Source organism: Ambystoma mexicanum, chromosome 5p (assembly GCF_040938575.1).
Source record: "Ambystoma mexicanum isolate Mex_15411 chromosome 5p, UKY_AmexF1_1, whole genome shotgun sequence".
NCBI classification, from domain to species: Eukaryota; Metazoa; Chordata; class Amphibia; order Caudata; family Ambystomatidae; genus Ambystoma; species Ambystoma mexicanum.
In genome coordinates this window covers 725,076,781-725,148,869 of record NC_090930.1, presented here as the reverse complement: position 1 = coordinate 725,148,869, position 72,089 = coordinate 725,076,781, and the positions used below count along the sequence as shown (strand labels likewise).

General features: G+C 45.7%; 1 protein-coding gene across 1 annotated transcript; it reads right to left on the bottom strand.

Annotated features, from left to right (window-relative positions):
- Positions 1-14,758: 14,758 nt before the first annotated feature.
- On the bottom strand, positions 14,759-57,799 carry RAB33A (RAB33A, member RAS oncogene family). The gene is made up of 2 exons (XM_069613098.1): positions 56,872-57,799; positions 14,759-15,340 (listed from the first exon to the last, which is right to left on the bottom strand). Exons 1-2 carry the CDS (start codon positions 57,109-57,111, stop codon positions 14,894-14,896), a joined length of 687 nt encoding a protein of 228 aa, XP_069469199.1. The 5' UTR covers positions 57,112-57,799; the 3' UTR covers positions 14,759-14,893.
- Between the last annotated feature and the right edge of the window lie 14,290 nt (positions 57,800-72,089).

Here is a 72,089-nt window from a genome sequence, read left to right as displayed (position 1 = left end):
TCACCGAGTGCTGTGTTGAAATACTGTGTATAGAGAAGTGGATAGGGTTGAACTGGATATTTTATGTGCTTGGGTAGTGTGCATTGCACAGATTACTGACTACTGTACTGTACTGCACTTTGAAGTATTGGTTCTTTGCACTTACTGGAGTGCTGGGAGGAAAATAAATATTGCTACCTCTACTTCGTGGTGATGGCGGCCGCTCTGGGTGAATCTGGATGCTGAAAGCGTGGATACTTTTGGAGAACTTTTAACTGGAGGTGCTTTCAAATCACACAAGACGTGTACTCTGAGTGTGTAACGGTGTCAGGCTTTAAATCTTCCTCCCTCTCCTCCTCACCTGAGTCTTCTGAGGTGAACTCCTTAGGAACAGCCTCTGTCTTTCCGCGGTCCTTCTTCTTCGTAGCAGTCTTGTCCTTGGGTGTTCGGACCTTCCGTTCGTGTAAATAGGGTCTGGCCCCTCCCGAGGCCACCTTGGCAGAGAGGGAACCCTGTCCGCGGGGACCCCCAGGGGGCCAGCCCTAATTCCAGGGAAAAATCACAAAGCGGAAAAAACCCTGGTTTCCAGATGGGTTCAAATGGGTGAAAGTCTGTTCTCAGCTCAAATAGGTGAAAGTCTGTTTCCAACTCTGTATTTCCAACGTAGAATATACTGGAATCCAAAGTATCAGAAGTATGGGAAAATCCCACACCAAGCTCTCCGTCGCAATAGGTATCACAAGGAAGTACTGGAAACTTGGAAGGGGATTGGAATAAGGACACTGGTAAACAGAGATGAAGAAGAACTCACAGGGAAATGTAATAAAAGAAATAATAGGCAGAGCCAAAAGATGTCAGTATAAGGAAAGAAACGGAGAAAGGAACAAGGAAACACAATACTGAGCACGATAAACAAAAACTATACTATAATAAAATGGCATAAAAAGAAATGCTTACAGAGCGAGGGGATACTCTGCGAGCGAGTGAAGCGGCAGGCGCTGAGTAGCAGAGTACCTTAAAGGCGCCGTAGTCTCAATAAGCCACTCGTAACAGACAGGATCAGAGAAAGATAGAAATCAGAAAAGGAACCAGTATAATACACAAGAGAAAAAGGCACGGAGCGGGTAAGCGGAAGAGAGGTTAAGAAAACAGTAGTATGGAAATTAGTCTGAGTAAGTAAGACACGGACAGGAGGCGGAAGCTGTAAGAATGGAGATAGGTAAACAAAGTCAGAGGCAACTTGTACACAGGAAAAGAAGTAATCAGGAGACTGCAGGGAAAAAAAGCCAAAGCAAGGTACACAAGGAAGGTAGGGAAAAACGGTACAAGGGAGACTAGAAGGAAGAATGAACGGACGTAGTAAACACACGATCCGGAACACTGAAATTACAGATACAATGCATCGGTTTGGGGGAGGAGCCAGCATTTAAAGACACATCCGCCATATTGGGTGACGACTGGAATGCGCGCAAGGCAATTTAATGCCTCCAGCGCCTCCAGATCTTCCATTCACCGTTCCTGACAAACGGTACATATGGAGTGCTGTACAGAAATGATAGTGTTCGATGCAGATGTCTTGGATGCGATTGCTGCATGCCTGTGTGACTATTTGATAGTACCTAATGAGGGAGTGCTGCAAAAACAATAGTGAAAAGGGAAGGAGGACTGTCCCTGCTTTACTGGGGCGTGGCCCTCGCTATAGCTGGGAAAGCACACGTGCCACATTCTGCCCTTCTCAGCATGGTGGGCATGGAAATGGAACTGTGGGGATTATCCAATCAGGTGTCGAGGGAGTGCTTCACAGGAAAGGGCAGAACTTTTTTTTCCCCCAATACTCTGTGTAGTGAGGTTGGCAGAGATTGAGAGACAGAGTGCTGATCGCGGGTGATACCTTTGTGCAAGATCTGCATAGGTATGCCGTGCAAAGAGGCATTGCTAATTTTGAGTTGGAAGGAGTGGAGGCTTTCTGGGGCACTCTCCATGAGTGCAGTTTTGACCTTTGCAGATGTGTGGCCTCTGTCGGTACTGTTGATGTTGTCATCATGCATTATGGAGCTGAACATTTGGGGGTTCATGTCGTGTGGACGTTTGCTCCGTCACCTAAAGAAGTTGATGAAAGCAGTGATGCAGATTTTTCCCACTGCCAAGGTGGTTTTCTCAAGCATACCACCAAGACGAGCATGGGACATGCTGTTGTAATTTGTCCCCAGCCAGAGGTCAGAAGGTGTCTTATAAACAGAAGCATGTGTCACTTTATGTGCACTGCTGGGATGTTTTCCACAGACTGACATCCTTAATTAGCGAAATTTGCACTTGTTCCATGCAAATGGCATTTCTTTGACTGTCATTGGAAATGCTGTGTTGTTTTACACTGCACAAGAAGCGTTGAAGAGAATCCTGGAAAAGAAAAACTGAGAAAAAGAGCAAAAAGAAACAAGGTAAAAAAAAATGACAGCCACCACTACAGGCGAAATCCCCTACCCCGGTTGAAATGTATTCCCGCACTCGTGGCGATGTGGATGAATCTGGATGCAGAAGTCTTGGATAGTTTCACTGAACTTTCTACTGGAGGTGCTTGCGAATCACCCGAGACTTGCACGCTGAATGTTTAACAGGCTGTGTAGAAATGATAGTGTTGGGTGCAGAGGTCTTGCCTGTGATTGGTGGATGCGTTTGTGACTATTTAACAGTACCCAATGAGGTAGTGCTGGACAAAAAAAATAGTGAAAAAGGGAAGGACAGCTCCTGCTTCACTGGGGCGCGGCCCTTGCAGTACTTGGGGAAGCGCACGTGCCACCGTCTACACTTCTCACCATGCTGACCAATGGAAATGGGACTGTGGGGATTATCCAATCAGGTACTGAGGGTGTGGCTCACAGGACGGGGTTGGTAATACTATATTACTCTGCGTAGTGAGGCAGGCTGACATGGAGAAACGCGCTGTGTTGATTTTGGGTGATACCTTTGTGGTAGATCTGCACAAGCATGCCCAAGAAAGACACTTTGATGCCGATTTCGGTTTGGAAGGAGTGGACGCATTGTGGTGCAGGTCTGCAGTTTTGGCATTATGCTTGAACTTTGCAGACAAGTCGCCAGTTTCGCTACAGTTGACGTTCGTCGTCGTGTATTATGGCGGCACGCATTTGGGTTACATGGCTTGTTCACGTTTGTGCCATCAGCTGAAGAGGCTTTTTCCCACTGCCCAGGTGGTTTTCTCAGCCATACCACCAAGAAGAGTATGGGACTATCCTAATCTATGTTCTTCCCAGCCAGAGGCTGGAAAGGGTCTTATCAACAGAAGCATGTGTGATTTTTTTGTTCGCTCGTGGGATGTTCTTCTGCAACAATGACATTATTAATTCTCGAAATGCAGAGTTTTCCCATGCAAATGGAATTTCTTTTTTGGTGATGCTCTTTTGTTTGCCCATCTACAGGAGGCTTTGAAAGGTTTACTGTAAGAATGTGAGAAGAAAACAGAAAACCCTATAAAAACTTAAAATAAAGGCATTTCTCTAGAAGCAAAAAATAAAAAAGGTTTTTTTCAGAGCCACCACTAACGACGAAATCCCCTACCCAGGTTGCAATTTATTCCCCCACGGCGACACACAGCACGAAAGCCACATCTGGGGCTTTTGAGGATGGCGGGCATGGAAATGGGACTGTGGGGGCTAAGGGATTGCACAATAACATTTCTGGGTGTGGTGTCTACGCAGAGGAATGTTGTACATAACTGATAGTGTTACATGGGGAGCTCTTTAATGTGATTGGTGGATGCATGTGCGACTATTTACCAGTACAGAATGAGGGGGTGCTGGAAAGAAGATAGTGGAAAGGGAAGGAGGGCTGTTCTTGCTTTACTGGGGGGCACGGCCCTCACGGTACTTGGGGGAAGCGCACCTGCCACATACTACAGTTTTCAGCATGCTGCCCATGGGAATGGGACAGTGGGGATTATCGGTACTGAGGGTGTGGTTCACAGGAAGGGGCGTTAATATTTTGCTCCATTACTGTGCATAGTGAGCCGGGCTGACATGGTTGCAAGTACTTACGAAGGTAATGCAGCATAGCAGATATTGTTCCAAAATCAATTACAGCTCAAAGCTATGTGGGCCGCTACTCTGTTCTGAAAAGCTACACAGAGAATGCGGTGCAGTCCTGGGGTATGAGCTTTTGTAGGGCTGCTGCGGAGACCTTGCAACCAGCAAAGGGGCCTACATGGTTGAACCAAACACATACATCTTCAATGGCACATTGTGGGGTATTTGTAAGCGTGTAATTTCCCCAATAACACTCTGTAGGTTGCAGAACATTGTACTTTTCCAGTGTCCTAGGGGCCGGATCATGTCTGCAACTTAAGGGCTTACCCGCAGCGTGGGTGCGATTGCATGGTGACGTCGCAAATGTTCTCGATTGGGACGGCTGTCCGCAGGACGCGCTTTGGGCGGAATACTTGTGCGCATGTGCATAGGTGTCCTATACACACCACTGGGATCTCTGGACTGATTAATAGTGCGACACACGTGTGCCAATCATTTTGGGACACGCTGGGTGTTTGTAGGGTATAGCAGGTGGGATGTTTATGTGCACAGCTACCTGTAGGACATGGGTGGGCACCTCAAACTACTTAAAGTTCATCACAAGTTTCTTTGCATATGCTGGACAGGGGCGGTGTTACCAGGAGACAGAGGAAGAGATACGCATGCGCGTACTTGTGCAACAAACATCCGCTCCCACAACTAGTTATAGATGGTTCACAAGATGCAGACATGCAGTTTGTACTGGCGTAATACAGATGCCTCCATTGTGATTGTGGCTAGGCCGGGCAGGTGTGGTGTCCATAGGACGCCTCCCTTTTGCTTAATTGCCGTCATTCCCACCAGGACTGTGCGCCACTGAGTCATAGGGGGATTTTAAAAACAAAGGAAAAGCCACATATACACTCAGGAATAATTTACATATCAACCTTCATTTCCACACATTCATAAATACTATTAGGAAAGGGAAGGGGTAGCAGAAGTGGATCAATATTGTGGGGAATTGGGGATTTGTATACGTTGGTCATGAGGGGAAGAAGGGATTGAGGTATCATCTTAACGTCTTTGATCACACAGATTTTGAGGGGATGGCGGGCTATGAAATGGGGAAGGGGTACACGTGCAGTACGGCAGTGGTATTTTATTTTGTCCATAATATGTCCTTGTACGTAATATTTTAAGGTGGCAAAATTGTTTAGCAATTCTTCCATTTTGGCTTCCAGGCTGTCCAGTTTGCTATTGTCATGATGCCTACCTCTAAGGAACCAGGCCGGGCATAGCAACCCCAGAGACAGTCATCATTTCCCCCAGGAAGGTCTCAGCGGGCCCAAGTCGGGGCCCTTTGGACTGAATCCTGGCGCCAGGCTCATATTGGACCCCAGTCCTGGCGCCTTAGGCGCCAGGCTCATAATCGAGGACATGTGTTTAAGTGCTTGGGTGTACACTTACCTGATGCAGACCTTGCTGCAACATCCAGGCCCCCTTGTGGCCTGATGGGACTATTTTGTCTCTAGAACTACTTAACCACACGGGTGTGGCCTGAGGAAGAATACATACCTGAGTGGAAGGATACATACCAGGGACTTCTTGAAAGGCTATTTAAACCACGCCCGATCAGTAACTCACGCTTCGCGTTGTTCTGCATCTAGCAGCTGGACGCTCACCGTGCCTGCTCCTGGACTTCTGCCATGCCCGCCTGCATCCTGAAACACCTGCATGTGGAGAAGGAGATCGATTAGGACAAAAAAAGAGCCCTTACCTGTTTCAGCCTCGTCCAAGAGTCGTCCCGTCGGCGATCCTGAAAAGGAAAGACTTTCATTTTGAAAAGGTCAACTCACCCGTCGCTGCCGCGCCGCATTTCACTCACCTTGCTGCCAGCCTCCATTGCCAGCGGCGCTCGTCCGGATTCGCTGCATCAACCCGGCACCTGGGGAAAAAAGACAGAAAATAAAGGTGAGAGTGAGAAGAGCATAAGGAAAGCCCGAGCTTCCATTAGACTTATCTGTTTGGGTCATACTTCATTTCGGGTCTCTGCCACATACAGGCACCTGCAGACCACGGCCCCTAAGGGGAAAAGAAAGACAGCAGAATTAATGAGAGAATGAAAAGACATAATAAAGACTCTCATTAAAGACTTCCCGGAATTTACCTCTCGTTTCGGGTCTATGCTCGTTCAGCATTCTGACCCCAGCCTCTATGGGGAAAAAAAGACATCTGCATTAGCGTTTAATATTGCACTCAGAGGAAAAACATTCTTTGAACACTAACCTGAGCATTCTTCATCGCTCATCTCGGGATCCACGTTCTGCACCTGAAAGAAAGACAATAGAGACTTTTTATTCTCGGACATTAGCAGAACCAACATGGATGTATGAGAGTGAATCCAGTGAATTAACTGGGTTTCAACGCGCCCCTGCACCAGAAGCAGGAAGGAGAGCTCGCCATCACAAAACCAAAGGTGAGATTCTAGGGGAATTACAGAAAGGGGGTTCGCTCAGGAGGTGAAGGGAGTGGGAAGCTGCACATTGCCCCGCAGATCATTAACGTCCCTCCCTTTTCACATACAGAACCGGCCCTGCCATACTCTGAGTCCGGCGCCTCACCGGAAGAAGCAACTTCATTCCAGTCCTGGTCAGCGCCTCTGTGGGAGTCAGGTGAGCGTTACAGCTATTTACAAAGTTTCTTTCCTTTCCTGTGTCCGTATGTTGTTGTGGAAGGGGTGATGCTTGTGCTGCATTGCTTTCCTTTCCAATATGTTCTCTTAAAGAAATAAAAATCTGTTAGGTGTACATGAAGCAATAGATATTAAATATTTCACATTTCAGGCTACAGTGCGTACAAATGGGGTTACTATCGTAAGTGATTTCGTCATGAGGGAAATTCTTTTCCAGCCACTCTAAGGTGCTTGCTATTGCTGCGTACAAAAATAAATGTTATGCTTATCTACCATTGTATACTGCACCACCTGTGCAACATCAGACAAGGTTTAGTGTGCTTACTACGTTGTATTGGCGTTCTGGTCTCTGTACTTTCCAGTCCTTACTGTGGCCGTTCGTTCTTATGTAAAGCAGCAGTGCGGTAACATTGTCGAAGGCAGATGTCACTTCTCTTATTCATTACATATAGTGCACTGCCAATGTCTTTGTTTCTTTCATACGTAAACAGTTTCCAGACCTACTCTATTTTCCCTTGCAATTCACATACATGGTGCTGTTTGTATATGTTCCTTGTGTTTGCTGAATGGTGCCACTATGTTCCTTGGGTTTGCTAAATGGTACCACTATGCACAAGAACTTGTGCCTTTCTAAGCAGGTTGGATGCCACCCGACATCAGCGACCAGACGCATACTGCGTGACTGCCGTGCACATTACCATCGTGCCAGCAGGTTCAGTATGCTGTACGGTACATGTTTACAAACTAAGGGTATCCTGGTAAAAACATATGAGATTCCGTGAAAAAACATTGTTTAAGGGACGTTATGGTTCCATTGCCCTAAGAAAAATATAGCAAATTCCATGCAAAATGTTTTTTAAAAGGGACATTGCAGTTACTCTGTAGTAATACCAACCTATCGATATTATGGTTGCACGTAAAACCGAAAACCCCCAGAAATTCAATAGTTATGGTAAACTAAGCAACCATAACTCGTGCCACCACTGTGCACTGCTAAGACGAACACCCATGACATGAAAGATGACATCAACTGAACCATAACGTCCCTTTAACAACGTTTCAGTGTGATATATATATATATAGGAAACTGCTTGACGAAATCCTTGTATGGACACAACGCGTCATGATATGTGATTTTGTCACATGGGCATTTTTCTGCCCTTAGCATGGATATATCGATTTTCAGCTTTAAGATTGCTGGATTGGATTCAATAAAAATATAGTGCATTACAGCACTTCACTGAACGAGTGCCTGGTCTTTTTTACTTGTAAGGGTGAACGGTATTTGAGTTATTTTTTTTTTCTTCAAATCACAGCCATTACTAAGCTGTGGAGGCAAAAAAACATTGGTGATTGATGATTTATGTCACAAAATAAAAATAACAGTTCTATTTTACTCGGAAGATATAACCATTTTGTTCTTGAAAAATGTAAGCCTTACAGAGGAACTTGCTTTGATCCTTGTGCCTTGAAGCGTGTGAGGGCCCGAACGTTCCATTTACATTAGTATATCAGGTGCATACATCATGCTTTTCTTTCTACGATTTCCTCACCACTGGAACCATTTTATGCAACAACATCAAATACAGGTTTTTGCCATACTCCAACTAGAGTTGGCCTCACTCATCATATGATGAAGCACTTTAGTGGTGTAGGCTAGATTGACTTGAAGAGCTTCCAATGGGTGCATCATTAGCAGTACAATTGATGGGACCTGCACAGGACAACAGTGGACAGTATTAACAGACAAGATGTTCAGGTCTCTCACTCCAATGTTGGTGCCCATAGATTTGTGACATTTATCCATTTTCACAAATAATTTTGGAATATAGGAATTAACTAGCATTATACCAATTCGCTTTATGGTTCTGGAAACAACATATCTCCCCTTTGCGAGTCCCATCTGTTGTACATGACATGGACGGCCACCTCTCCAAGGCACTTGCTATAATTTGGGGTCCTAAATTTGAGCCGGGGATCATTATTGCAGTTAATAACATTTTGGGGCATTTCATTTCTCATCCTGTAAGAGTGCAGACTAAGGACAACAGGTCCAAATAAATTTAATTTTAATAAAATCCACCGTCCGCACGGAGCTCCACCTAATAACAAGAACACCCAATCCAGCATCATTAATTCATCGTTGGATGAGGTACACCATATTTTAAGTTGAAAATGGATGAGGAACCTTTTTTGGGGGTACCTGCTGGACCTCAGCGCCCTTGTTGGTACTTAAGGATAGCTTCTTTCCAGGGTCGCATGAGAGGGTAACAGAGTCTCTGGCTCCTCTACTCGTTTAAGTAAAAGATGCAGTAACACTGATAGGTTACCCATGCGCCCATGTTTTACCGAAAAAGAAGACAGATGACCTATTTTCTCAGTGTTTCAATGTGTTTTTTTTAATACATGTTAACAATGCCCTCTGTGATGTCTCCCCCTCTCGGTCCTAGTGTCACTTTCTTGAGGCCGACAAATCTCAGCTGTCTCTTGTCGCTCCACTGGTGGTTTGTCTGCCAGTTTTGGGCTAGTGGTAAATTGATGTCTTGGCTGCCTATGGCTGATAGATGCTCTCGTATTCTTGTTCTCAGCTCTCGAATAGTGCTTCCTATGTAAGAAAGTCCATCTATGATCTACAAACGTGCAAGAACGATCAAGAATATTTTGAGTCCTTCTTTACTTCCAGAAATTAAAACTGTCAACCCCACAACATGTTTACCAGCGTTACCAAAAGGCTTTCGAAAATGTGGCACATGTTCGATGTGCAAACATGCATCAGACAATACATCGACCTTTAAGGACAAATATGGAATCAAACACACGATTGAGGACTACGTCAATTGCAAGACAAAATACATCATTTATCTGTCACTGAAGAGATTTACATAGGAAGCACTATTCGAGAGCTGAGAACAAGAATACTAGGGCATCTATCAGCCGTAGGCAGCCAAGACATCAATTTACCACTAGCCCAACACTGGCAGAAGAACCACCAGTGGAGCGACAAGAGACAGCTGAGATTTGTTGGTCTCAAGAAAGTGACACTAGGACCGAGAGGGGGAGACCATCACAGAGGGCATTGTTAACATGTATTAAAAAAACACATTGAAACACTGAGAAAGAGGTCATCTGTCTTCTTTTTCGGTAAAACGTGGGCGCATGGGTAACCTATTAGTGTAACTGCATACACAACACCATATTTTAAATATTTAACAGAGTATTGCACAAACACAGAAATGCATGCAAGGTACAGTAGTTTTATACTTCGTGGCCATCCCCTGAAATGTCTTAGAGACAGTGTACTTGAGAAAGTAAATACTCCTATTTTGGGTGCAGGAAAAACTTCACGTAGAGGACCACATTCTATCAAACTGTTGGCTCCTCACCTCCCGATACTGTGAGAGGAGAGGGACTACTGCCTGGCTCACTGAAGGAAGTAATGATCATGTTGCTACTAAAACCAGTCAAAGACCCAAAGGCCTATGAAACCTACATGCCCTCTACTCCAATTAACATTGCCATAACATTTTTTTGCCAAGGTTTTGTACATCAACAAAACATGTCCCTTTCCTTGTTAATCCTGAGAAATCACCCCTGCCAGATCTACAGCTCAAAATGGCTACTTATTCTGTGTCCTGTCCCAAGTGAACCAATTACACAAGCTTCATCTGCATTCCTGCGGCAGGGAAAGCAGATGACGTGTCTTTGGCGTACCCATTTCCTGTAATGGTAAAGATGGCACTCAGGGGCTATCTTCTGAACTGTGTGTATGCCGTCTTTACACCAATCATAGGGCCAGGATGCATGCTGCCAGGCATCCCCTTGCAAGCGTCTTCCCGGGGAGGGTCACCAGGCAAGGGTCTCCGCTTTCCCCACTTCCCTTTGCCATGCACCAGCTCAGATTTCAGAAGCTCTCTCATAGGAGTCTGGCATTGGTAAATCGGTAAGCGATTATATCCTTGAACTTATACCAAGGGTTAGTAAATTAGAATATTTTGGAGTCTCTTTCAATGAAAGATGCCGAGGGTCTGGCCATATCGAAAAACAGTGCTTGAGAATGAGGTTGGCCAAAATTTCTGTTCAGGGCACCCTATAAGGCTAATTTTAGAAGTCTGTAGAGCCCAAACCAAAGCCGCAACTAATTATGGGGCTGCACTGTGGGGTATGGAGAAGATCACTCAAAGAATCTATAGAGTACACCTTTTTGAAACAATTGCTTCGCCTCCCACAGTCAGCTCCAAACTATGCCACACACTTGGAACTTGGATGCTCCCACATTGGGGACGAGTGGCAGATGGCTCCTTTTTCTCACTGGTTGGTGGTATGGTCAAACCCTAGAGCCACACTAACGCATACGATTGTACGAGCTTTGGCAGCAAGTTCAACTAAACATAAAATCCCTTGGCTATCATACACTTGTAAATGCAGAGAGTCTGGTATGTCCCTCATGTCATCCAAGCACAAGCAACTGTATAATGCAATTCTTGTGACCAATAGAGAAACATCGTCTGTGTTGAGGGTAGCCACGAACAGAAGGCATATCATAACAACTGCAGAGGGTATTCAGCCATACTTACTGCACAGTGATAGGCCCTCTGATCGGTGGGCACTGACAAGGGTGCGTTTTGACTCCCCCTGTCTAGTGGCAGGAACCAAAAACTGGTCACTGTGATTGGCCCGAGGAGGACTTATTACATTTCGTAATGTTCTGTCGAGCCTACTGGGACTTAAGAAGCAAAACATTACTACCACTGCTTAGAAATGCTGGTTTCTCTCAGGTCAGACTGGCACTGTTTGACTTATTAGCGGCAGCCACCACTCCTGTGGCTTGGGGATGTGTAGCCTACCTAAGCAGCGCTGGGTATCGGCGGAACAAATTTGTTGCATCTTGATTGTACGTTAGGAAGGTCAAGAAAAGCTATGAATAATCTGATATTGGCGGAACATTTTTTTTTGTAATTTGAATGAATTTGTGTATTTTATTTAGTTCTGGGCCTTTTGTTGATGATCTTTAAATAATGTTTTTAATATAAATCTTGGCATCTATTAGCTTTTTAACCACTATTGTGTATTGTATAAATATTGAATTTTTTTTGTAAATGTGGTTTATGGATATTTGTTTCCAAATTAACTGAATTGACTTGATATGATAGTTTATTTATATAGCGCCTATACACAATGTGTTTCAAAGCGCTTCAAGGCAAGGGAGTGAACAAGGGAAAATACAATGACATTCTTACAGGCCATTAACAGTAAGGATGTGAAATTAACTATCGTACTCGGCCTGACGACATTTCAGGTAGTGCAAGAGCGAAGACATAGATAAGGAAGGGAGGGGGAGAGTGGGAAGGAAATGGAAACAGACAGGTGACTACCGTACTAGGCCTGACGACATTTCTGGTAGAGCCGGAGAAAAACAAAAGTGAGGGGGAGGGGTGCAGGAAGGTTGGGGAGGAACAAAACAAGCGATTATCATACTAGGCCTGACGACATTTCAGATAGTGCTGGAGGGGCCATGGGGAGGAAAAAACCAGTAAGGGGAGGAGACAGACGTGGTTGCTATCATACTACGTCCAGGGACAATTCTGATAGAGTAAGTGCATAGAAGAAAGTAAGGGGAGGAGATAGGAAAAGGGAGAAGGGAAAGGAGGAGAGAACAGAGAGTTAGCAGTCAAAAGAGTGGAGAAGCAAGAGGGGAGAGTGAATATAATTGCAGAAGTCAGTAGTAAGACATAATGTTGCAAGCCAGGATACAAGATGAAGATGGGAACAGCGTGATTCAGGGCCACCATGAGTACAAGATGCAAAGGTAGTCCAGCATGAGAGTTGAGAAAGGGTGACACGCCATGAATCAATGAAGACAATAAAAGTCAAATCCTGCATTGGCCACAAGATGGTGAAACCAGAATGTATCAGGACAGAATCCTGCAGAAGTAGGCTTGAGGGGGGCCAGGGGGGAGCAGGGTAGAAGAATCAAGCAAAACAGGCAACATCTGTGCGAGAATGGGGGGCACAAAGGAACATCACTAGGGGACCAGAGTGGGTGGGGATGCCCTGTGGGGACTTGACTTGATATCCTTGTTTGCAGAATATATATCTTACTCTGGGTTACAATCTATCCTGATAACATGCTAATGAATTGTGGTGCATTCTCTGGCCTGAAAATTAATTTGTCCAACTCTATATTTCCCCTTTGATTGATTGCACTGCATTCCCCTTAGACACTACAGGCTAGCCCAAGACAGTCTACCTGGGGACCTGGGTCTGCAGACATTAAGTTACACAGCGCAAGTTCAAACAATGCTGATACCTTACAGCTCTGAAAACACTCCCCCCCCCCCCTCGCATTCTACAGTGAAATCACTCGCTACAATGTTAATTGTTCCAGCTCTTTTTTCAAAATGTTCTGGTCTGGCACAGGTGGAAGCTTTTCTACAAATGATGGTCTACTGACCTGCCGTGGCACAGTAAGGCTTATAGGATTAGCTGGGATAGCCTAACTAAACCCTTTCCTCAAGGTGGAACAGCAGTACCTAATATGGAAGATTTCTTAGCTGCTCAAGTGCACTATATTACTTATTGGACTTCCTGTTCTTTTTCTCTGGTGTCTCTATACAGCGCAAGTCTTTTCTCTGATACGCACATTCCTCTCCCATCAGCAGTAGTAGAAGAAGAGCATTGCAGATTTGGCCATGTTCAATGCACTCTTCTAGCCGGACTAAGCTTCACACACCACTTCAGTGCACTCCAGAAATTAATTTGTGGAGCATCACGTGTTACCTGCTAATTATGACCACACTGTTAAGAGGGTGTCCGGAACTATTGTATTGTACATTTGTAGGTGCTGGATACTGAGGAGTCCTTTATAACAGGGTTTTACTTTATGAGCTGGAGGCACTACAAACCTTAAATATTTTAGAATGAGGCAGGCTTTTAGAGTTTGGTGCAAATTCCTTCTGCTTGAGACAATACACTACACTCTTAAACTGCATCAGGAATGCTATGGGTTGAAGACGGATTACTTTTTCCATTTACTAACTGGGTCAAGACTCTCAAGGAGTTCGGCATGCAGTCAATTGGGTCTAAATGGGAAAGGGATTTAGGCTTCCAAACTTCATATGCCCAACAGAAGCAGGCATTTTCCTATTATGGTGTTTCCCCATAAATGAGGTCAAGTGAAACTACTTGAAACTGGCGTCTTTCAACATCGAGACTAGTTTCAACTGTGTTGGATATTATCTTGAGGGTGCTGGTTTTCTCATTTCAGGTGAATATGCCAGTGAGGAAACGCTGGCTACACTTAATGCTGGCAGCCTCCGGTGGGCCCATTACCTGCCGAAACTAAGGAAATCCCTGGCTGCGGAAGGCAGGATTCAGAAAATATAGTGGGGCAGCACAACAAAGCGAGTCAGGGTTGGAAAAGGCAGGTCGGCAGAATGGACACATGATTTGTACAAGGCAGTAGGGAAAAGGACAAGGAACCTGGAGGGGTAGTGCCCTTCCCCCCACCCCAACAAAAGGAAAACAAGCCAGGCAGACACAATCGCCAGCATCAGGCAGGAAAAGGGCCAGGATGGCACACTTCTGCTGGCCGGATGGCGCTGGCATAAGCATAAAAGTGCCTGTAGCGTTATTCCACTGGCAGGGTCACATAGGTTCTAACACCAAAGCCGGATCTATCAAATTTGAAGGATATTATGAAGTCATTCCGTAGTGCAATGTATATTGGTCTTCTGCTCATCTACAAATATTTATCACACCTGTAAATTCTTGCTCTTTGTCAAACAGAGTCGTCACTTGCTAGCCCTCCACCAAATATGTGCATCAAATTATTACAGTGAAGATGACGCTCCAAATGATTGCGGTCACAATAAACCGATATTGCTACAGTAAATATGGGGTTCTCAAGTACTATGCATTAACCCTGCAATACCCAGTAGCACACAGCAAGATGCATCATAGAATGTGAGAATTTGGCTCGCTGTAAACCATGCATTCCATATATTACATAGAAAATCAGCAATAGATATTTCTCTCTCACATCCTTTAAATGTGAATCCGAGGACATTTAAAATAACAGATCTTCCATAGAAAATTTATTTAGCTAATATTTATGAATTTTTGAAACAAGCAGAATTAAGGAAATGTGATGCAGGCACAGAAGACATTGACAATACTGATAAATTAGTTGCTTCCATTGAATTGATTCTCAACAAGGGCAAGAGTTTTTACTATTGGACTGCTGGGAGAGCGGAAGCCTCCCTTCCTGCCTTTCCATATCCCGATAGAACAAGGACTTCTGTGCCTTTAACTTACAGGCCAGGCACATGAAAATAGACTCGACATTTTGACTCTCCTTAGGGTCCTTGGCTGAGGTTTCAAACAAGAGCATGTTGTGAGCATCAGCAAATTTGAGTGCTAAATTGGATGGGACTTGAATATGTTCTCTTAAGTCACATTTGTTACCCACAAGCACCTTGGGCACAGATGGGGAAACAGAGTGTCCATTGCACTCCTGTATCCAAGTCTTCAGGTTCTGAAAGGATGCCATCTTGGTGACATCGTAAACAAAAACTACAGCATGCACATTTCTATAATAGTGCTGCACCATGCTTTTTCTGAATCGTTCTTGGCCAGCTGTGTCCCAGACCTGCACCTATAGAGAAAGAGACAGAAAAGAAGGGTGACTGTAATACTGGTTTCCAGGGATGAAGAAAAATGCATTCAGAAGAAAAGCATGGATAGATTTTCAAAGAATGCTGATTACAAAAAATTAAGTTTACCATTCATGAGCGAATTCTATAGATCCTATCGCCATCACAGTTAGCCATCAATTCCTTATCTCCACCGGGAGATCCCTTAGTCTAAAATCATAAAATGCCTAATACATCTCTCCATCACCTGGCCCAAGTAGATTTGTTCCCCTGTGAAATTCACCTTTTGTGTGAAAATGTATCCATCATCCAAACCTAGCGTGTCGGTCATCTAACAATTACAAGTTAATATTCCTTCTGAAGAATGCGTGCAATGTCCTCTGGTCACATGAGGAGGATGTGCATTATCAAAACATTGGATTCTGAAGTACTGTAGCCTACTTCTAGAATGTCACACTAGAGGAACACAATGTGACATCTCTACAGTGGCAAACATATTTTTTGTTATTTCCCACAGGTATCCTTAGGCAGCGGAAAGCAGAAAAGACACAGTTCCCTTCGGAGGTAGTCTGGCTCCCCCAAACGATGGCAGACTTGCGGCTAAAGCTCCATCAGAACCATGGCTTCCATGCAGTCAAGCACAGCACTTGCCATGAGTCCCGTGACAGTGTGGCTGGTGTGGCTCTGTATGACTGGGGCTTGCAGCTTCCACACACCGCAGGAGCAGAGTTGGTTGAGGATGGATGGTGATCATAGGTGTTAGAGATGGAGGAGCATCATGGATGATGGGATACAAGGTATTAGGAGGACAGAGAGTTACAATCACGAGGGAGGTGGTGGAGTGTTATAAACTTCTCCTTGCATTTGCCACCGGATTCCTTCCTGTTGCAATTCCTTGGGGCCAGGAGATGACGGTTCTACGTTATTTCATCGTGGGACTTTTCACCGCCAAAAACTTTTATTTTTATTTTTTATTTTACGGGGAGGGGGGTTCCCCCTCCCCAAACCCCCCCTAATTTAATAATCATACCCCAACCCCTATAACCCCCCCAAATTATTATTTCTTTTTAAAAAAGAGTTTTGCCGATGAAAAATCCGGCGATGAAAAGTCCCACGATGAAAAAGTGGTCGATGAAATGCGTGTATACCGAGATGACATGCTGCCCTGAGAGCATTCTCAAAAGCTTGTTGGAGCTCCGGAATCCTGAAGTACTCCAATAGAGGCAGCTGGGATCTTTTGGTTCATTCAGTCACAAACGTTGCACTTGCATTGTTGGTCTGATGGTGGTACAGCGGAGGAGGCACAATGATTTTAGGGGCCACACCTAGGTCCTGGTTGTATTGGATAAATGCACTGGGAGACAAGGACGGAAAGATGAGCAGGGGGACGTGATGGAGCTACCTCACCCAAGTATTGGATGTCACTTTAATTCAGAGGGGAGGCCATTTTTTTGTTTCCCCAAACAGTGAGGCCACTTGATGGTAACATCTAGGGTCCGTTGCCTGCCTCTTGTACACACTGTCACCATTCACTGACTGTTGTGGATTAAGTGGGAAAGGGGGGAGCTAGGGAGCACGAAGTCTCTAGGAGGTTTTTCCTTTCTTACTCTTTACTTGGAGCCATTGTTTTTCTAAGTGTTTTAGTCTTGCTAGAATTTTTTTTCCATCTGCGCTTCTACTATTTTCAGATCACCGCTTCAGCACAACAAAGCCCCATTAATGTCAGTTCTGGAGCTAATGTACTCCGAATGTTTTTTTTTTATATATTACACAGCCACGGTAGTGGCTGTATAGTTATGGTTAAATTGCTGTTTCCATAGGAAGAGCACTTTTTGTGCAGCTTATAACTTCGCTCCCCCTGGACGAATCCACACCAAACTTTGCAAAAAAAGTGTATGGCCCACTCTGAATTTGCAAAGTTTGGTGAGGTTTGGTCCAGGGGGGTGTGGGATTAGTGATATCTATGTTCGGTCCGCGGACACACTTCCCTGTTCGGTCCGCAGACAGTGTCCTGATTGGCTAATCGGGTTACGTAATGTCTGCAGACATGCGACGTGTTCGCTAATTGGATGGTGAAGAGCGTGAAGTGTCAGATTTTTGGAAACGCCTGCCATCTTGTATTTGCGGACTTCGCCGCTGTCCGCGGACATTGCGGTAAAAACATGTTATAAAACACAACATTGAAGTTGTCAAACTTATGAAATAATCTCTGGGGCGGTGAGGGGTGATGAGGATGGGATGGGATATGGCTGCAAGAAGCAAAAAAAAAAATTGGTGTTTTTTGCCGCGAAAGTCTGCAAACAGTTTGGATGTTCGCAAACAGTTGTGTGAAAGTTCGCGGACAACTCAGCATCACAGGGTTTGTGAAATGCAGTTCTTGGATGGCTTATAACTTTGGCGCCACTTAATGGAACTGCATGAAATCGTGCATGTATATTCCTGACATGATTCTGGGTGAGTATGCAAAGATTGGTGGGATTCTGTCATGAAGGGGCAAAATTAGAGGGGGGGTCCCTAAATAATGTATAGGCTTATAAATGAGGTGCCATTTGACAAATCTACACAAAGGTTTGCAAAACGATTATAGACCTAGATATAGATGTTTTTGTAAAGTCTGAATGGATTTTGTCAAATGGGGGCTAGGTTATATGACGATTGTATGTGCATACATTTGACACTTTTGAAAAAATAAAACATGGGTGGATTTCCAGCGAACTTGCATAAGGAGCATTGGCAAGGACCTACAAACATGGTTTTGCAAATGTGCCAGTGTTTTATTATTTGCCAAGTGTCATACGGTAGCTACAAAAAAATAGCGGTATACCTTTAGTGACTGAGGGGTAGCCTGTGGCCATGGGCAGTGGCCAGATTATCCGGGTCACGGAATAAGGTCATGATCCAGACAATTTGGCTACTGGCCATGACCACAAGGGACAGAACATAGGATTCAAGTGGCCATGTCCACCTGGGACTGGCTTTGTGGTAAAGTTATTGAAAATTAGGATAGATCTGAAAGGGAAGAAAAATGTGCTTGTGGTAATATGGTCATAGAGTTCTCTTTTTGCCTTCTGCAGGCTGCAATGGAAAGCGAAGAGGGGCCTGTATGGAACCCTCGCCTTTCCTTTCTATGGTGGACATCTTGGAAAAGGATTTTCCTTCCTACACCTAGGAAGAAAAATCCTCTTTTTTAGCACCGCTGGTTCCCGCTTTGGGAACCTGGGGTGCTAATGGCCTTCATCCCCCATTTAAGGGGCCGGAATGGGGGGATAATGGTCCAGGGACCTCGTTATCCACCCTCGCTTCGCTTGGGCTGATAACTTGGGCTGCTGGGCCGGTATCCACCAATCCAGTCCCTGGAACGGAGGATGAATGCCACAATATTCCCATTAGCATAACACAAAATGCAAATGGAAATGTTGGAAAATCTTATTGAGTCTAGAAAATGCAGTTCTGAACTGTCCGCGAAGCAGAGATCTTATCGTGAAGTGCAGACGGGTTCTCGGACACGTCATCATGCCGCGCGCCAGCATATGGTCATTTGGCACTGTCTGGAAGGTACGCAATGAAGTCAGATGTTCATAGACGTTTACGGATGCAAAACTTGTTAAAATAGTTTCAAAAAGTGTATAGAAGTGTTAAACATGATTCTAGAAGGTGGGAAATGGCAGAGTTCTAAGGTGACACTTTGTAAGTTGGACACAAATATTGCTATATTGGGTAAGTATGATATTAGTAAGTTGTAGGAAAATAGCATGCACTGGTAAAAACCTATGAAATTCAATTAAAAAAACTTTGTTAAAGGGACGTTATGGTTCCAAGTAAAACCAAAAAACACCTGAAAATAGCCAGTTATTGTAAGCTAAGCAACCATAACTCGCGCCACCACGGTGCACTGCTAAGACTAACACACAGGACATCAAAGATGACATCACAAATGTCATTGATGACATCACATGTCTGGCTAACTCTTTTTTCCTTTACTGATATATCTAGACCAGTAACAGTCAGGAACTAAAAATTCAAAAAATACTATATTTGTAGACTTATACTTCAAATATGTTCTTAGAGTAATTCACTTAGAGTCCACTCACAGCATATGAAACACATATAAAGGGGAAAACACAGACTTGGAAGAAAGCAATGCTTTCTATGTATGAAGATGATTAGTAAGGTTATCAACACTGTCTTATAGTTCTATTGTTTTTTTTATTACTGTACTTTCCCTGGATATGCTCATATTTGTACACATTGCACATACACTACTTTCCTTAGGGCCTAGTCACAATATGTGATAGTTATACATAGGGAAGTAGTAGCTTTGAAGCAGAGCAATCATTTCTGTGCATGAAGATAATCAGTTAGGTTACTTCACTTTCCCTGTATATGCTCATATTTGTATGTGTAATTGTCCGTTTGTGTTTTGTGTGCAGTAATGCAATAATGTAGTAAGTGTGTTTTCTTAGGTACTTATTAAATGTTTCTCAGTATGCAAAACTCTAATAAGAAAGCATTTATAATTTTAGTATTTAACATGGCAAGATTATTAATATTGCATCTCCATCATGTCTCCTGCAAATTATGCCTATGTTACTACATGTGTACCTTAGTATATTGGAAAAAGATTCATAATACAATGCTATTTGGATTAATTAATTGCTTAATGCACTACTTACCTCATGATATTTATTCCAATGATCCTTGACACTACTTTTAACATTACAATAACAATCCCATGTACAGACTTTTCATGAAAGGTAAATGCACATGTGATGTCATCAGTGATGTCATCAATGGCATGTGTGATGTCATCTTTGATGTCCTGAGTGTTAGTCTTAGCAGTGCACCGTGGTGGCGCGAGTTATGGTTTCTTAGCTTACCATAACTGGCGAATTTCAGGGGGTTTTCGGTTTTACTTGGAACCATAACGTCCCTTTATCAAAGTTTTTTCACTGAATTGCATAGGTTTTTATTAGTGCAACTTAACCATAACGTCCCTTTAACAAAGTTTTTTAATTGAATATATATATATATATATATATATATATAAGCAACGGAAGGGTGGCAGGACACAATGTATTGTTTGGTTTAGGGGATAAATAGGAGGGAGGTGGTGTGGCAGAGGCTGCAATATATGTTTCTGCAGTGGGAGGAGCAAACAAGGGAGGTTGGTGCAAGTGGCCATTTATTTATGATGTGGAGTAGCGGGGACCAACCCTGAAACCACCAGTCCCCATTTCTTGCACTACTGGTCAATGTGGATGGTACAATGAGGCAAAATGAGATGCAAGCGCCAGACAAAACATAAAATTGCAGATGAGCTATTAACAACAGGGTGCATTTCACTTCCGCCTTCCAAGTGACGAGAGACATTTGAATTTCCACGCTAATGGCTTATTAGACTTCAGAAGGCTTTGATTAACTAATCCAGTTGCTGAGATCTACCCATTTACAATTCTATGTATCAGTATCCAGGAGTTCCACATTTTGGCAAATAATTAACTTTGTGACAGAGTACGATTTGTCAAAAATTGCACACTTTATTAGCACCCTCGGCAGGTGCATCAGCCAATTAGGTTACTCCAAATCCTGACTAATCACATGCTCCAACCCTGTGTTCGAAGCAATCGGAGTGCTTGATGTACCTGTTATGGGGCAGTAGCGGGAACACATGGGCCGTCCCAATCAGTGCTGGGAGCAGCCAAAAGGTTCTTCAGTTGCCGTGTACCCACGGCGGGCACCAGTCGCCAGGGCACCCAGGCTTTCAATGTAGCTGTGGGGATCACCCAGATCAGCAGGGGGCCGTAGTACCGTGGTCGCACAGTGTCAACCTGAAGACCAAAGGAGAACAGACTGAAGTGGCATGCATGGAGTCTACCACCATACTGTTGCTCGTGCTGGCAAGAGGCTTACTTTATTAAGGGGATGTCATGATGTAGTCATGACTGGGCCGCTTAAAGTGGACAGGTACCTGCCAGACATTTTCTCTTCCAGCCCCTGCCAACCTCCCTCATGTCGCCACCCCTCTCAACCCTTCCTGGCCACACTTACCTGCGGCTGACATGGTCCTGGCACATCTGAGGCTCTCCACTCCTCATCTCACTCTCCAGGCGACCATGGAAATGGAAGAGGGGCTTGCCGCTCCCTCAATTTCCATGTCAGCCGTGTTGATATGAGGAAGTATTTGTAAGAAACAACAGGTCGCATGCTTACCACAACACATTGTTTCTCACAAACACATTGCTCTAAACATCCTGAGGGTTGGTTTTGGGGTGTTAATAGCAACACACACCGGTTTGGGGGGATTCACCAATAGTAATGGTGCCGAGGCACAGGCCATTACCTGCCGATGAAGCCCTTCCGAACAGGTGATTATTGCTTAATTAGCACCCTTGGACGGCGTCACAGCCAATCAGCTTGCTCAGATAACAGGCCTGCGTTCTGGGCAAGCTCGGCGCTGCGAGCACCAGCCCCTCCACTTACCAGCACCAGCTGCTCCTTCACCCGCCCTCCTGTGTCAGTCCCTAATCCCCCACGCGCCCACTTACCTTATTCCTCTGGCGGTGGTGCCACGGCTACATCGCGGGCCACCATGGAAATTGAAGAGGGCATCTGCATGGAGACCCGCCTTCCATTTCCATGGCAGTCATCTTACATGATTACTTTTTTGAATGAATGGGATGCTGTGAGCAAGTCACATTCATTCAAACTATCAGCACCCTGGGTTTTGGATTAAAAACATGGGGTGCTAATGTCAATAACACTGCATCGAGCCTGCCGGAAGAGGTGGCATGGGCACGTGGGGGCCCATTGTTAAGGCCCTCACTGTGTTCAAGCCTATAACTTGGGCCCCGACTGTTACCACCCCATCCTGCCTATCTTGCCATCACAAGCCCAAGTGCTCCTGCCGATATGCCTTGAATGACCTACATGTGCGCAGGTAGAGGAATAATATGCCAGAGTAATACCCCCCACATGCCTGCTCCTCATTAGGTCTAGCTACACGGCCCACATGGCTACTATGCCATATGACATGTTTTAAAATCGTATACCTATCGTAAAAACTATGTTCTCATGACAATTCACAAAAGCTCAGGAACTGGCATAAAATACCAAAGTACATGCACATCTTGTCCTCTGCTGACATTGGGCAGCATTACGAGTTTGGCAGTAAGTGGTAAAGTTGATGGTAACTATGTTACCACCACCTTTACCACTACGTCGAACTACGGGTTTGGGTATGGAGTCGAGGATTTGCCTCCAGGAAAATCCTGGAGGTAATCGACCAACTCGCAGCCCAAAAATGACAGAATTGGTGTAATTACCACGGCGGAAATTCCACCGCAGTAATTCTGCCATTAAAGACCCAAGGAGTCCAATGGAGTCAAACTAAACGAGGCATTACACCGCCACCACCACTTCTAATCCGTTGGAAATTCCGCCAGACCAAGTGGTGGTAACAGTAATTGATTTGTGCAGTATCTCAGTAGATTTGCAGCCGGGATACCGCCCGACTCGTAATGAGGCCCATTATACAGTAAAATAATGACCAGGTAATGAGCCCCAATACCAGCATTTTACATCAAAATATGATATACTTAAGTTCAATAATACCCAGCATACTGGAAGGAGAGCTAGGTAGGGGCCTTCCCTTGGCCTAGCCAGCTGGTGCTGCCAATACTTTAACTTACTGTTGGCATTTTTCTTTAATCAAGTATGGGTGTTGTCACAGCTGTGCTTTATGGATCCTCAGAGGATGGTTTCCCACAGAAAAGCACGGGTTGCTGAACCTCCAAGACAGGCAAGCGTTTACATTTTCAGGAATCCAGAGTACTCCAACGCTGATTTACAGCAATTCAATTATTTCTGCCAGCTCTCAGCAGGTAGTTTAGAGTACACCTATCCTATTCATTCAATAAAAAGATGTGATTGAAAAAAAAGAAAAGACAATTCATGAAGCACATAGATCCATCTCGTGGATACATATTCATTAGTCTCGGGAGAGCCATCTTCACATCAGATCGCCATCTGTTATCACACATTAGGTTTTGTAGAGTCCCTGTCCCGCGTAAGTACAGCAATGAGTCCAGACACTTCCCCCCCATCCTTTCAACATGCCCTCAGCCATCTTACATATTCCCGCATGAGATTGCTCTACTAAATATTAGAGAGCCAACGATAAGAGGGAAGTCAGGACATAGTCTGAATAATCTAGGAATGGAGACCAAATGCTATTAAATGTACCCAACAACCCCCGATTCAAGGCTGTGACCTTTTCCCTCCACTACCATCTCCCAGCATCCCCCCCCCCATCTACGTGACGTGAGCATCATGTGGCCTTCTGAGACCTTACAGCGGCGGGCCATCGTGATTTTTGCTGCAGTTAAGAGGCGAGTAATCAATGTTTCTATTGAACCTGACATTGGAAACCTCCCATCTGATGTGCCGCCCAGCAGCACAATCCCCGGGTCCAATAGGAGATATTGTTCAGTCATTGTGGCAGTAACTTTGTAGATCAGGATTTGAGGGGCTAAGCACGTATCGCTAGTACCAATCCGATCTTTTGTGTTACCTGTTCGGTGTCTTTGTGGGCAGACCTCGTGGTGCTAGTAACGCAGCTTGCAATCATACTGTTTTGAGAAGTGTACATAACGTACTCTCGAGTGGTTAGTCCCATACACAGTTTCACAGAGTTATATTTTTCACTTGCTCGAAGATTTCTTTCCAGAACAGGTAGGCTTCACCACACAACCACAGCAGGTGGAAGAACGACCCACCTCAGAGAAACCCCTCCAACACAGCAGGGGAGTAAGCCGGATTATTTTGTGTAATTTCTCAGGGTCCAATACCATCTATAGCAGTCCTTCACAACACATTCATTCTTTGATTGTTAAACACCTAGAGCTCCCAAATGCCCTGGTCCAGATGTGCTGCCAACTCTCAATGTGCATTTCCCTCCCCAGGTGGTGGTCCCATTGCAACATGCAACTTTCGTTGGTCATTGGATCAATTTATCGAGTAGTGTGTATAATGTCGATATTTTACCATAGTGTGTTTGCGATGCGAGGGTTAACAAGTGTAGCAAGTTCACTACCCCCATGTTTCTTTATCTCCGACTGGGAGAACCAGACCCTCAGTTGGACATGTTGAAATCGTTCATTCTCCTGCACCTGAAATGTTCCACTGCTCAAATACCAGGGGATTCCCATTTGCAACCAAGTTCCCCAGGAACTGTAGACCCCCTGCTTACCACCTCCTAAACTGGTTTGCATCATATCCCAGGCAGGAATCTGGGTTCTACCAAATTGGGGACAAAGAGCCCATGGTAGTACCGACTCCTCGTCTACTCATCCCCCTTCGCAGGTAGTGGATTGTGTTTGCTATAGAACTCAGTATCTTAATCTCTAGCCCAGGTGTGAGGTTTTTAAATGTGGGAGGTGAAGTAGAGATCTTACGGACCAGTCTTGCTCTAGCTGCTACTATCCGTCATCTGCCATGCAAACACATGGGATAGCTGTGCTGCTAGATTGTACCTGAATATGTCCAGAGCTCCCACACCCACATTGAGCATCACCTTTCTTGAGATACGGGGTGATTTCCCCATCCTAGACAAAGGCTATGATTCTTTTTTGGCGTCCAGGATTTTAACCAGCAGGGGGCAAGGCAGCGATACAGGAATCTCGGTAGCAGATTCATTTTGATCGCCGTAATTTTGCCAAACCAGGAAATGTCTTGCCTCTGCCAGTGGTCCAAGTCCTTGTAAATTCTTAAAATATCAGGAAATTGAATTGATAAGCGAGAGAGATCTCATTAGGAATCTTTATCCCTAGGTAACTCAAGGAGGATGGTGCCCACTTTATTGGACTCCAATACGCTACTTTTGCCTTAGGTTGCCTCGAGAGTAGGATACCCAATAGGCTAGATTTGGCACAGTTAACCGTGAAGCCGTAGGCTCGTCCTAATTGACCAATTTCAGCCGCCATGGATGGAAGAGAGACATCATTGTTGCTCAGTGCGAGTAGCACATCTGCATACAAAGATTTTATAGACCTTGTCCTCAACCCGGATCCCTGGTAAAACTTATTCTGCCTTGCCGTAGTGGTAAATGGTTCCATTATGGAGGGCGAATATGAGTAGTGTGAGGGACAGCCTTTTTGGGTTCCATGTCAAATCATTATCTTCTGAATAAGTGCCCCATCAACCCCAATTTCTGTGGACGGATGCTGGTAATTAGCTAAAATCCATCTATTAAAGTTTGGCCCCAACCTATAGTGAGTGAGAACTTTCTCCAGAAAGCCCCAGTCCACTAAATCAAATGCTTTAGCAACATCCAGGGATATCATTCCCAATTTGACATTTAAGGAGGTGACTATTTCAATGAGATTCAGAGCTTTTCAAGTAGAATTTATTTTGCTAAAGCAATAGTTTCAATTACAACAAAAAGAAAATGGTATTCCTTGACATCCGTGCGCACAATAATTCGGAAGTAAAAATAGATAAATGATGTGCTCATTCCCTAAATATACGACACTACAATGAAAGAAGGCATAAATACCGATCAAGATTCCATACGACAACCAAGGCCTATAGGCCCTATACTTAGAACTCATGCAACTCCATCATTTCCAATGCACCTGATCTTGTCCGTACTTTTACTTTCTTACAAAATTGTAAGTACCACCAACATCTAGTCAGGTGCAGGAGCATTACAGATGGAGCTCAGCCAACTGTTGCTAGGGGCCTTGGCATAATTGATCTCTGGGACTGCGTTAGAGCTCCACAGTAGAGGTCGCCCTCTCCTAGGCCTTCAGTAAATTGCTTTCACCAATGGACCCAAAGACATTGACCAAAGCTACCTGTCTGCCCACAGGTACGCTTAGTTGTTCCTTGCACCCTTTATGTAAGCTAGTAATGCAATATGATATACAGATATGAACAAACCCAGAGACTGGACACCCTAATGCCCCCATTTTAAAGTGTAATAAACAGCATGCTACAACAAACCAATCTGCTCTATTTTTCAATGTTAATAGTCGTGCAAATTATTCCTCAACTTAGAAGACCCCTTGCAGGAAAGGCAAACCTCTGCATGAATCACACACACCGAAATGGCATTAGGTTGTCTCGAAGCCTGCACATGTGCATTTGCCACTATTTAGTGATCCTTTGCTGCCACGAAACGTGGCTGCAATATCACCGCCTCATCCGAATCACTTTGGGTGTACTATTGCTTTTTGATCTGCAAGGCACTACGGAGCTATTTTACTACAGGCGACTCCAAGATGGCCGCCTCCCCTGCCTGATCCCGAATCAGCACTCCATAGCCACTAGCCACCAATCACAGAACTGCATCTTTATTATCCAATAGGGTGGACAGGTATTTGGAAGCCGGCGCCCTCACCTAAGGCACCACACACAAGGCACCTGTCCTGGGCCTGTCCAGGGATGGACAGATGGCAACAGCACCAATCTATGCCGAAATGCACACCGACCGCCACCTATATGGACCGGACGTCCCGTCTGTAACACCAAATTCTGGACATTGATATATACCATCTCTGAGCAGCAAGACTGTCCTTCAACACTATCTAAATAACGCTATCCCATCGCAATCTTTTTTTTAAGCATTGCATAACTATAATTGTACTCATCTACTGTTTTGCTCGTTCTGCAGCCACTGGTCGAAGTGTACAAAAAGAAGTAATGGAACTATGTTCCCTACTGGTCTGCACCGCTACCCACAAACCCCATCGCCATGCCCCCTCCCATGCACAATACAAACCCCAAAACACATGTGCCTGCTGTTTAAGTCAACGTCCAGTGCAGTGCACTGAAAGTGCAAGTTTCAACTTATTTTTACACTTTTATTTTAAAAGAAAACCCTTCCGGAACGGTTTCTTTTAAAAATAAAAATATAGGAACGGTAAAACTTAATTGAAAGAAGTAGAGGAGCACCACTCCCGACCGTTCCCGCCCACTTCGACCACTGTCTACAGCCCATGTGCTACATTCGTAAGAATGTTTCCTTTGGCATCGTTTGTGAAAAAGCCCCCATCTGTACGCTGCCCATACCAGTAATCTGTACTGCTGAATGTATCCCAGCACATTACCATCATACATGATTCCATGTCCCTCGCCCGATTAGCGATAGCCAAACCCCACCCCCCACGAGTATCGCCAAGATGTCATAGGTGGTGGAGTGGCAATCATTTTCAAAACCTCACTCCAATTCAGGGAATGTAAAATGGAATCGCTACCAGGCTACAAACTCCTCTCTCTCAAGCTAGCCATCAGCCCTAAGGTAACTATCAATTTCCTAATAGTATACAGAGCGCTGAGTACCTCAAGTAATCCAGACATAGACCTACCCCTCTTAATTACACCCTTTCTCAAACCCAAAACCAAATACATCCTCCTAGGAGACCTCAATCTAGGCTACAATGGACAACAAAGTTGCAGCCTTCCACAATGCATTTCAAGAAATGCAATTCACACAAATTGTGAATGACCCCACCCACTCAAAAGGTAGAATTCTTGACTAGATAACCACCTTGAATACTGAAGTATCCATAATTGACATCCTCAAGATGCAATGGAAAGACCACTGCTTAATCAAATTTAATATAAACCTAGCCAGCCATCGACCCAATAACCAAAACATGTACCCCTGCACCGGTACTGCTTAGAAACTCACCCCTGAGAACCTAAATCCGTTACTTAACAACCTGCTAAACTCCAAACCACTAGACAATATTAGTCCTGACAGCATCTCAGATCACTACCACCAATGCCTAAAAACCGCCATAGATGAAGTAGCCCCTCTCAAAACCAAGCTGCCTAAGCCCAAGCGCAGTTCCCCCTGGTTCAATGACAAACTCATTGAACTCAGAAGGATAAGAAAAAGAGCCTTAGAACATTTATCCAGAAAATACCACTCCCCAGAACTCTAAATCAAACTCCAACAACTATCCAAAGTCTATAAACTCAGTGTACTCTCCCACAAAGCCAACTCATTTAATAAACATATCTCTAATGCAGCCTCCAATATAAAATAACTATTTACTATCATCAGAGAACTAGAATCCTCCATCTTACCCATCTGCCCAATTATTACTAGCAAAGCCTGGTGTACCACTATTCATTCAGGATGCCCAGTCCTCTAAAGTGTACATTCCAAAACAAAATAGTCTAGCAAAAAAAGCTTCTAGAGTTTACAGCCAAACCGCCTCACCCATCAGGTACAGTTACAAGGCCAGATGTACCCGGATTCCATTTTGCCCAAGTTACCAATGACCAGGTCCTCAAAACTATAGCATCTCTCAAGCCATCCAAATGCAAAGGCGACAGCTTCCCTGCTAAAGTAGTCAAAAACAAGGCCACCACCCAAGCACCCATCATTACTAAATGTGTCAACTTGTCCTTCAACTCTAGCGAAATAGCAGCATCCATAAAAGTAGTGTGGGTCACACCCTACTCAAAAAACCTCCTTAGACCCGACAAACCCACTTAGAACAGAACCATTTACTAGGGGATAGATAATCAGGCTTCCGTCCTAGACATAGTACTGAGACTGCCCTACTAGACCTAAAAAACCAGATGGACTCTATAAGGGATTCTGGTACACTATGTATTTTACTACTTCTAGACCTCTCGGCAGCCATTGATTTAGTCGATCATGACAAACTATGCCAAACCCTAACCACCAACTTTCACTTCTATAAGAAAGCCACTACTTGGATAAAATCCTTCCTCTCTGACCACACCTCAAGAGTCACTCTTCATGACAATGGAGCTGGTCCCATCCCAGTACCTCGGAGTACCACAAGGATCCTGTCACTCCCCCACTCGATATAACACCTACACAAAGTTACTCTTTGCGGCACTAGACGCCATGTGAGTAATTTATACAAACTTTGCTGATGACACACAAATACTTATACCCATTACAGGTAACCTTGTACAAGACACAGCATGCATTAACAAAATCTACTCCCTTATCCAAAGCTGGATGGCCAACTTGCCTCAATGGAGAAAAAACAGAGATCCTCATAGTCGGCTCCCCAGCCCGACCCAGCAAGCTCCATCCGGATTACACTTCCATAGTCATAGACGATAAACCTATTACCATATCTCACAAAGTCAAAACTCTAGGTGTATACCTGGACTATAGTCTCACCATGAACAAGCATATCAGTGCACTTGCCTCCTCCACGGCACACACAGCCAAACTCATCACACTAAGCATGCCCCTCGTCTGCGCTGATAACTGTCTCACTCTTGCCAGAGCCCTTATCTTTTTTTTAAATATGTTTATTGTGAACCAGAGCAGGACAAATTAACACAGACATTGCATAAAGATATACCCATAGCGTTTCACGTGTGAAGCATACCCCGTCTCCCCCCTCCCAGTCCCGCAGCCCCTCCCCCTGACCTCCAATTTGACCTCTCCAGACCCCCTGCACCCCAGGGACGGTCAAGGCCTCCAACGCTCAGGGAGATTCCTCCATCTTTAGGGTCCATTGTGCGTTGCGTGGTTTAAGTGTCAAAGCGGGGAAGCGCCAATGATAATCCAACACTGGGGCCCAGACATTCTGGAAGCGGTGTGTGACCCCTGCTCTTGCCGCGGTCACCTTCTCTGCGATCAGGATGTCCCAAAGTTTGCCCCACCAGTGGGCTATGCAGGGGCCGTCTGGGGACTTCCAGAAGCGAGCCAAGACCGTTTTGGCAGCCAAGAGGCATTGTGTTATCAGTTTCCCTGCGTTCCCTGAACGGGGATAGAGACCAGGGAATGGGACCCCCAAGAGGACCATTTCGGGCTCCAGAGGGAGAGGCCACCCCGTGATTTGTTCGATCCTGTCTAAGCATTGTTCCCAGAATTGCCGCATCTTTGGGCATGACTACCACATATGCAAAAAGGAGCCCGGCTGGGGGCATCCCCTCCAGCATGTAGGACTCAGCTGCGGATTCATGTGGTGCAGTCTCAGAGGGTCGAAGTACCAGCGCAGCATGAGCTTATATGCACATTCTTTGTTGGTGATGCAGGTCGAGGCTGAGTGGGTGCGTGACCAGATACCCACCCAGGTCTGGTCGTCGATTGGGTGGCCTAGATCGCCCTCCCAATGGGCCATGCAACAGGTTTTGGAGATTAGGACGTCTTTTAGGAAACGTTTGTATAGTGAGGTGATTCTGCCGCGGCTTGGAAGATCCTTAAGTGTTAGTTCTAAGGCAGTGAGCGGCCGTGTGGCGGCCTGGAGGATCTGGGGCTGTGAGGACCAGTGGCGGAGTTGGCAGTAGGTGAATCTGTCCTCTTCTTGGAGCTGGAACTCCGCCTTGCATTGCTCAAAGGTGCGGGGAAGGTTCCCCACATATAGTTGCTCCATGATTTCGAGGCCACCTTTTATCCAGTGCTGGAAATTACGTGGGTGAATCCCAGGCGTGAAGTCCGGATTGAGGAAGATCGGGGAGAGGGGGCCCCGGCCTCTGGGGATTCCTTTTTGTTTCAGAGCCCAGTCCCAGGAGCTTAGGGTATGCCTGGTGGTCAGTAGGAGGTTGGCCCAGTACTTTCTTTGGGCTGGCTGAACATGTGGAAGGAATCTGAGGGGGAAGCGATAACTGCGCCTGCTCCAGTTCTACCCATCTAGGGCGGTCTGTGAGAATCTGCCAGGCCCGTACGTGAGCCAGCTGTGCAGCCATCCTGTAGGCCCGCAGGTCGGGGACTCCCATTCCTCCCAGTCTGGAGCTTCCCGTCAGAGTTGTAAGGGGGATTCTGGCTTTCTTTCCTTTCCATATAAATTTCGCCATTTTCCTTTGGAGATTCTGGAGTGCTGTGTTCGGGATCGCCACTGCCAGGGAGGAGCAAGCATAGAGGAATCTTGGGAGAAGGTTCATCTTGGCGGCCGTGATCTGGCCCATTAGCTAAATTTCTTGGGTGGCCCAGCGCTTCAGGTCCCCTTCCAGTTCCTGGAATAAACGGGGGAAGTTGCCCTGCTAAGTGTCTTGCGGGGCCGCCGTGATGTGGACGCCCAAGTAGGGGATAGATAGTTTCTTCCAGGTGACTGGGCATAGGCTTGAAAGGGCCTTTCATTCCTCACGTTGGAGGGCGATGCCCAGGGCCACTGATTTGGTGAAGTTAACCACGAAGCCTGTAACCTTCCCGAAGAGCGTCAGTTCGTCCAGGGCATGCTTTGTCGAGATGATGGGGGTCTGAAAGCGACAGGAGCACATCGTCCGCATGCAGTGCAATCTTGTGCTGTGATGATCCTATTTGAAGGCCTCTGATGAGCTTGCTCTGTCTGATTCTCCGGGCAAAGGGTTCCATAGTCAGCGCGAAGAGGAGAGGTGACAGAGGGCAGCCCTGTCTCGTCCCGCAGGTCATGGAGATCGGCGCAGATAGGACACCATTGATCCTCAGAAGGGTTTTGGGGGACTTGTAATTGGCCATTATCATAGTACGGATGGATGGGCCAAAGCCAAAGGCCGCCAGGGAGAGTTCCAAGTAAGTCCAGTCGACTGTCAAAAGCCTTGGTGGCATCCAGGGCCAGCAAAGTTAGGGCCTGGGAGTTCCGGTGGGCTATTTCGACCAGATTCAGGGTGCGCCTGATGTTGTCCCCTGTGGACCTGTTCTGGATGAAGCCCGTTTGGTCAGGGTGGATAAGTGTCGGGAGGATAGGAGATAGGCGATTGGCCAGGATCTTCGAGTAGAGGTTGGCGTCTATATTCAATAAGGCGATCGGTCTATATGAGGCTGGGTCTCTCGGATCTTTCCCTGGTTTGGGGAGGAGAATTGTAGTGGATTCTTGCATGCTTGGTGTTATCGTGCCTGTTTCTTTAAACAAATTGAAGAGCGCCACCATGGTGGGGATTAGGTGGGGTTTGAAGATCTTGTAGAATCTTGGAGAGAAGCCGTCCGGGCCCGGGGCCTGTGCCTTCAGAGACTTGATAGCTTCATCGCCCTCCTCAGCAGTGATTGGGGCCTGTAAGCTTTCTCTCATTGCCTCGGGTAACTGGGGCAGGGGGGCGCCCCGCAGGAACTCTCGCTGAATGGTCTGATCTCATGGGGGCGCGGTCATAACTTGAGTGACGTGATCCGTGGCCAGTTGTTGTTTCTCCTGTTCGGAGTAGTGCATTCTTCCTTGGGGGACGCGTAGTCCTGCGATCGCATTGGAGCGCCTCATCTTGGCCAATTTGGCAACCAGAAATTTGTTGGCTTTGTTGTTTTTGGCGTAGTACATTTGTCGGGTTTTGGCCATTAGTTGTGCGGTATGTTCCGCGTAGTGGGCCTCAAGTTTTTTGCTAGCTGTACGGATTGCTGCTGTGTCTTGGGGGACCACCCCTTCCTCTTCTGCGCCTCCTCAGCTTCCTGTAGATACTCTTCGAGGGCCAGCCGGGTTTGCCGGCGGTTCCGATGGAAGGCCACCCCCTGTGCTATCAAGGCCCCCCTAATCACAGCCCTCATGGCGTCCCAGTTGTTGGAGGGGGAGGTGTCTGTGACTGGGTTATCCTCCAGGAAGTTTTTGATTGTGGATGCGATTCTGTCTCTGACCAGCATATCGTTAAGAATCAGGTCATAAAGTGACCATCTGCGCGTAGGGTTTGCTACGGGGATTTGGGTGCGGAGTTCCATGGTTACTGGCGCATGATCCGAGAGGATTCTCATGCCGATGGAGACCTCGTTGGCAAATGTGAGAGTTTGGGGCGAGGTTAGGAGAAGGTCAATCCTTGAGAACGTGCGATGGACATGGGAGAAGAAGGATTAGTCCCTTTCAGTTGGGTGAAGTACCCGCCATGCATCTATCACATCTAGAGTTCTGAAGAGACGTAGGAGGCCGAGGGCCAGGGTGAAATCTCCCAACGTAGGAGGGTGAGATTTATCGTTAATGGGATCCGGGACCCCGTTGAAGTCTCCCCCCAACACTGTTTGGCCTTCAGTGAATCCTGCGAGGGAGGTGCCTAGGGCATCATAGAAATCTGCTTGCCTGAGTTGAGGGCATAGACCGAGACGAAGGTGAAGAGGTCCCCTAGCAAGATGCATTTGACTGCTTTGAAGCGGCCTTCCGGGCATGAAATTGAGTCCAGGATTTGGGGGTTTAGGTCTTTCCTAAAGAGAATTGCTGTGCCCCCCTTCTTGGTTCCCCCTGAGGCAAAGAATTGGCGAGGGAATAGACGTGAGCGAAGGCGCCCATAGTCTGCTGGAAGGAGGTGGGTTTCCTGGGCAGGACTACTCCGCCCCGTCATTTTGTAGCTTTTGTAAAATGGATGCATTTTGGGGGGGAGGGGGGGCATTCAGTCCATTCACATTTAGGGAGAGGCATCGCAGTGTCTGATGCTCAGGAGGCTGAGGGCTCTCCAGAGAGTGGACCGGCAGGAGGGGTGTAGGGGTCAGGCTAACATCCGTCGCCATGGGTGAAGGCTAGTGGTAGGTTCTCCTGCTCTTGGGATTTTAACAAGGGCTCCCAACGGGGGGCCAATTTTATAACTGGCGGGGAAGGCAGCATGGTGTGTGCAGCCAAGCCCCTGGCCAACAGGTCCAATCGAGAGGGTCGAGAAACTTGGGTTTCCAAGGACATGGAGATGGTACGAATCTTGGAATGGGCATGAACCGTGGATAAGGACCGCCGTGTTGAGGAGCGGGATTGGAGGATGAATCGAGCATGCAGGGACAGTGAAGCATACTCTAGGCGCTTAGGTCGCGGGGGCCCCTCCGGGGCCAGAGCGGGATCCCCGGGGTGAGTTACCGCCTCTTGTTGTTGCGGGAGACTTTTGACCCTGATGGGCGTCTCGGTCTGGGGGTCTCTATGGTGTCCGGTGTCCCTCCAGGGTCCGGGTTCGTAGAGGCGGCCTCCCCAGGGCTGGTCGGGCACATGATCCTACTGGCGTCTTCCAAGTGGCTTATCTTTCGCAGGGAGCCGTCGTATGAGAATTGCAAGGCGGTCGGTCGGGAAGAGCCACCTGTAGCGGATTTGTCGCTCTTGGAGGAAGGTGGCTAAGGGTCGTAGGGCTTTTCTTTTCTGGAGGGTTAGGAGCGAGAGATCTTGGAAGATCTGAAGAGGCTCACCCTCGAAGGAGATCTCGTCCTTGGAGCGACTGATGGCTGAAATGGCCTCCTTCGTGGAGAAGAAATTGACCCTGGTGATATCATCTGGGAGGGGGTCCGAGGCGACCCCCCGGCGTGGACGCAATCTGTGGGTGCGGTCAAGGAGTAGTAAGGATTTGTCCATCTCTGGGAGGAGGGCCTGGAAGAAGTCCCCTACATATTCTGTAAGCTTTTTGTCTGGGACAGAGGATGGGATTGCCCGGATTCGGAGGTTGTTGCGGCGGGCCCTATTTTCCAGATCCTCCTGTTTGTACGCCAGGATTTCGCATTTGTCCTGCAGGGCTCTCGCTGCCCGTTGGACCTCCTCCAGCGTGGAAGCTTAGTCCTGGGAACGGTCTTCGATTTCCCCCAGCCTTTGCTCCACCTCTGTTACTCTGTGGTCAGTTTGCTCCATTTTGGAGGAAAGTTCGGACATGCAGGACCTAAATTCCGCTTTAATATCCGCCATAAATGCAAGCAAGTCTTTCCTGGTGGCTGGGGGATCTCCTTCCAGGTGAGCCTGTGGTGGGGGGTCAGGAGGGTCGGGTTTCTTTACCCTGTCTGGAGTGGCGAGCATGGCGGCTATATCCCCATGTTTGGTAGCCTTCGGTTGCCTAGACATGGTGATTTGGCTCGGGGCAGTAAAAGAGGGGGGGCAAGAGTATCGGGCGTGCCCCCACCAGGTGATGCCCGAGGCTCAGGCACTGAGGGCCCGAAGGCTGCTGGCGTAGTGCCTCAGGAGATGGCTTGGGAGCTGCAGTGAGCCGGGGCGCCCCAGGAATGAGTGAGACGGAGGAGCAGGAAATCCCGGTTTGAAGGAGCTCCCGGAGATGGAATGAAGGGTCCAACAGGACAGGGTGCAGTCCGGGTGCTATGGTGGCCGGAGTCCGCTGGGTCGTGAGGCAGGATGTAAGGCAAGTTGCTGGCCGTGGGCCACGGGGGATTTTTGGGGTATGCGCTTATCCGGAGGGAGGCGAGCGGTCCGCTTCTCGGGCACAAGATCATTTGGCAGTGGGACCCAAGAGGCGGAGGGGGCCAGGCGCACAGCGCCGCGAGACACCCCCGGGCTAAGTCCGGAGATGAAGGTCCGAGGAGCAGGTGGTGCCAATGAGAGCCAGGAGGGCCCACGGGCAGTGGAATTAGCTTTTCGGCAGCTCCCACCCCGTGGCCGAAGCGTCGAGAGGCCAGGCCCCTGCAGTGTGCTCCGGGAGCAGGCGCTGGAAGGGAGAGAAGCGAGAGTGCAATTTGCCAGAGGCCTCCACGGACGTCCGGGGGGGGGTTTAATAGCGCAGGGGTGCTCCTCACCGTCTCCCTTCAAGAGAGAGTTATGGACCCCCCCCTGGGGTTCGCCCAGCCGGTGGAATTCTCAGTCCGCCGTGAGCGTTAAGCTCCCATAGTTGAGCCGCCGCTGCCCCAGAGGTTCCGACAGCGCCAGGAGTCGGGATGGGCTTATTTAGTTCATCAGAGCCGCATAATTGGGCTCAACACGGCGGGCTTTGCACGGGTGGCCTCAGGGGAGCAGCCGCATCGGTGGCGCTCCAAGCCACGCCGCCCCAGAGCCCTTATCCTAACCAAGACAGACACGTCCTACTCTTAGGTACTTCTAAAAAGAACCTAAACAAATTGCAACTCCTCCAAAACAAAGCCCTTCGAGCAGATTGGGGCATTAATAGAAGAAATCACATATCTCAACACAGACGAGATGCTCACTGGCTTCCAGTACAAACTAGGATTCGCCACAAAACCCTCACTATCACTCAAACATCTCAGATAACGCCCCCATCTACCTCAGCCAAAGTAAACCACGGCCAGAACACTCAGATCCAGCGCCAACACACACGTCCACATCCCACGTTTCACTACCTCCAGAGCAGGTAACGCTAGCTTCCCCATAGCAGCCTCACGCATCTGGAACTCACTTCCCACCCACCTAAGCAACGAAACCTCCTTCCCGAAACTTGAGAAGCTTCTAAAAACCTGGCTGTTTAACAAATTCTAATAGATCTAGACCAACCCACCATGTCTCTTCAGCCTTATGTCTCCTTATCTGCAACTACCTTGCTTTGTTTTGATGTGCAACAAACCTGTTTTATTACCTATGTAATTGTTTAAGATGCCAAAGATACATGCAACCTACGCTGCGATACCTAAGGGTTTGGGCGTATAATCAAATGTAATAAATATATAAAAATAAAATTCACTGCCACTAAGCAAAGGAAATAGTACTTCCATTGACTGAAATGCTCCAAGCCCTCCGTCACCTCCGGAACTAATACACTGCTGATCTGGCTCAGTCGAAACTTCCCCCAAAAGGTTGGAGGAGGAGAGCACTACACCTAGATAGTTACAATGCAAGTTATTTTCCCTAGCGCCATCACTTTAATAAATTAGCATTTACCATGAGGTGATTTCTTGCACAAAGCCCTTCCAGAGAATTAAGTTTTCTTTGAAGGCCCCAAGTGGTTCGATCTCACAACTAATCAGCGTGGAGCAGTACTAATTGACATTTATTTCCCAACCTGGCGGAGAAAGATTTATATAGATCAGCAAGCCACTATAAACTGCTTAAAAAGAAGGGGCCAGAATGCAGCCTTGTCTTAAGCCATGCCTGGTGCTTACGACTTTATGCATGTGTTGGGATGGAAAGGAGTATATCCCACTCCCCTAGGCACTCAGCTGAGGCGAATCCCGTATAAAATAGTGTAGTGTGTAAGGGGGAAAGAACCGTGCTATGAAACTCGGTGCAGAGGTAATATAGAGCAAACCGCAAATGCATAGCATTAGGAGACACATAAAAATACATTTTGTAGTTATGACAAAAGCACAGGTTTGCACGACCATGCTGCACCAGCCGAGCTCCATGGAAATATTGGAGTAGGCTCAACATCATTAAGGCAGAATGAATCCGCACCGCCAGTTCTCACTGAAGTTCACTGCCCCCTCCCCACCCCTCAACCCCCATGACCCCCCCCCCCCCCCCAATGTCCCTTTACTGTTGCAATCATGTATTATCTTTTGGAGGAACACTCTATGCAAGAGCGTGAGACAACACCAAGATCCGCACAGTGCCCATTTCATCACAACCAAAATTCAAGATTGCTGCTGGCACATCCATATTTTGTCATTTTACTCAAGGGGGCCCTTTGCCAACTCTGTCAAATGCTATGCAGAAATCCAAACAAGAGCCATATTATTTTCGAGCTTTAGATGTACATTTCCAGACAGCAAATTATTGGTTGATGCAATGGTCTTCAGTGCCTTTTCATCTGCAGGTTTTTCCAGTTTTAAAAAGAAACCCACTTTCAGAGGTGGAGCTCGTTTAGTGTCAAAGGACATCTCCAGAGAAGCTGCAGAGTTACACCCCTGTTGATGCCACTTTCTCAGTTTAGGCCTGGTGTTCTGCTTCCTCCCCCCTTTTTGCCCAGATGTTGTTTAAAGACCTTGTGCATGGTCCAGTTAAGGCAGAGATGGCAAATCAAGCTGGTGCCGGTGTGCGCTCCCTGAACCCTATGTGTTGCTTTAGGGAGTGGGGAGCACAACCACAAGAATAGAGAACTCGCACCACTCATTTATTATAAGGGGAGAAGCAAGGAGACTGCAAGGAATCAGACCTCTTGGTGTAGACTTGAGAGAGTGAAGCACCAATGGGTGCATGAGCCCAAACAAGGAACAGCTGGGCGACTTAACGGTTTCGTTTAGGGAGTTTTTTTCCACAGCCCTCTCATGAGAGACCATGAGAAACCATCTAACTTACTGGCAAGAGAGGGGTCCCCAGAAAACGTTAAACCAAATTCTCGCAGGGTAGCAATGACAGGGGAGTCAGGCTTCATTCATAGGAGAAGGTAGGCTGGGAGTGCACTACAATTAGCCTTAACAGTTACCCCTGGAGAATACACCACACTGGTATACTGAAAAATATACGGTATAGTTAGTCTAGGTGTGATTCTTGAATGTAAAATAAGTAGTTTGGGTTAAACATGACGCGTAGTAACAGTGCATGTATAAAACCAGTAAATGGCGATAGGAGACCGTCCCACTCCTAAGCGGTATGCACAATACATAGAAGGATAAAGGGTGGAGAGAAAAAGGAAACCCTAGACAACAGTAAAACACATTTACAGAGTCATGCTCAAGCCCCGCAATGCTAACGCGTGAGCAGTCACGGCAATTCCCCACACATCTAGAACATAGCAGAGGTAATGACACAAATGTGCACAATACACTCCACATAGCATCTAAAAAAGCTGAGAAAAAGGGTTGAACACTTTGCCCACAATGACCAGAGGGCCAGGAAAAGTTAGGCTCATAAAACCAGACCCATAAGGTCTCATTACACTCTTAGAAATTACATATAAAAGTAACCAGCAGTTTTACAACGTAACTCCATACACATCATTAGTCAGGAACCAAATGCAGGGATTTAAGAATACATAGCAGATCAGTGGTACAATCTCCAACGCCAGTCTCTTGGGTATACAGCACTGGGGACCCAGGAAAAATGTCAGTGTTCGGAAAAGTACCTTGCAACGTCACTTATTTTTTAAACGTTTGCCATGGGAATATACTGGACAAATTCAATAGGCAGAGCTGCGCTTATGAGGAAAGACAGGCAAGTTTCTATTCTTCCCCCACAGAGAAAACCTAATAGTTCCAGGTTAGAGACCCGGAAGCTCCAGGAAGGAAGGAAAACATTATGTGATAGACACAGCTTGGTTTATTTATTTATTTTTTTAACAAAGCCTTCTGGGTACAGAGATACCTCTGCCATCACACTCAAGAATGTTTTCGTGACTGTTCAAAAAATGATTGGCACCAACTTCCTTAAAATGAATCCGAGCAATATTAATGCTCTGTAGGATAATGTCAGTAGGCAGAGTCAGTGCAGTTACTGGCAGTGAACGATGTGTGTGGGACAAGCAGTCTGCTTTCTTTGTTGCTTATTGGAGAGGAGGAGCCGGATACATAAACAGATCAGCTGCAGAGGCACTGCAGTTACTGGCAGTTGGTGGCGTGTGGCCGACTATGAACTTGTAAGTACTGGGGGCTACTCCGCTAAGCTGTTTGTGACCTCCCGTCCCCCGCCTGCCACTCTTTTTGACATGAACATATATGATTTACGCACCCGCTCTATTTCGCATTGTCTCACTACCCCTCCACCTCATGTGCGGAAAACATGGTCTAAAAAAGTTCAGGCGGCCACACGGAAGTTCATCCTCCCTTCCCTACTGACAACAGTGCGTGATCTCTCTCTGCGGATGGACAAGGGAAAACCATGTATGGAGAGGCATACTTTCTGTTCTGTGTCAGTCAGGCTGTCAACAAGGCAAGGAAGTAAATGGGGTCTGCGGTGTGGGAGTTTCATGCTTTTTCAAATACTTCCAGTCCCAAATTGATTCAAAATGGGGTGTGATGCCCCAAATCTGCTCCCCCTGGAGGTGTCTGAACATGACGGAGGCCACAGTTTTTCATTTTTGGAAACCACAGTGTCATTCTTTATCTTCAGGAGTGTGGTCACGATGGGCAATGCATAGACTTACCATTACCTTTCCAGCAAGGCAATGCAGCAGTAGGAGCCGTCACTGAGGGCCAGGCTCTGAGAGCCCAAAGACCAGTGCATGGTTCTGCCAACGATTCTTTTTTGGATCTCTTGACAGAGTAGGGACATACTTAAATAAATAACGGGCTTAGAGTTGGGTTCCTATTGCAGTGATGAAGGTGCTTGGCACCACATCACGCTGGTTACGTCCACTCTAGTTGGGAACTCTTAGGCTACTGAGGTGGTTACGCCATTGGCGGTAACAGAGAGGAGGGTTAACTCAGATGACTCATCGTAGCCTAACATCGGCAACTCAGTTACCCACTCAGCTAGTACGATGTGGGGAAGAGTTTGGTGCCCTTACGGATGCATCTATGTGTGGGACTAAGTCCAGCTTGACGGATTTGCCTGGGGGGTACGAGAACAGGTGAGAATGTGTCAAGCGCAAGCATGCAGCATCTTTTTTGTGCTCTTCTTCCCCAAAGTTCAACTTCAATAAAAAGTAACAAGCTACCAATACGGAAGACGTTTGTCTGGACAGCGACTTAGTGGGACATTGTAATATCTGCCCAGTCACAAAGAGCTAAAGGCTTTGTACGAATAGCAAGAACTGGTCTGGGTAGCAACCCGAGCAAACTCTCACTTGCTGACTGTTTTAAATAAAACCATTTCTTTTGTTGAGGGTTTTAAGGGTCTGTATTATAAACAGCTTTTGAACCCTAAAATACATAAAGTGGCCCGAGTGATGGACGGAGGCCATTCCCGGACGCGGTGGCTCCTGTGGGGTTCTTTAGCCAAGAAAAAGACGAGAGTACAGGTTGCAGCCCCTATATGAAGCTGCAGTCTCTTTTGGGGAAAGTAAGTTCATAAGGTTATTGGTAGAGTCCTCCGCACCCATTGATCCAAACATTATACTGCTTGCAGAGGAGCAGCGGGGGTAGGTTGCATGTCATAATGGTACAGCTGGTAGCCTGGCAAAAGGTATGTCAGAGAATACACAGGCAAAACGAAGAAAATAAAAGAAACTAAGGCAATAAGCGGAAAACACAGGGAAAAACAAACTGAGCATGAGGTACCCCCACAAAATGTAATAAAATAGAAAAAGGTGTCCTTAACATGGGCCGGGGATCAAGAACGTTTTTGCGTTCATTATTGACGCCCAATTGCTTTTTTACCACCACCATACAGGCATGCATTAGAACAAACCTCACCGAAAGAAAGGGGGTGATGGGCAGCAAGCATTAGAACAGAATGCTCCAGAAGAGGTTTGGGTGAACTGGGGGCCTGGTGATGGTTCTGGTGACATGGCCAACTCTGATGGGGGTGGGGGCAATTGTGCCACACCTAATTTAGATGTGGACCCTTTTGCAGAGAATAACCTGGTACTTAGTTGGCCCCAGTACAGGGTCTACTTGCCTCACATGCGGAGGGTAGTGTGGGTCCCACAACCCTCCCTAATGTGCTTCAGGGTATGCTGCAGGCACAAGCGATTGGTGTGGCACCCTACTGGGTTGGGTTCTGTTCCTAAAAGTATGGGGGACAAGGGAGCCCCGAGATTTAGGACCATGGAGGACTGGGCACTGGAGGATTGTGTGCAACTTGCATTCAACAGGGCCTGCGTTTTGAAGTTACTACTGAAAGTTCCCTCACTATCAGACCTTGTTTAAAAAAGAAAAAAAGAAAACCAACCAGGTAGAATTCTGGAATATCAGATTAGATAAGGTTATACACCCATTTCAACTCGTGCCTAGTTCTGGAACATGTTTTATTGGCTACAGCATAATTGCAGGCGTGGGGCTTTTCGGTCGTCACATACGATGGAAGTGCTCACATTCCTAATTAATCTGTTGATAATCATCCTTCTCAGAACGTAGAAAATTTGATTTGCTACCCTCCAATTTTAACAGTAAGATGTTCAAGGGATGGTCAAGGTGGCAGACAAATGGTGAACCATCTAAGTAACAATATGGAGTTAAAAACTGGCACAGATTGGAGTTGGGTGGCGACTTGTTTGAATGGTCGTAAACATCAGAAACCCAATGATGCAGCAGAGTTAACATCCAACACCCCCTGCGTCCTCATCCTACTTGATCTCTCCTCTGCCTTTGACATAGTCAACCATGCCATCCTGCTCACCCGTCTCCCTGATGACCTAGGTATCACCGATCAGGCCCTGACTTGGCTGACTTCTTTCCTCTCTGATCGACCCTTCCAGGTCCAATTTAGGTCCTTCCTCTTCTCTATCTCTAGGTCTACCTGTGGTGTTCCCTAGGGCTCTAACCTCTCTCCCTGGCTGTTCAACCAATACCTGGCACTTCTTGCCCACCGCATTGCCACTCTCTGCCCCACCTTTCAGTGCTATGCAGATGACAACTCATTTTCAGGCTCCCTTCCGCCACCTCGTCTCCTTCTCTCATCTCTGTCTGTCTGCTATCCATGAGTGGTGTGCCGCTAATGATCACTGCCTTAATGCCAGTAAGACATTTTCCTCATCGGCACACCTGATCCCTCCTTTCCTGTCGCTCTCTGGCCTGCCTCTCTTGGCCCTCTTCCTGCTCCCACCCGTGAGGCTAAAAACCTCTGGGTCATCTTCGACTCCACACTCTCCTTCTCTCCTCACATCTCAGACGTATTTAAGAAGTCACAATACCAGCTGCACATCCTCAGAGGTATTCTTCCTTTCCTCTCCTTCCCCCAAAAGTTCACCATCTCCAAAGCTTCTGGTTCTCTTTAGGCTGGACTACTGCAACAACCTCTTTCTAAATCTGCCGGCCTCTACTCTCCGCCCTCTGCAACTCATCCAAAGCAGGACTGCGAGACTTGCCCTTGACCTCAAGCCCAGGGATCGTAGCTCTCCACTGAAATCTTTGCACTGGCTTCCAGTGGCGGCTAGGATCAAGTTCAAAACCCTCTGTATTGTCCACAAGGCCTTCTGCAGTCTGGGGCCTCAAAACCTTCAACTCCCTCTTCCTAAATATCTTCCTTCTCGAGCTCTCAGCTCATCCTCCCCCAACTCCCTCAGGGCCAATCGCTTCTCCAAGCAACGAGTTGATGGTAGATCTCTTTCTTCGGCTGGGGCCTCCCTCTGGAACAGCGTCCCTACCTCTCTAAAACTTGAAAAGAACCATCTCTGGTTCCGGAAGCACCTAAAGACCTTCCTCTTTGCTTCTGCTTTCTCTCCTCCTCTCCCCTGCTGATCCCCTGGCTGAAACTGAATCTGTACTGGTTACCTGGCTACCCTCTGATCTCTGACCCAGGTCCCCTCCCCACCAGTTGCACACATACACTGCCCCCCTGGCAACCCTTGCACTTGGGGACTGTTTCTGTATCCCTACAGCTCCCTACCAGCTCTTGACACCGGATGTCTGCACTTACCCTTGCACTAGCCACCAGCTGGCCACACTATTTATTTATTGTCTTATATATTTTACTTTGTTTCCTATGTATTGCACTGCCCCCTCCCCCTTACCCGGCACTTTTCCTCCTCTCACACTCCCCCTGCACTTGTGCAATCTTAATGTCACCTGGCCTAGTAAAATAGTTTGTCTCCGTCTTCCCTCTGTTCCCCCTCCCTTGCCTCGTCGCGCCATGAAACACTTGTTTATAGGTGCGTTATAAATGCCATATCATATACCTAACTCCATTGATTGTATATCTTGGAATTACAGGGCTTTCATCCATCTGCTGTCTGCTCCAGGTTCTGTTATCTTTGGGGTAGACATGTTTTGTGTTCATGAATCGTGGTTGGTGTATCCCCCCATTGTGGATGGGTATGACGGTTTGCTTAATACATCTTATAAAGGGTAACAAGGGAGCCCTGCCTCGGGGTTGCTTCTCAGGATTCATAATGACATCGGAGTCTCTGCTTCAACTTTGGCTATGCCAGATTCGTTTGTGCAGGCAGTAGAGTTGATATGGGCCAGGAATGTGTACCCAGAGACAAGTTTCACCCAGATTATAAACCTTTACTGGAACCCAGGTGTAATACACTGAGATGTTTTCTTTGACATGATTGAAGAAACAATCTATGCTTGTCAAATTAAGAGGAATTTCAATTCAATCCTAATATGTGGAGACCTTAATTTAAAATGCATAAATCAACCTGGTCAATCTCACAAATCAACCTGGTCAATCTGGTACAGTTAAGTACAACTCAGAAAGGTGCAGGGTAAAGCATGGGTGGAACTCATGGATGCCTGAGGAATACATATGGAGAATGGCATTGTTTCGGGAGATATGCCAGTGAATTTTACCTGGACAGATGGGACTCAAGAAGTATTATTGATTATTTGTTTGTCTTTGGTGATATCTTGCAGAACGTGTCCTCCCTGTCACCAATACTACTCTTAGTGACCATAACTCTCTACAGTTAAGGTGTAATGTAGATAAATTGGGAAGTTTGTGCCCCCTCCATCCATCGTCATTGGAGGTGAATACCGGGAAAAACAGGGTTACCTGGAATGGTGCCAGTATGCAGAATTTCCATTTTATTCTAAACTAGCTATCCTGAATCATGCATATGCACATATGCCCTGCCCCCAGCAGCGAAGTAGGCTGATTACAAACAAGCAGAAACACCTTGTCAAACCCAAATATTTTGAATTCTACAAGACCTAAAAAAGAGGGAAGAGAGGCAGCATTATAAAAAACAACCAAAAAAAAATAAATAAAACACAGTTCCAGCAGGGATGCAAACAAGAACCCAAAATTTCAAATAACAAAATGAATAAATAATAAACACAGGACCCCACAAATAGACTTAGTCATGAACCTCTCCATGAACTTAGTCATGAATGAGGACCTAAAGACACCTTTAAACAAAGATTTTCTTCAGTCCAACAAACCAATTTCACCATTTTCAAACTAACCATGACATCTACAAATTCTGTAGGAGACTCACACTTAAAAAAATATTCGAAATGGCACCAAAAAAAAAAACAAACACCAAAAAATGTAACACCTAGCCCCTCAAACCCAACTATGGAAATGTCTGAAGCAACAGTAAATGTACTGAATATTGAAGGGGTAGAAGAGGATTATACTCTGGAAACCTTCATGAGAAAACAGAATATATCTCTCACCCTAGCAGAAGAATCAACTTTAAACCTCATTCCACCTTTGTACCAATTTTACCACCAGACAATACAGTGGACCTCTTCAACAGAGTAGTAACTGAGGATTTAAGAAAAATCTATCTAAAAAAATTCACCACAATCTGACATTGAGAGAGAGAGAAGTTCTAAAAACCTTGGAAGAGAATCGTGACTATATTGTCAAAGCTGCAGACAAGGGCGGCAAAACAGTCATTATGAACAAGACGGACCTACATTAGATAAGCACAACACAATTTGAATGACAAAATTTGCTACAATAAAGATTGACAACAAATCCTATCCCAGATTTGATGAAACAATAGAGATCAATGAGCAAAAACTGGTGCGACCTGGGTCTTCTGAATGAAGAGTATCAATTAATGAACACCGAATTTTCGAATGGTGACAGTATATTTCATACCCAAAATTCATAAACAATTCACACGTTACCCTGCAGACCCATCATCAATGGAATTGGCTCACTGACAGAAATAAATATCAGCATACATTGATGTCCATTTACAAACTCTAGCACCTAGCCTGGCATCTTCAATTAGACACTACCCATGTGATACAACAACTGGATTCTATCACCTGGCTTGACAGATACAGATTAGTAACATTGGATGCAACATCATTCAACACCCAAAAAGCTTAGAGACCACAAACAATTTCCTCAAATCAAGATCCATCTCAGAACGGGCAAAACAGAATGTTATTATCCATACTGGAATTCACACTCACGAACAACATCTTTTGCTTCAATTAACAACTTTACCAGCTATTACAAGGAACTGCAATGGGAGCAAAATATGCACCTCACTCGGGCAATCCTTTCATGGGAACTAGGAAATTGGGCATGCATGGATGCATCCAGCCTTCAATATCATCATCATCATCTTCTGGGGCGCTTTATTGATGACATTTTACTAATTTGGGATGGAGATAGGCCAACCCTCCTACAATATGTCAACTACCTGAACACCAACACCTTCAGCATGAAACTCACCATGAACCAAAGCATAGTGAAAATCTCTGTTCTAAATATAGAACTTTATATCTAACAAGACAATACAGACGACACTATCAGAAACCCATGGCAGGGAACAGCACGCTACATACTAACAGCAATCATCCAAAACATTTTTCACAACATCCCATACAGTGACATTCCAAGAATCAAAAGAAACTGTAGTGATCCAGCAGAATTTGAACTACATAAATCAGAAAAACTATTGAAATTCAAAGAAAGAAGATACCATGACAAAATCCCATGTAAAGCAGACAATAGAGCAAAATCCAATGAGAGAACAGAACGTCTGAGAAATCTGGTCTCCAGACCCAATGCTATTTTAAAAACATTTTTTTCTAAAAATCAGATGATAACTACCTACATTTAAAATACCTATACCATCAGGACGATCCTGAAGAGACATATGGCTGTCCAATTGGAATATAATACAATTAGTGAGCATTTGGATCCACAACCATGCATCACCTGTTGGAAGGCAAGAACAATTAAAAACCAAATGGGTCCAAGCTACATGAAACCAGACAAAATAAACTAATAACTCTGACAGACATGTGGCATCTACCTGCCATTATAGGCAACTACAAATGTGGCATTTGTAAAGTTTGTCCGCATATGATGAATGGAAAAGTATAGATTTACCAAATGGAACACAAAAAAGATCCATCAGTTTATTAACTGCATTACAAAATTATTCAACTATGGCATTTAATGTTACTGTAGTAAATGGTACATTGGCAGTACCATACGCAACTTTAAAATGAGGCTAATGGAGCATTTCAGAGCCATACAAAATAAAGACACAAGATAGCCATTAGCAGCCCATTTCATCACAGAACATCCAGAGGAAAAACTACAGGTACTACAATGTGTGGGGCTGAAGCAACTGGACATGCCCCCGAGATGTGGCTACAAGGGAAAGCTATTACGACAGAAAGAAGTCAAGTCGATTAACATCATGGACGCTTCCTCCACTAGTTTAAACCAAGACAATGTATTCTATAACATAACATTGTACAAGTCACATTATCGTTACTTTCATTAGCCCTGTTCTACTACCTATTAAACAAAACACTTGCCTTTGATATTTTTTGTACTTTTATCATGTTTTCAGTGAAATTTCAATAACCATCGCAATCTGCTGATGTGCCTATATGTCCCAGACAAGGTAGATCCACCCATTACTATGTTCTAATTCAAAAACAAACATTATTATTGCTTAATATACACTCTTTCTGATATGATACAGCATTTGTACAGCGCCTATACACAAGTGTTCCAAGGCGCGACGAGGAAAGGAAGGGGAAACAGTTGGAGGACAGAGAAAAACAATCTTACTAGGCCAAGTGAAATTGAGATTGTGCAAGTGCAGGGGAGGGCGGAGGGGAGAAGTGCCAGAGTAAAGGGGAGGGGGCAGGGCTGTAAATGGGATCAACAAGAGGTGCAGCCTGCAAGTGGCAGGTGCAAGGTTAAGTGCAGACAGCAGGTGTCCAAAGGTGCAGGTAGGGGGACTATAGGGTTACAGATACAGACCCAAGTGCAAGGGTTGCCCAGGGGCAGTGCGGTGTGCATCTGTGTGGGCAGGGACCTAGGCCCAAAATCAGAGGGTAGCCAGGTGACCAGTGCAGTATCAGACAGGAAATCAGCACGGGAGAGGAAGAGAGAAGGCAGAAGCAAAGATGAAGGTCTTGGGATGCATACAGAACCAGAGATGGTTCTCCTCAAGTTCCCAGAGGCAGGGAGGCTGTTCTAGAGGGAGGCCCCAGCCGAAGACCGAGATCTACCACCAACTCATTGCTTGGAGAAGCAACTGGCCCTGAGGGAGTTGGAGGTGGAGAAATGAAGAGGTTGAGTAGGAAGGTATTTACGAAGAGAGAGTGGAGGTATTGAGGACCCAGGCCCCAGAAGGCTTTGTGGACAATGCAGAGGGTCTTGAACTTAATCTGTGAAGCCACTGGGAGCCAATGCAGAGATTTCAGTGCTGGGGAGATGCGATCCCTGGGCTTGAGGCCAAGGACAAGTCTTGCAGTCCTGTTCTGGATGAGTTGCAGAGGGCGGAGAGTAGAAGCAGGCAGATTTAGAAAAAGGCTGTTGCAGTAGTCTGGCCTAGAGAGAACCAGAGCTCTAGAGACAGTGAGCTTCTGGGTCTGAGGGAAGAAGGGGAAAGGAAGAATACCTCTGAGGAGGTGCAGTTGGTAGTTTGACTACTTAGAGACGTCAGAGATGTGAGGCGAAAAGGAGAGTGTGGAGTCGAAGAGGACTATGAGGTCCTTAGCCTCACAGGTGGGAGCAAGAAGAGGGACAAGGGAGGACGGCAGAGAGTTACAGGAAAGGAGGGTGCAGGTTTGCTGGAGAGGAGAATCTCCGTCTTACTGGCATTAAGGCAGAGATCTTTGGCGGCACACCACTCCTGGATGGCAGGCAGACAGATATGAGATAAGGAGAAAAGGTGGCAGAGTGGAGCCTGAAAACAAGCGGAGTGTCCTCCGCATAGCACTGAAAATTAGAGCAGAGAGCGGCATTGCGGTGGCCGAGTGGTGCCAGGTATTGGTTGAAGCGCCATGGAGAGAGGTTAGACCCCTGGGGAACACCACAGATAGAGAGTGAGATAGAGGAAAGGAAGGACCCAAGTTGGACCTGGGAGGGTCCATCAGGGAGGAAAGAGGTCAGCCAGGCCAGGGCCTGCTCCGTGATATCCAAGGTTATCACAGAGACAATTGAAAAGGATGGCATGGTTGACTGTGCCAAAGGCAGAAGCGAGATTGAGTAAAAGGAGGACAGAGGGGAGATTAGAATCAAGGTTAGAGAGCAGGTCTTCACAGATGTTCAGGAGAGCAGTTTCCATACTTCTGACTGCTCTGAAGCCAGACTGATGGTCATGGAGACAACAAACAGATTTTGTGTGAACATTGGGAGATGGCCAACTTTTCCAGGAGCTTGTCCAGGAAAGGAGTAATGGAGATCAGATGATAGTTAGCTGGGCGGGGGGTTATCAGCTGAGGTTTTCTTGAGAAGAGGGTGCACAAGAGTGCTTCGGGGGGCAAGGGAAGGCTCTAGTGGTGAAGGAGTGGTTTCAGAAGACAGCCAGGGCGGGAGCGAGAGTGTCAACATGGTCCTTCATGGTTTTGGAAGAACAGGGAAGAACCTGTTTTGACAAGGCTTTCATAGATCAGACTTGTCTAGAAACCTTGTATGGGGAAATCAGAGGAAAGGAAGAGAAAGAGGGAAGAGAGGTGGCCACAGGGGGGGCGGAGGTAGAGGAGAGAGTAGGCGGCAGAGGAGGAGGAGGAGTGGATGAGAGGGTGGACAGGATGTCCTTAGCTTTAGAGATGAAATGAGAAGCCAGGGCCGTTTGGAAGGCCTGGGAGGGGACAGGAAAGGTAGAGACTGCAGCATGATTGGCCAGCTCCTTGCAGATTTTAAAAAGAGTTTGGCTGAGTTGTTAGATGACGCAGAGATGTGGGCTTGGATGTGGGCTCTCTTTTTAGTGTGGACAGAGAGCAAGTATTGCCTTTGGAGCAGGCGGCAAGCCAGTTTGACAGAAGATGCGCAACTGTAACTCATTATTGTATCCTTCAATATACACTAGAAAATACACATTTTGTTTTGTAAATTCTGCAGAGTGTAAACTATGGGCATTTTCTTGTAAGTACTGGAATCACCTCAACGTGAAGGACCGTGACGTGATGAATCGCGGCGACATCGCGTACGTGCATGCATGCGCAATGACATCACACACATCTTAATACGGCAGCCGTTTTAGAACGCCAAATCCTACAGGATCAGCGTTCTGAGACCACAAAGACTGAAATAACATTTTCATTCGGGCAGCATCTTTCTGGCGAGTTACTTTTTCTGCTATTCTGTTTTTTTGTCCTCAACACCAGTGATTAATCACCTCACAACCCTGAACCTGTATCCCTGAACCTATACTTTCTCAATATCAACAAGACCCGTAAATGTAGTTCCCTCTTTAGATTTATATTCATTTATTTATTCTCCAGGGCCATCCATCCTACACATAGGATTTGCCCCCCTGACAATAACCCATATAAAAGGGTTATCCATGCTGCATGGAGGTTTGCCTCCTTTATTTTTAAACCAATGCTGCAGAATTAAGGGCGAGTTAGCAATAATCTTGTATTCATAGCGCAATTTACATCTTTGCAGTAGTTCATTTTTTTACTTTCACTTACCTCACTCCATTTTCACTTTCCTCTAGATACACCAAAAGTCTTGAAATGTATATTTAAGTCAACCTAATGAAACCAATTGAAGCACAAAATCCACTTTGTTTTCCTCCTGATGAGCCCCTTGTTTTCAGTGGTGAAACACGTGTAGAGGAACAAATAAAATCGCCAAATAACTGATTTCTGTTTTATCATTTTAAGAAATCTGCCACACACCCAACCAGTAAAATTCTAGCTGGCGCAGCAACTGCCTCAATCTTTTGTTTAATTTGCAATGGTTATTGGGCAGACAATACTCAAAGCAGAATGTTTGCGACAGCAACACCCAAACAAAAATAGATCTGTTCGCCACAGGTTTGAAATATGCCTGCGCCTGCTTAAACTACCATGATTAGGATCATGAGGTCCAGCTAAGAAAAGGGAGCCGAGGAGAGTCTTGCATATAAACAAGAGCCTTAATGGCCAAGAGCAAATGATTCTCAAACTTATATATGGGCAATGGTTGGGGAGCACAGATATGGGGTGCTGTTGAAAGATGCTGCTAAGATGCTGCACCTAGTTAAATCAAGGGATGTGAGCTCCTTTTGGCGAGTGATTAATAACACCATCACCTCACCCTCCCATGCCCAGATCAATCATATTGGAGAACAAAGTTGGATCAATCACTTTACAAAAGTTTATAAAGAGGATCAAAGTGAGGACGACCAGCAATCAAATCCACTATCAGGACCCTGCCATTTAGTCTTTTCTGAGGAAGACATTGCGATCATAATTAATCATAGTAAGAACATACACGCACCAGGGCCTGATGGCTTGGCCAATTAAGTTTTGAAGCTGGATGCAAACTCATAGGCCTGTGTTTTGGGAATCATCTTTAGGGGAATTACATCACTGGACTGTATGCCAAAATCTTGGTCATAGTCCATCGTGGTCCCTATTCATAAAGCTTTGCATCGCTTCACTGACTGCTGGGCCCCGGTGCTGGAATACCATAGCCGATTCCCAGCGGTAAGTTTCCAGCCACAGTTGATAAAGGAAGAAACCGGAGTACACAAGGGACAATATATAACATATACTAGAATCATGAAACGAGTCGGAGAAACATGGCCCGAGGTAGTATTAGCAGAACAACCCGATACCGTCATTCAAACAATGTACGACATCTCGTAGGGTGGGCATAAGATTTCCTGAATTTACGAGCTATTGATGTCCAGGGTGGGTAAGGAGTTGCCCCAATTGAGGCAGGATTGGGAGGAGGAGGCAGGAGAACCTATGCAATATAGGCAATGGGAAAGAGCCCAGATATATCATAAGAAGGTGTCCAGGTATGTGAGGCTGTAGCAAATCCAGTTATAAGTCACCCACAGGGCATACATGACCCCCAGTAGAATCGCTAGGTTCGGAAGCACAGTAGCACAGAAATGCCCCAAGTGCGGGGAGGTGGGCGCCGGGATGATCCACATGTTCTGGGCGTGTCCTGGGCGTGTCCGCAGGTGGGAAGATTCTGGGAGGAAGTCAAACAACGCCTGGCCGAAAAGGGGATTAAGTTGGAGGTGGAATCAGTATGGGCATGCACGCTGGGGGGGATGGGCGGGGGGAGGTTTACCAGACCACGCAATTTAAAGCATGTCAGTAAACTGAAACACCTGGCCTACATCCTGGCGAAACGAAGAATTGCCATGAGCTGGAAAACAGCCCGTAGACCCAGACTAGAGGTGTGGTGGAACGATCTTTTGAAATGGGCAGACGCTGAGACGGCAGCATGGTATGAAGCAGTCTGTAGGGGAGGAGGAAGTGTGACCCCCGATAGCGTGGAGACAAATGGTGGCGACGCTGTCGGGATTCTCCCATATCGAATCCAGTGAATACAATACGTCTGAGAACTACAAGGGGGTTTCACCCTAGAGAAATGTATCCCGAGGCATGGAAATAGGAGCTCGAGTTAAAGGGGAGGGAGGGGGGAAGGCTGCAATGTGTAACATGGAAATTTATGCTAAAAAGCTATTAATCAAAAATGCCTAATGTGTTGGGTAAATTGGATGTGATGTTAAAAAATAATAAAAATTGTTTTTAAAAAGGAAAAACCTTCCAGAGACAGTTGTTGACAAAGTTTCTGAGACCTTAGGGCCCCCATGCCGCCTATGGATGTCAACTACTCACGAACATGGGGGTGATCACAATGGGGATTGATGGGGGGGGGGCGTTAAATGTATTTTCTCTATGTCAAATGAAAGGCGAGTTGGTCTTGTGTTCATAACTAACCGTATATGCTGTAACCAAAACAAATAAAGTTGTTAAGAAAAATAAAAAAAAAAGTTTAAAAAAAGGGACAAAGATTGATCCCAAATAACTATAGACCTATTGCTCTTTCAGACATTCCTGCTAAGATGTATGCCTCCTTAGTCCCGAGAGATCTGACTGACTGGACCAAGAGTGTGGGTAGATTAGACCCGCTGCAGGCAGGCTTTCAAAGGGGGACCAGCGCTAAAGCCAATGCCTTTTTTTGTGCGACTATTGAAGAAGGAAGCCATGGCAAGGTCAAGAACTGTTTGTACAGCTTCTTTTCCATGGCATTTGACAGCATGGACAGGCACATTTTACGGAGCAAGTTGAAACTGTGGGGTTGTCTGGAAAACCTGTTTAAGAGAATTGTGGCTCTCCACTCAAATACTTCCATTAGGGTATGGTTTAACGGCCAGGGCAGGTTATCGAATGCAATTGAGGCAACTTGCGGCCTCAAGCAAAGCTGCGTTCTCGTCCATCTCAGACATCAGTGACATTTTTGGAACATCCGCAGCTTCTCCCCGTGCCCGACTCATTCTTGATTGGATTATCTTTTGTACGCTGATGATCTAGCCCAGACAGAAATACAAGAATTTTCACTGGTGTGCGAGTGGGGCAATTCTGGAGTGAGTACCTAATTTTATATACACTTGATAATTTGCTGGTTTGAGCTCCATAATAATATTGAGTTTCAGAGCCACCATCAATCCAAAATGACAATGTTGGCTGCTTACCGCAGGTTTGGCATTTCACTTTGACCCCAGTGCTCCATTTCTACAAATTAAAGGTTTTACCAACAATAACGTGCGGGGGGAGGGGACTGGGGACTTCCCATTCTTCTGGATTGTGATGCCGTGCAGGGGCTATTTTGGGAGAAGGTGTTGCAATTACGTAACGGCGTGCCAGCTGCTGTAATCTGCTATGAATTGGGCCTATCCTCCATTAAACTCTACATTCTCTGAAAAAACCTCTCTATTAAGGAGCATAGTGTGTGTGGAGGAGGGCTCAATCTGGCGGGAATTAAAGCTCTTGCTGGAAAATAAATCTTGGGCCTCCTTAAATGAACGGGAGAAACTATGTGATACCATCTGCGAGGAGTGTTGTATATCTAGAAAGTTGGTCTTGCAGCATCCAGCTAAAGTGAAAGGGTTGGATTCACACCATTGAAAAAGTGAGAACCTAACGCTTATATGAAGACCTGTTAATTGATGTAAAGGCACTCGGTGTGTATCCAGAATATCTGAGTAAATCCCTGAGCAGTTCTTGGCATGCCCAGGTTATGAAGATGAGGCTAAACCTGCTTCCTACCAATGAAATAATGGGTGCCAGAATTAAGACGCCCAGAGAACAAAGAATATGCAGGTTTTGCTCCATGCCTGACCAGGTGGAAACTTACGCCATATTCTTTTACACTATCAGACTTTGGAGGCTAAACGTATGCACTACGTTGGTCAATTATTGCAACACTATGTCTATGTGCCTGCTGAAGGGGTGTGGCAACTTATCATGATTTCTTATGGTTGGAACCATTGGATGGCTGCCGCAATACATTTCCTAAAAGAAGTTTTTAAGTTGTGATGATAAATTGCTGTGTTTAGGAATTTTGATGGATTTACACTATTTTCTTTTTTTTTTATTTGAATGCATTGTAATGTTTTAATGATTTTCTTTTTTCTAAAGGTTCTAAGACGATGTAAAACGTAATTGATTGTTCGTTTCACATGAATTTATTTCTTTTAACCAAATAAAAAATATATTTTAAAAAAGTCAAATATTACATATGCAGTAACACCTTCTGGCCTAAATTTGGCAAGAGTCCAGTTCCAACTCCTGGTATGAAAAATCTAGGCATGATATTGGATTAAGATCTGGCCTTGACACAGCAGGCATGGTCAGTCTCACAATTCTTTTTTTCAGCTCAGAAAATTGAAAGGAACTACTTTCCAGATTTACTTTAACTCACAAAATCTCTATCATGAATTGTGGTAGGTCAGAATCAAGACTCGGGAAACCAGACATTGTTTCAAGTTTTATTTTGTGATAGCTTTCCCTAAATCTACAAGCACAAGCCCCATTCTATTACAAAAGGAAGTCAAAAGGGTGCTTGTCAGGATGTCTAAAAATGAAAGTCCTCAGTCTAGAATCCTACTCTAACCTAACCACTTTCCATATCTTCAAAAAGAAAAAAGACAAAGAAAACCTTTGCGGAACTACACATCTGGAAGGGCTGGTGGCTGGCTTTTGACCTCAGCCCAGTTTCTTTTTAGTAAAGGTCTTTGCCAAAAGTTCAAGACAGACAATTCTTGGTGTGCTGGGGGGATATCTAGGTGTTCCAGCTGTGAAGAAACCTACGGATCCCTCATTGAACGCCTGCTTAAAGTCTCCTCCCAGGTGGCCAGGAAAGGCAGATGCTTCCTGATCCTGACCTTCAGGGTGATGTACTGCAGGAGACAAGGCCCAGGGTGGTGAGAAGATCCCTTTCAAAGGACACAACGTGTCTCATCCAATGGGAACACCGTTCAAGATTGCCAAAGCAGGTAATGGCATATTGCCATTACGATGTATTTGAACCACACATAAAATCTGTGGCTCTGGACACACATACCATGAAAACTGTGCAAACCTTAACAACAGAAAGATTGGTCAAGACATTGGAGGATAAAAACTCTCCTTAATCCTAAAGGTATAATGTAAAAGGATCTAGCAATAATGTCATAAGTCAATTCCTGTTGCGGCACCGCGCTTACCTCGCTTGGAGGGCCCCCTGGCGCAATCGCCATCTCCGGGGACCACTGCGGTTTGGTTTTCCTCGCTGGCCCCTTCACAAGGGGGCTGCCATCTTGCCTGTCACGCGCATGGGAACCAGAACTAGCAAATTTTTTCTGGTGTTATTGTTTTACACTGCAACCATAACGTCCTTGTAACTGGGCCTTAGTTGATTACCTTACTTGCCATTTGGCTTGTTGCACTGTGCTCCTCTCCTCACCAATCTGAAAAGCCTGATCCAATTGTACACCCACTGCCGAACCAAGGCAAGCAACCACGGTTTCTCTGATGATGCATTTTGGATAGATTACTGAATACATATGGCATCAGAAAAAGCGGTTGAAAGAACATGACCTGTTCAAATGTGCAAAAAGGAGTCTGCCAGGCGAGACCCTGGGCACTATTAGGTGCCTGAACCGAAATCACAGTTCAGTTTGGTAAGCCCCTCGTCCTTATATTTTCCGAATAATCAGCCCTGAAAAATATACCGCATTTGTACTTCACAAGCCTGACCTCGCTTTTACCGCCTTGTCATGAACACCTGGAATCAGCCCAAGAACAAGATGTCCAAGCTCCTGAAGTTCGAAATATCCGGATTTTCTCAGTCGCTACTTTCTGGCAAAGTAGTTACTACGTTGTGAGCCCATGAATGAATACCCCCTCGCCAAATCGCACCAACCCAATGCCTCTCTTGTCAGGCCAAAAAAGAAAATAAATAAATAGTCCTTTTGTGCTATCAAATGCTCATTTCCAATGCCCTCTGTGACACCGGCCCTTTTCCGGACATTATAATACACGGTATAAATGTGCCAATGCGTTTAGGGATTTAATCTAAGCTAAACTCACTAAAAAATATTGGATTGTTCACTGCCAAAAGATATGTCAAGCTGTACCGTGACAGGTGTGATTAGTTCATACATTCCTAACTGTTCTCTAGCTTTTCTAATAAGAAATGCAAAACCACAAGATTCGAAGGGAAAAAAAACGAACCTCCCAGAGGGCATTGGTATTACACGGTGAAATATTGTATACAAACGGTTACTTCCTGGTGGTGGTGGTGGGTGCGTGTTTGACACACAGAGAATGGGGTGGTCGTATCCTAGCCAGGGAATCTGCAGCAGCTGCTAAGCAGACGCACTCTCTATTATTTACAGAGCTTCAAAACAGGTCATGGGGCAGTGCAGGTGAACATGCTGCACAACAAGGGCTATACTGCAGGCAGATTGGCTGGAATGAAGTGCTGGCCTACTATTCATTCCTATGTACGTTGTACGAAAATACACACACTTGGCACTTATGGGGTTAGTACAAATAAAGAAAAATTGTAAAGAAATGTGTTCAGGATTTCAGCAGCATCATAGATCAATTTTCTGTGCAAATCAACAAATGACGCGTTTTTCATAGCAAATTGGACCCGGGCCTCGTACTGCTCAATAGGTAGCTGAGATTCTGCCAATGTGTCGATGGTAAAGAGAAGGCCAAGATTATCAGGGGGGGGGCGAGTCCGTACTTGTCATGTCAGCAATTACCGCACATGCTATTCACTAGGGCTTCAAGGCACCTTACCTTAATTTTCTCGCCTTCTATCTCCACTGCCTTTTCCCGGAAATCCACGCCGATCGTGGCCTCGGTTTTGTCAGGGAATGTTCCGCCGCAGAACCTGAAGGTCAGGCAGGTCTTGCCTACGTTGGAGTCGCCAATGACGATGATTTTAAAGATGCGCAGCTGCACGCACGGGTCCAGGGAGGCCTGCATGTCGGCGGAGGGATTTCGCAGGCTCCCATTCAGCGCCGCTGGGTCTGACATGCCTAGAATGTGACCTTCAGTCCCGGCTCCTCACCGCCCTCTTGTCAGTCGCGCATCGGGCGGGCGGGTCGCCCAGAGATTCTGGGGCGTTTTGGGGTGCCGGTCAGAAAAGCATCCCCATTAAACAAAGCAGTGCCTGCGCGATCAGCCGCTGCAGCAGAGCCGCCGTGTTTGTGAGCAGCGGGGAGGCAGCCCAGCCTCTCCCAGGCGCTCCACCGCTGCTGGACAATGGGGAGCAGGTGGGCTGGAGAGCTACAGGAAAGCCGGGAGATTGCGGACCCACCCACGGCTCACTACAGAACCCTGGGGAAGAAAAGAAGACATTAGCATCTTACAGATGCACCGCGGGGGGGCGGGGGTGAGGAGGAGCTATATTGTTTGCCAACACAAACCCGTGTGTTGTTATCGCCTGCCGCGTACAACGAACCCGGTCAGTGGCACTGTGCTCCAAGGGCTCGGTGTGATGGATTCCAAAATAAAATGCGATGCAGCAATCCCCACCCCTAAACTGGCTACAACACACCCCGTGCTACCACGTTCCCGTTTACGAACCTTTTCACGTCAAATCACATCATGCAACACCATTAACCCTTTGCTCCCCGACCGTGCAGCCAGCAAGAAGACTATATTAACCCTGGTGGTAGCATGTCTGCAGAGATTAGTAAAGCGGCGTAACTCTTTCGGTGATGCGTGTCACTGTAACAGGAAATCACTGGAGAAATTGACGATTTGAGCCGACGCCCACCCCTGTCAGCACCCTATGAAACAGAGACGTGACCAGGCATATTGACTCTTCACCACCTCTCACCAGAGATAACCTACAGATAACAGCCGAATCACTAACCACCTCGTTGCAAGTACCCCGTCCTTCTCAGACAGCATCAGAGGAGCCGAAATGTACGGATATAAAGACAGCAAGCGTATCCACCTGGCCAGCAGCATCTCCTGCCAACACCTGCTGGAATCAAGCAGTCACGTATGACGCAGATCTTTACAACAACGCACTACTGCCAGAACCTTGGGGTTACTGTACACAGTTTGGAGGATTCCCAGAACACCGTATATCGCACTGTCACAACCCTGGAAGCCCCCCGCCCCCTCCCCAATAAGAGCCCACATTAGCCATTCCATTCCAGACAGGTGAAGTCCAGCCCTGGTTTTAACTTTGCATTCCTCGACGTCTAGTCCCGGATTTTTAATGGCACGAATGCAAAGTTAAAACCAGGCCTTGACTTGCATCTCTGGAAGAGAGCTTGCACTTCTCTCTGACCAGATCCAAACTATACAAGCTGAAAGATACACTTGGGCCTTTAACTGGAGTCCGTTTGACGCACCAGCCTTAAGATTGAAGGTTCTGATATTGTAACCAGTGAGCTCATTCAGCATCAGGGATGTCACTCACGTCCTAGCTTTAAAGAGATGCAGGTTGAACCAGTCCCGCGGATACAATGTTTCAAGCGCGTGTTTTTCGACTTTGTATCATCTGGAAAATTACATCACCAAAACATGTGCAGCACCCATTCTATTCACAAACAAAGAGTTTGAACACCACACCAAGCGTTTCCGCAGCATTTAACTCAAACGGGTTAGAGAAGGAAGAGTACATTCTAAGATGGCCGACAGGCCAGTTTTGAGCGCAGGTCCAATGCAAGCACTAGACTAGACAATACTGATTTTCCATATAAGCCTGGAAGTGGCATAGTACGGTGGAAGTATGCATGGAGGGGCTTCTCCCCCTACCCCCAAATGATAGCTATACCATATAATAAGAGACTCTGGAAGGCGAGGTGAGGTGCAAAAATAAGGCCGTAAGTTTTATAACCTGCATAACAGTCACAAACATAACAAGAACAAAGCAAAATAACTGATATGCTTTTGGACATCATGGGATCGGGTGAGCGGGTCCCTGCTCCCTCGTAGGGCCAACTCAGGCCTGATCCATGCCGCCACACCTAAGGGGGTACACAGCCACTCAGGCTCCCCCAAAAGTACCTCATCGCCATCATCTTTCTGCTCATGTCCAAAACATTTTCCTTGTAAATATCTCCATGCCTGCGATTGAAAGATGGACCCCGTCCTGATGGATCAATTCCCGGTTATTTAAGGAAATGGCGCCATGCTTGATACATTTTAGACCTGTGTAGTTGCAGAAATTATTTAATGCTTTGCTTAGTTTCCTTCTGGAGGCTGAAACAAAGCTGCAGAAATGGGCTAACCGCCAATGATATCTGGGTAAGATTTCTGAAATCATGACCTCTGTCTGCCTCCAACACCCAGCGATCCGCCTGAGTGACTAGCACATTTCAGTCAAGAGCTCCCTTCCCAGTTGTGGCAAATCATTGCCACAGAGATGTATTATAAAAAATTCAGGGGAGGGCTCCCTAACCCCTAACAAATCTGCTAATCTATTATGCAGGTCCCCCCCACTTCATTCCTGGTGTACCCCACCAGGATGTGATTGTGTGGTGAAAAAGAAGGCCCTCATCGGTGTCCTTTAACCACCTGCTTGTTCATAACACAAAGGAGTGGCCCACACTCCATGCTGATTTGCAAGCAGGAAGGCCTGCAAGGAGAAAGGCCATGGTTAAATCAAATCTTTCCTGATGTACCTTTTATACACCCCCGATTTCCAACCCCCAATCCCATTGTTTGTTTATTTATTTGTTGCGCGCACCAGACCCAAAGGTATCAGGGCACGGGAACAACAGTACTTTAGGCTTACAAGTTGCTTATAGTTACATAGGTTACAAAGGCAAAAATGCAGATTAGTACGAATACAGCAGGTAATACATAATTACAAATGAATATTCAATTCAGTAGGTAGTCAAAGTGCAGTGTAGGTGCGGGTCGTGCACAAAGGTCAAAAAGTCCAATTTGTTTGCTAGGTCAACTAGGTCGTGTGGCTGGGCTATCGGTCATTTTCTTTAAGCCACTTAATCACGTTTGTTCTAAAATGTGGGTATAATTGGTCCGTCCTTAATGAGGGTGGGAGGGAGTTCCACAACTGGGCAGCTTTGACGGGGAAGCTGATTCCTCCAGTTGGGGTCATTTTTAACAGGGGAATTGATAGGCAGTTTGTATAGGCAGCTCTCGTGGGTCTAGATGTAACTCTTCTTTTAAATCTCTCTGTTAGGTAGCTTGGTGCTAGGTTATTGAGACACTTGAAAGTTAGAGAAGCAGTTTTTAATTTGATTTTGTCGACTGTGGAAAGCCAGTTAGATTGTCTTCTAGTCGATGATAAATAAACTCTCTTTGGCCTACTCGGGAGGTTAAATCAAGAAGAAAGCAAATATCATCAGATCTTAATTGGTGCAGGTTTTGTCAAAATGCAGCTATTGTTGAAACCCTGCAACACTTATTATTGGAGTGTCCAGCCCTTTCGAGTTTAAGAAGTATTCATTTCGTCAACTATCTTGCCTATTTTGCACAAATGGATCCTAGTAATAGATGGGTGGCTCTAGCTGCAACAGAATGTATAGGCATAAGGGTTGCTACCATTAACTTTTTAATAGCCTTGAACATGGAATGAAATGTTTTCCATCATTGTTAACTCCCATAAATGCGAACTTATCAAATTTTGGGGAAAAATTTGCTACTTGAAAGATGTTTATCTATAAATGTATATTAATGTTTGTTATATTGTTCATACTTTTTGAAAAATTGGATTTTTTATGTATAAATTGAAAAAGTTGTTGTAATTTCAACAATATTCAATAATAAAAAAAATAAAAAAATTAACTCTCTTGGAGATTCCTAATGCCGCTCTAAGGGCATTGTTTGCAGTATTTGGATTTTTTGCGCAATGTATTTATTAGACCCCAAATAGAGGGTGTTGCAATAATCCAGTTTGGACAACACAAGTGCTCTTGCCAACGTGGTGCAACTATTTGTAGAGAGGTAAGGTCTAGCTGATCTGATTGATTTACAAGTATAAGTTGTGGAGGATGCATAGCGTTTACTTGCTTATCCAAGGTGAGACAGGAGTCGAGGTAAAAACCTAGTGTTTTAACCTCCTTGGCAACATTAATTGTATGGCCATCTATGACAAAAGTTGTGTAATCTTGGCTAAGTTTCCCGATGTTCAGTGTAGTCCCCAGAATGATGAGTTCCGTTTTGTCATCATTCAGGCATAGACCATGACGTGCCATCCATGCCTGGATGATGAGGTATATCTTATTCACCAAGGCCAAATCCTGTTTGTAATCCCCAGAAAGTGGGATGAGAATCTGGGTGTCATCTGCATAGTTAGTGTAGGTGACACCTAGAAGGTCCAATTGATGGCTTTCTCATCCATTCCCCCCCATCCAGGCTGAGGTAGCTGCCCCAATGCGAAAGGATGGGGTGAAATGGGGACAAAAAAAACCCATATGACCTCGGTGGCCAATCAAACAGAGGAGGTGGCTGAACTCAATAATATACTGGGTGAGGTCATTAACGAGAAGTTAAAATCAAATGCTATTGTATCGGTGATCCCGTGTTTTGATGATGTCATTTCAGAAAGCTCAAACGGCGGGGTGGTCATATGGTAACAGGGGAAGACAGCCTGAATGTCGTGCATGCAAGTTTGAATGATTTACCTGTCTCATATGTAAAAGATAAGTCGGTTGAGATAGTCATCCCATCTCACAAACATAATAATAAAACAGCAGCAAAGAAGTTGCCTAAGAATCAACTGACCCCGAAAAATATAGGGAAATCTTCAGTTAAACACTTTTTTAAGGTTCTCTCAGTACCGAAACGTTCCACCTTGGCTACAGCTGAGCCAATTAAACAAAAATATCAAGTGTGAGCCCTTGACCGTAGGAAAGGGACGTTGAATTTTCGCCCACTCCAAGCCTTGGAATATCCACCATTAGATAAGATGGTGGATGAATTAGCAAAGGCGGATAATGGTTTGTATGAAATGCCAATCCCCCAGGTAAAAATAAAGGCAAAAGCTCTGTCAAAGGTTACCCTAGAGCAGGGGAGTATTGACCCTGCTTTGCAGGCTCATTGTGCAGAGATCAGGAAAGTAGTCGATGAGTATATGGCGAAAGTAACTCCAACTATCCTACTGCCCCCAGATAAACCAAGTCGCCCTTGCAACATAGAGCAGGTACACAGGGATAAAAGTAGATTGGTTTTAGAAAGGGCAGTCGGAACTGAAGTATTCTGTCCGAGTACTCCGCCCATGGATAAATTACGCCAGCCAACCGTACAATTAACAGAGCCCTCAAAGAGTGTAGAAGAGACAGACACCCAAAGATGTCCTATGACCGCTCAGCCCAAAGCTGGTGTGTCCATTGAGGACTTATCGCAAATATCGGGTCCAATTATCTCCCTAATTGAGAGCGCCCTTATGAAAATGCAGGGTCCACTTGTCCAAGGTGATGAGGTGACCCCTAATGCTAGGCGAAATCACATCAAGACTACACCCTATAGGCCCCCCCCCGAGATGTACCCGGTATCTTTTCCTCTAGTGCTGTCTTGTAGGAGACCCCCCTGCACCCAATACGATCTTAACAGGCGGGTGGTGATGGCTATCTTTTCTGACATCCCCCAATTGCATGATGTGGTCTCTACAGATATGTCATTGGTGGAATTCACTGTAGAACGTCAGCTAAATTCAGTAATATTGTGGTTCAAGTCCAGAGTTGTTCAAAACGTCATCTGGCAGGCCAAGGATGAGTTGTTTGCCCTGGGGTTTGTATTGGAGCTTTTATCTAACAAAATCATAAAGCAATCAGCACAGTGTGTGTATATGAATGGTTCAAGGAAAGGTTTAGATGGTAATAACCACCACCAGTTCCAGCCTGTGGGTTCAACTCTAGGTAACAGGAGCAGTGCACCTGTCCAGAAGTAGGGGGAAGGACGGGGGTGGGAAGAGCAGATATCCATGGTAAATTGGAATACCAGGGGGTTCTCTCACCTGATAAAAAACGATCAGAATGATTTGAATCAATATGATATTGTTTTCCTTCAGGAGACATGGCTCACTGATGTCCCAATTTGGGATGATCACAAACTACTCCTAAATCCTGCCATAAAATTGGCCGTTGGCCGCCCGATGTCAGGCATGGTAATAGCAGTCAAAACGGGGAGAGGCTTGAGTTCTGAGCTATGGGCGATTCCGAATAGATATATGATGTTAGCAAAACTAAGGGCGGGTCCCGAGGTTTATGCCCTATTAAACATCTACTGGAACCCTTCGGCCATGTCCAATGATTCTTTTTTTAACGATATCAACAATACTCTAGATCTGGTTATTATGGAGCCCAATGTAAGAGGAATTGTAGTAGCAGGGGACCTAAACTTAAATTGTTTGAGCGAAGGGGGGTGTAAGAATAAATTGAGGTGGAGAAGATGGCACTCACTTGTTAAAGCTAGAGGGCTAATAATGTTGAACGGTGCCTTTGAAACTGATATCCCCCCGCGCCAACATGGCAAAAGGGCGACAGCAAGACGGTAATTGATTACAGTTATGTAAACGTGGATCTTTGGCGGTACTGAATTTTTGTGTGGCAAAAACAGAGGCTAGTGATCATAACAAACTTGAAGTCCAATGGTCGTGTGTCCCGATAACTGGGGGAAATGAGTCAAAACTTGTGGAATTAATTGGTGAAGTGTTCGCGGGAGGGAAAAAACTCTGATGTTCGGAGAAGGAGGTTCTTAACCTTGAGCAACTATTAGACAGAGGCCATTCGGATTATGCCCTGTTGCTAAGGATTGATAATAATGAAAGGCCTGATCTAATCCACCTCTCCGTGTCCAACGCAGTAAGAGCAAGCTACCCTCTCTTCATCTTCATGTTTTCAACAATGAGCTAAAAGAAAGGAAAGCTAAATTGCGCGCTGATCTGAGAGCGCTATAAATTGAAAACTGTATACAGAAATTGTGTGAAAGGCCATCGTGCAACTCTGTTCCAAGAGGATGGAGCAAGCATGTTGAAAAATCTAGCCGGGAAGAATATATCTAAAATGTGGGTGACCATAAATCACTCCACCTCGGGCTCTCAGATAAGCCTGCAGGTCAATACAGTTCAAACTCAGAAGTGGATTGCCCACTTCTCACAGCTGTATGCCTGCCTATCACCTACGGGACTTTGTGAAAACTCTAGACCTCATGTGCCTTTTCATCTAAAATTTGATGTGAAAGATATTTTATCTCTAATTAATTCTGCTTCCAATTCGAAGGGAAGAGGTCCTGATGGGCTCTCTAACCTCGAATTGAAAAAATTCCCAGAAGCTTGGGCGGCTGTTCTATTTAAAATATTTTGGTCAATAAATGTAACGCAGTCATTACCCTGTTCCTGGACGCAAGCGATCACTATCCACATTTACAAAAAAGGGGATAGACAAGATCCAAACAGTTATAGACCAATCTCCTTGCTTTACGTTCCAGGAAAGCTGTATTGTCGTCTTATATTGAGGGATTTACAAGCTTGGGTGAAGGCAACAAAATTGGCAGACCCTTTGCAAGCTGGGTTTGTAAAGGGTTTAGGTACAATCCCCAATATTATGTTACTAAATTTGATCAAAGCACAGCAGGCTGAAAGATCTCAACCCTTGTACATGGGTTTCATTGACTTTAAAGCAGCATTTGACTCCGTTGATCGTGATTTGTTGTTTCGGAAACTTGAGGCACATGAGTGCCCGTCTTCCCTATTGTCCTTAATCATTTTGTTTCATTCCAACACATCGATGAGGGTTAGGATCACCTTAGATGGGAAGTTGTCTCCGGAAATTGCAACCCAACGGGGTCTAAAACAAGGCTGCGCGCTGGCAGCATTTTTGTTTCATTTTTTCATTATGGACCTGGGGCATGAATTCATAGACTGTTTGGGCCACGCCCCCAGGATTCGTGAACAGCATATCCCCTACCTACTCTACGCGGATGACCTGGTTGTTCTGTCCCAAACTCTGCAAGGTCTTCAGCGCATGTTAACAAGGCTAGGACATTATGCTGTTGAAAACCGACTGATCATTAATGTCGGTAAATCGCAAGTAATATCATGCATCATCCCCTCAGCGGTAACTAGGAGATCCTACCCCCGGCGCTCGTGGTCGATCCAGGGTATTAATTTGGAAAAGGTGGCACAGTACAAATATCTAGGGATCGAAATCACTAATGCCCAGGGTATGGCTGAAATGTGCTCAAGGAAGTACTCCAAGCTACTTCAATTGGTTTCCCAGTCTAGAATTCTGATGAAAAAGTTTGGCAAATTTTCCTTGAACACGTAGTGGACTTTTACAAAATGAAAGTGGCACCGATCCTATTGTATGGTACAGAGGGTGTGGTCTTAGACAAAATACACCCATGGGAGGCCTTGGAGTCTAAGTACTGGAAGGTGATCTTAGGCCTGCCTAATGCGGCTCCCATCACGTTGATACGATATGAATTAGGGCTGGTGTCTCTTCATGCTCAGATAAGTTGGAGACAATGCGCGCTCTTACGTAAGTGCATTTTAGGGGTAAACAGTGGCATAGTTTTAGATGTTCTAGCATCGGCCTTGTTGAAATCGAGAAAAATATTCCCAAGGAAATGGCTGATGTTTGTGCTGAACCATATCGGCAACGCAAATGTAACACTCGAACTGTTGCTTCACAACCCTGATAGAGCGAAAGTAAAGTGCTATCGGGGCGATTGGGCTGAGACTTTAGCTAAATGCACAATCTATAAAGATTTCAACATCTGGGCCTTTGGTGTAAAATCTTATGGAGTATTGGCCCCGTATTTAGAGAATGCTACATCACCCGTTATTCGAGCCACATTTTTACGGTTCAGGCTCAATTTATGGTGCACACGTGACATATTGGCCAGACGTAAACTGTTTGCTCATGACTTGAACTATTGTAGATATTGTTTGGATGGCCGGCAAAAGGAAACCCTTCAACATTTGTTAGTCAAATGTCCATCCTTAAACATGGTACGAGAAAGATGTTTTCAGAATGTACTGGTGTTCCACACTCATTGCTTGGAACATTTGAAATGCAAATTATGTTTTCAACACCAAGAGAAAGAGTGTGGATTGCAATAGTCCAGTTTTTGAGAATGGTGCTTCCAAGGGGCAAAGAGTCACAGTAGGTTAAATCATTCTTAAAATCTTAGGTGAAAATGAAGAGTCGATACCTAGTCACGATGTGTGACTCAGGGTTATCACAAAGTATTCATTAGTAACTCTTGTGTACTTGGTTTCATGCGTGTCGAAGGTCTCTGATATTGGGTCAATTTTACCCAAGTTCAGTATTTTATTATGGGAGTGTCCCATTTTATAAACAATGTGCATTGAAATGTAATGTAAGTGAAAATGAAAATTGCCCCTTGTCTATGTGGGTTTTTCTATGTGTTTTTCTATGTGGTTTTGTATTTTTATTTCTTTTCTTCTTCCTTTTGATCTTCTGTACTGTTATTGAATTCCTTATGTAATTGTTCAAAATATTTGAAAAGTTGAGTATCAACTAAATCAAATTAATAAAAAAAAAAGAAAAAAAAGGAATGGGACCGAAACACTGAAGGATCCCAACCTGCTGACCTGCTTGCTTTTTTGAGGATTTTTTGTAACTGGAACCTACTAAGGGCCCTACCATCCTTGTGCTTAAATAGTTGCCCATCTGTTTGGGGGCGGATGCACAAAAACTCTCTGGTGGTGCAAGTGGGACAGTACCTCTTGTCATCGATGCAATATAGATGAATCATTCTCCCCTCAGCCCATTGGTCTGTTTTGGATCTCTATAATGGCCATGCACTGCTTTCGCAGATTAATGTCCCCCAAAGCTATCCCTTCCTCTGAGAGGGTGTTCTTTGCCACTATCTCACTGATCCTAAAAGCCACAAAATAGTTCAGTGTGAAAGCTGCCCTGAACAGTGATGTCTCGTATGTGTCATTGCATACTTTATGTAGGGTGTCTATTAACATTTTTAGCTTTTTTAAATTCAAAGGGCGCTTGAAGTCTTTTTTGACTCCCTCCATCTTGGCACAGCCTTTCGATGCATATTTCGTGAGTGAGCTGTGTGTGGGGTACACGCCCCCGTTAATTTGTTGTAATAAGTTACAGCAGCCAAGTGAGATGAGGCCCAAGATTTCCTCTTGTTCTGTTTGAATGACCATTCAAGAAAGTCACTCACTTGTTTTTCTCTGATGTCCTTGATTCTATTAACCTTGGTTATTTCCCCAAAACATTTTAAGCACTTAGCATATAGCTTGGTGTAAAGTAGTGAGCCAGAGACAAGGAGGTAAGTTACCCAATAGTATTTATTTCTTACAGCTCACCAGAGGTTAAATGATTGTGCACCCGGACTTCTCTTTATCCAATTAACTTCAATTAGCGTTCATCGCAACAAAACCAAAATAAAGGGTCTTCCAGGTTGCTTAAAAGACAAAACTCAAGGATTGCAATATTGCTTGTTCACAAATGAATGCAGTTCAAAATACGGAGAACACAGGAATGGCAGCCTTTCTTTGTTCAAAGCAGCAATATTCAGCCCGAGCGTTTTCTCAACACTTCCGAATGGTTTAGAGCCTTTTCTGTTCAAGCTCTGCGGCCGATGCTCGGAGCCAGCCGCTCCACACTGGCCTTGGCTGGACTTCAGTAAATAACCAAACTTCCCTTTTTCCGCCGTTGGGACTCAGGCGTCTTCATCTGCTGTGCAGTCGGATTTGACCACAGGTCCGGTACGGTACACTCCGGTGAGTTTTCCTTTTTCCTCTAATACGCCCACCGATATGGGGTACTGTCCTCGTACCATTCCGAGTCCACTCTGTCAGCCTCCTTCCACTCCTGCAAAACGAGAGACAAGTTGAGCTGTTTTCTGATGCTTTTAACCCCGGTGAGTCTCCTCCCCAGTAATTAGCGTTAGGCGTTCCCAGCCCTGGGCTCCTTACACCTGCGGCTAATTCATCTCTTCCAAGCTTCAACTTCACGGAGTTAGCTTTGCATTTAACCCCCGCCTGCCCGGAGCCCCCATTATATGGAAACGTGGTTTTTCGTCTTCCTTGTCTGATTTCTATTCCCATTTTCTGGCTTTTGTTTTGATTATGTATCCGTTGGGGTATTCTGGGATTTGTCATTTGTGTCTTTTCTCTTGTGTCTCTTATATTTGTATTGTCCGGTGTGATAGTTGATTGGTGGTGCATTCTGGGACATGTAGTTTGGGCTTTTACTTGTTCCCGCGTGTCTCTTAAACTTGTCATTATATGGTCTGGTGTGATCATAGACTCATCCCCCTCCCTCTTGTTTTGTTCCGTATTGGCCGCTATTGGTTCCTCATTACACTTGGCCATCTTTTGGGTCAATGTATGTTTCGCGAATTCACCCAATATGCCTGTGGGCTCACCTGATGATGCTGGTTGTTCTATTGCCATTCTTGCAGCACGCCTGCTGTGGGTGCGTGTATGTGCCGCCTGGGGCCTTGATCCACTCTTTTTCGTATCCAGATCTAGTTCTTTACCATTTTTCTTCCAGTATTTTCCACACTTCCTCTGGGACCGCTGCCACCTGCAACTCTGCTTGCGGGTTTAATGCTCTGAAGGTTTTTAGCTGAAAACGAGACAATGTGTCAGCAGCGTCATTATTTGTTGCCGGAGATATGCCTGGCTTCCAGTGAAATTTTGTTGTCATGGAATTCCCCCGTCTCACCTGGGACAGCTTCTTGCAGGACTCAGTGGAGGAAATCTTCTTCCGCACGGATCGGGTTTTGTACAAGCCTGCACAAGTCTCTTCTGTCTCCAGCGTGTGTTCAGCATTCCAGGATACTCAGATGTTCAGGAAGTCCAGGAAAAGAGGAAGCGTACACAAAGGGGGTACGCGGAATCCAGGAACAGGGTGGCTAGGAGAAGGAGGAAGGAATGGGGAATAAGGATCCGGGAACCTAGGACAGAGGAACAGTTCAACAAGCTACGAAGCACACGTCTAGTTGATAGCGTTGAGACACGCGGGGCCGCGGGGGAGTGGTCTATTTGTAGAAAGTTCTACGTCCGCCGTGAAAGCTGGTGTGAGGCGTGTCACGTTTGACGGCCATGTTGGAAGTATCAATGAATGCAAGCCCCGCTGCGATAAGGACCAGGAAGTGCAGAAGGGGCGAATTCTGTGAGTCATGACAGCATGCCTCCTCCTAAAACCTGTTCCACCAGGTTTGCCCGGGTGTATGAGATGATATCTTCTGAGTAGTCGAGGGGTATTCAGATTAGAAAGTGGTTCCCAGGTTCTTTCACTTGGAGGGTATCCTTTCCACTCGACCAAATATTGAAGTTGACCCCGTTTATACCTGGAGTCACATATTCTTGATACCTCATATTCCAGTTGATTGTCCACAAGCACGGGGTTGGGTCTGCAGGATTTCCAGGAAGATTGGACGCAAGGTTTCAGTAAGGAAGTGTGGAAAACTGGATGAATCTTCTTCCAGGAATCTGGTAATTTGAGCTGGAAAGAGACTGGGTTTATGATCTCCTTTATGGAAAAAGGACCATAGTAACGGGGGCTAGTTCGTTTGGTCGTAAATGCCGAGGTGGTAGTTTTGAGGACAGCCAAACCTGATCACTGATGACATAAGAAGGACCTGGTTTTATTTTTATATCCGCAAAATGTTTAGCGTGTGTCCGGGCTTTTTGTAGATGTTCTTTAGCATCCTTGTGAACATTGATGAGAGTTTCAATCCAGGAATCGACTGTTGGTACAGGTGTGGGTTGTGGTAGAATGGAAGGTAGAACTGAAGGGTGGAAACCTTGGCTGCAATAAAAAGGGCTGGTCTTGAGTGCTGAATGATCAGAGTTGTTGTAAGCGAATTCAGCCACAGATATAAGGAGCGACCAGTCGTCTTGTACCTTGGTGGCGAAACAACAAAGGTATTGTTCCAGGGTCTGGTTCACACGTTCCGTAGCTCTGTTAGTTTGTGGGTGATAACCTGATGAGAGAGCACGTTGGATTCCTAGAATTCGACAGAGATGTTTCCAAAATTGAGAGATGTATTGAGGTCCTCTATCTGATATGATCTTGGAAGGGAGTCCATGAAGACGAAATATATGTTCCAGGAAAATGCCAGCGAGTTCTGAGGAGGATGGCAATTTGTGCAATGGTGTACAATGGGCCAGGTGAGTAAACAAATCAATGGTAACCTTGATCGTCGTATAGCCCCTAGATGGTGGTCATTCCACAATAAAGTCTGTGGCGATGCACTCCCATGGTCTAGAGGGTAGTTGCAGGTTGCAGTAGGAGGCCTGCCGGTTTCTTATTATCATGTTTGTTTTGATTGCAGACTGCGCAGGCTTGAATGTACTGTTAAATGTCAGTTTTCATCTTGGGCCACCAAAATAATCTTTGTATGAGATGAAGGGTGTTGGTGACACCACGATGTCCGGAATGAAGAGTGTCATGGCAGAGGTTAATAATCCTTAGTTGCAGTCTCTGTGTGGGAATGACCAGGGCCTTGGACTTGAATAAATATCCATCTTTAGAATTAAGTCTCCATCGATTCTTTCCTGTGAATTCTTTCCAGATTTCACAAGACTGGGTTTGCACTCGAATCTCTTCCAGGAGACTGACTGCTTGGGCTACAAAAATTGTGTGGGGAAACATCCTTGGGTATGCCGATCTTCAAGAGTTTCATAGTCAGGACATCGAGATAAGGCTTCTGCGATTATATTCTGTGATCCGGGAACATGATGGATTTGGAACTGGTACTGGGCGAAGAAGAAGGCCCAACGGGCTTGACGGCTATTTCTACATTCCATAGATTGCAGCACTTGAAGATTTCGATGGTCCGTACGGACCTGGACAGGATGTTTAGCTCCCAGAAGTAGATGCCACCATTCAGTGAAGGCTTGGCGGATCGCCAACAGTTCCTTTTCCAAGACAGAGTAATGGGTCTCACTGGAAGTCAGGGTTCGTGAGAGGTAAGCAATGGGATGTTCTAGTTTATCCTCAAATTCCTGCTTTAACACTGCTCCTATGGCGTAGTTAGAGGTGTCCGTCTCCACTAGGAATGGTCGATTAATATCGGGTTGAGCAAGGATAGGAGCTTGAGTAAATTCCGTCTTCAATCGTTGAAATGCTTGGTCTTGGGCTGTGATCCAGAGGAAGGGAGTATCTTTCTTTAATAAGGTAATGATCGGTTGAACTATCTCAGAAAAGGATGGTATGAATTTCCGATAGAAATTGGCAAGCCCCAGGAAAGATTGAATTTGTTTCACCGAAGTGGGGGCAGGCCAAGATAGCATGGCTTTTACCTTTGAATGGTCCATTCCTATCCCTTCTGGACTAAGGAAGAATCCTAGGTAATGAACAGAAGTGACATGAAAAAGGCATTTCTCGGGTTTAGCCAGGAGTTTATGTTCACGTAGCCGTTGCAGAACTGCCTTCACATGCTCTTCGTGCCTTTGAGAATCCTTGGAGTAAATCAAGACATTGTCTAGGTAAACGATGACGAAGAGGAACAACATGTCAGGAAACACCCTATCCATGAAGCGTTGGAAAACTGCGGGGGCATTTGCAAGTTCGAAGGGCATGACCAAGTACTCAAAGTGACCAAAGGGTGTTCTAAAGGCTGTCTTCCATTTGTCTCCTTCCCTGATACGGATTAGATGGTAAGCACCCCTGAGATCTAACTTAGTAAAGATTACAGCTCCTCTCTTCCAGGATATCCAAGATTAAGGGCAAAGGGTAGCGGTCCTTGAGGGTGCATTGATTCAATCCACGATAATCAAGATAAGGTCTAAGCCCTTGGGTGTCTTTTTTGGGGACAAACAACAATGATGCTCCAGCTGGAGATTTAGATGGTCTTATGGTGCCATTTTCCAGATTGGTGTCCAAGTATTCTCTAAGGGCCTTATTTTCTGTTTCGGAGAGAATGAACATCCTCCCAAAGGGAATTACTGCCGAAGGTTCTGTATCTATTGCGCAGTCTTCAGGCCTGTGAAGGGGTAAGGCCTGGCCTATAGCAGTTGAAAACACATCAGCATAGTCTGGGTAGGCTTTAGGAACCTGTACGACATTTGAAACCATGAG

Excerpts from the sequence above, each read along its gene's own strand:
- RAB33A (XM_069613098.1), bottom strand. The coding sequence starts at position 57,111 with ATGTCAGACCCAGCGGCGCTGAATGGGAGCCTGCGAAATCCCTCCGCC. Across the intron at positions 15,341-56,871 it reads TAGAAGGCGAGAAAATTAAG|GTGCAGGTCTGGGACACAGC; the intron begins GTAAGGTGCCTT and ends CTTTCTCTATAG.